The 72,089-nt window shown below is 39.5% G+C and overlaps 2 protein-coding genes across 10 annotated transcripts; both read left to right on the forward strand.

Moving 5' to 3' along the window:
* Positions 1 to 1,067: 1,067 nt before the first annotated feature.
* On the forward strand, positions 1,068 to 50,729 carry GPRASP1 (G protein-coupled receptor associated sorting protein 1). Of its 9 annotated transcripts, none has more exons than XM_045473290.1 (7): positions 1,070 to 1,227; positions 1,451 to 1,510; positions 3,502 to 3,601; positions 5,336 to 5,392; positions 17,830 to 17,870; positions 45,159 to 45,235; positions 45,893 to 50,729. In XM_045473290.1, exon 7 carries the CDS (start codon positions 46,203 to 46,205, stop codon positions 50,379 to 50,381), a length of 4,179 nt encoding a protein of 1,392 aa, XP_045329246.1. In that variant the 5' UTR covers positions 1,070 to 1,227; positions 1,451 to 1,510; positions 3,502 to 3,601; positions 5,336 to 5,392; positions 17,830 to 17,870; positions 45,159 to 45,235; positions 45,893 to 46,202; the 3' UTR covers positions 50,382 to 50,729. The 9 variants fall into 9 exon arrangements, with proteins under 9 accessions (XP_045329249.1, XP_045329246.1, XP_045329247.1 ...); XM_045473288.1 differs by having other exon boundaries at positions 1,079 to 1,227; positions 3,502 to 3,784; XM_045473289.1 differs by lacking the exon at positions 1,070 to 1,227 and adding an exon at positions 1,236 to 1,344 and having other exon boundaries at positions 3,502 to 3,784.
* On the forward strand, positions 1,739 to 5,759 carry ARMCX5 (armadillo repeat containing X-linked 5). The gene is given in 3 exon segments (XM_045471175.1): positions 1,739 to 1,778; positions 3,790 to 3,936; positions 3,939 to 5,759. Coding segments are annotated over 3 exon segments (1,680 nt in total). The 3' UTR covers positions 5,432 to 5,759.
* Positions 50,730 to 72,089: the final 21,360 nt, after the last annotated feature.

The raw sequence follows: 72,089 nt of genomic DNA on the forward strand, positions 1-72,089 counted from the left end.
TTACAGGGACAAGTCTTTTTTCTTGGGCAACTGTGGGGACCTGGAAATGGCACAGTGTGCTACCATTTCGAATGAGAACAAAAAAACAACAGTGTGGTAGAAAGAATGACTCTGGGCACAGACTAGTGGTTCATTTCTTTGAGTTAGAGGTCAAGATCTGCTTTCCTTTAGAAGACAGTGATGAGGCCTCCGTGGGAGCCCCCTCCCACTTTCTTCCTTTCCATGGCCCCATGAACAATGAAAAAACTTAGGAAGGCCACCCTAGAACCTCCAGTACGGGTAATTTATGGGTACAAAGTTACTTGAATATTAATCCTCTTTCATGAGAACAGAGTTGTTTTCCTCTTGCCCATGCTCAGGCCCATGCATATTTAGATGTAGGAAATATCGTGAACATGAGGAGGGGAGGCAGAGCTTGAGAATGGGACAGGTACACACAGGGGTAGTTTGGTATTAATATGCTTCTCTCCGTCCATCACTGTTTTCCCTATATCTTTACCCCACCTTACATTCGACTATTTCAGTGCAAGAAACATAATAAGTAATAAAGATGAGAGACTTAGGGGAGAGAAGCAATGAAAGCCTAAGGTGTTTGATATTGATCACAGGTTAGACCACAGCAGTTTTCTAGAAGCCAATCCCACAGTAGCCCAATTCGTGCACAGAATTAAATGCTTGGAACGGCAGTTTGGAGGGACTTCTCTCGTAGGGGACACAGCTTTAGAACAGATTAGGATGCACTCCCTTCTCTCAGTCTTGAACTTCTTTCCAGACTCTTTTATCTTGGTCCCCTCCCCCAACCCACCTATTTAGGTGGGCCCAGGACTTTGGAGGGGTGAAATGTGTAAACACAACACTCTGGTATCCTTCCGCAAGATCGGGCCAGAGCAAAGTGACCCCCGAAAGTCGCATGCGTTTCAGTTCAAGAAAAAAAAAAAATGTAGGCCTGGTGGGGGAGATCTTGAAAGAGGGGAACTAATGCCGAGACCCTTTGATATTGGCTTCCTTCTCTCCGTCCAGCGCTGCTTCCTCTATAACCAGATGCTGCCCCTGCACTTCCCAGGAGAAATAGCCAGGGTGGAGCTCACAGACAGAGGGCGAAGTGGCGCCATGCAAAGCTTGGTATCATTCCGCCTACATAAAGCCGGATCCCCTTACACTACGCTCTAGCTCCTCCCGCTGCCGCTTTTGGTACTGGGGACGTGGCCAAAGTCTGCAGAGGAAAAGGTAGCTGTTAATAAGTCGCTACGCGTGCGTCCCAGAGGACGGTTGGGGACGGGAGGAAGGGATATACCGAAAAGTAACAATCGTTTGCCAATTACAGCTTTTACTCTGACGAAGCAGGTATCGCGCGTCCTAAATCCCAGGTGCCGGGCCAGTCCCCAAACATAGTCGCCGCCATTGTCTCGCGTCCTCGTATCCATCTGACTGTCCGTCCCTCTTTCTGTAGATCACGGCACCCCCTTGAGGCAAGGAAATAAGAAAACTCCCTCTGATCCGAGCAAAGCAGGTCAGTGAGAAGGCGGGAATCACTTGGGAGTGTGGAGATGGGTATCAGAGGAACGTGGGATACGTGACCTGGTCTAGGGCGCCAGCGGTGAGAGGGAGGGGTCAGGGGTAATTTGAGTGGCACACAACTATAAATTTAAAATGATATGCTTCTTGCTAGCTTGATTTCCAAACACTAATCCCGTGTTTGGGAAGGTAAAGGAGTATAGTAGCGGCTTCTAGGAGAGAAATGGCGATTTATATGATAGCAGGAGGGGCGGCTGCTGCCGGTGAGAACGGTTGTTCGGGGAACCCTGGGAGGGAGAGAGTGTGAAAAGAAGTTGTAACTGTTTGATAATCATGACCCTGGATTAGATTAGAATATCGTTTCATGTACTGGTTACTAGTCTGATTATTAATAATCAAGTCTCTCCGACTGTCTTTTCATTTGGTCTTTGGGTGTAACCTGTGTTTATATGTGTAGGCCTGTTCTTAAGTTTTTGGTACAGCATGTTTGTGTAAAGATCTGTAGAGGCCCGCGGACCACAAAGGAAGGGGATAAGAAAAGGAAACTTGGCCTGATTTCTCCTGGGTGGGCAGTGCTTGGAGTTGGTAGATGGCTAAGACTAGAATAGGTAGCAGTCTAGGGGACACTCCAGATCTCCTTTCTACATGCTTTCTAGACAGTCCTCCCTTGCTCCTGTTGTGTTGCAGAAAATGATAGGCTTTAGGAAAAGGAACGAAACATAAGAGCTTACCTGAAATTTGGAAATCATACTTTTCATTGACTTCCAAACAACTTCCATGGCTTGTCTGAGCCTTCCATCTCTACTATCACCACCACTATCTTGCAGGGATATTTGAGTTGTCTGTGCATGGGAATTGTCAGACTTTTGGAATGGAGCAGAGGAACTTGGAGGGAGGGAGAAGAAGGAGAGGTGCAGAAAATTTTGGCAAACAGGTACCTGTATCCAGAAGGGATACAGATCTCAGGTGCTGATATCTACCAAGGACCCAGTCTCCATTGTCTCCTGTGTTTCCTTTTATTTATCTCTGCATTTGTGAATCTCTGTGTACAGAACCATCACCAGGTCTGTGGAACTCTCAGTTGTGGAGATTTGCAAGTCACAACCCAACTTGAACTTAGAAAATAATGAAGAGAAACATGCCCTGTGTCTGTTACGATTGGTGTGAGGGTAGAGGGACAGAAGATGGTTGAGACTAGATAATTCTATTCTCTTTTGTTCTCCAGTTTAGTAATCACTGTTTGGTCCTCTGCTGATGTAGTTGGGAGTCTTTGAAAGCTTTGGGGGTATAGGAAGTTGCTTGTTTTTCTTATTTCCCACTTTCTTTTCCTATTCTTAAGATTCACCCAGGCCAATTTTGAATGAGAGAAATGCAAGGGCAGTCACTGATGAAGAAAATGGTGGGCAACAGGGAGGAGGAGGGTCAGTCCTGAATTAGGGCAATGGGATTATGGGACCAGAAGGAGGCAAATACTAGACAAACTACAAATACAGGGACCAGGGACCAAGATCTTTTAAGCAAGAGATCAGTTTCCATATCCTCTTGTTTGTTTATTTGTCCATCAATCTGCCTGTAGGTCTGCTGTAAGTCTTGTCAACATTGGAAGCAAGGAAAGGAGGAGAAAATTTCTCCAGATCAGTGAAGTTTGGTATGAGTGTGAAGACTTCCCCAGTAGACCTGTAGGATGAAGTAGTAGAGATCTGCTTGGGTCCAGCAGGGATAAAGAGCCAGTCTAGGGATTCCTTAGCCTCTCTCACTCCCATTCAGCTTTCCCACCCATTCTCCATACTTCTGTTTTGTGTCTGCAAACAAGATTAGTAGCACCTTCAGTTTTGTAGACAGCGTGAAATGAGGACAGAGTGTGCTAAGTATCTACCTCTCCCACTTAGCACTGAATGTCCATAACTCTCCTGTCTCTCTGTGCTAATCAACATAAGAAATAAATTGGAAGAGACTCAAAGCCCCATTTCCTTCCTCCACCCTTAGGTCCAACTTCAATGGCAGATCTGGTGGCCTTGGAGTAGCTGAAGACACCCACCCTCCACAGGGCTGCGCTCAGGCACACAGCCATTCTTCCTTTCCCAGAGTGAGATTCTTCTGCACGTTGTTTATATCATTGACAGAGCCTGTAGTTGGAAAGAGGGCCGAGTGACGACTGGACTTTGTATGAAAACACCAACCTGGGACAGACCTTCAGTCAATGCTGAGACAGGGTTGGAGGTATAGAACGTGGCCTTGTCTTTAACTTGGATCATGACTGGCTATGAGGGTAAGGCAGGGGCAGAGGAGGGGCTGAGGTTTGCCTAAAAGCTGGAATCAGTGGCCCTGCCAACCCTAGAGCCAAGGCTAAGATCCAGGCCAAGTCTGGGGATGGAGCAGTGGCCAGGACACAGACAGTGACCTACACTGAGGCCGTGGCTATGACAGGGATGTGAGCAAGATGGAAGCTATGGCTAAGACTAGAGTCATGACTGAGACTAAGGCAAAATCCCTGGCAGAACCTGGTATAGTGCCCCAAATCAAGTCAAAGCTGATGCCTATGGCCAGGGTCAGTGCTGTGACCAAGTACGAAGTCAAGGCTGGTGCTGGAAGTGAAACCAATATCAGGTCCTTTGCCAAGGCTGATGATAAGGTCAATATTGAGTCCAGGTCCCAGAGAAGGAGAGAGGACAGCATCAAATTCAGGGCTGGGGCTGGGGACAGAGCTGGTATTGTAATCGAGTCCAGTGATGAGGATGAAGAAAATGTCTGCTCCTGGTTCTGGACAGGAGAAGAGCCTAGTGTAGGATCCTGGTTCTGGCCTGAAGAGGAGACTCCTTCTCAAGTTTATAAGCCTCCACCTAAGATCCAGGAAAAGCCCAAGCCCATACCCAAACCTGAACTCACTATAAAACAAAAAGCAGCAGCATGGTCAAGGGCCAGGTATAGTGTCCTAGTCCCAATAGAGGGAGGGAAGCCATCCTTGCCTCCAGAAGGGAATTGGACTCTCGTTGAGACCTTGATTGAAACTCCTCTGGGGATTCGGCCTCTGACCAAGATCCCACCCTATAATGGACCTTACTTCCAAACCTTAGCTGAGATCAAAAGCCAGGTTAGGTATAGAGAAAAGTATGGGCCCAATCCAAGAGCCTGCCGCTGTAAATCACGTGACTTTAGTTTAGAGCCTAAAGAGTTCGATAAACTCGTTGCCCTACTTAAGTTAACTAAGGATCCTTTTATTCATGAAATAGCAACAATGATAATGGGCATTAGTCCTGCTTATCCATTTACCCAAGATATAATTCATGATGTAGGTATTACTGTTATGATTGAAAACTTGGTCAATAATCCCAATGTTATAGAACACCCTAGAGCTTTAAATATAGTAGATGACAACTCTGAATCTTCTGAGGAACCAAAACCAGGAGAGTCATACGTATATCAAGTTTGTAAGGACATATTCTCTTATCCCTTGAACTCCCCTGTGCAACTGGCTGGACTAAAATTATTAGTGCACCTGAGTGTGAAATTTGAGGATCACCATATAATTATTAATTACATTCCAGATTTCCTCACCTTGTTAAGCAAAGGAAGTGTCAAAACCAAGTTTTATGTTTTAAAAGTGTTTTTGCGCTTGTCTAAAAATCAAGCCAATACAAGAGAACTGATTAGTGCCAAAGTACTGTCATCATTGGTTGCACCCTTTAACAAGAATGAGTCGAAGGCTAATATTCTTAATATCATTGAAATATTTGAGAATATAAATTTCCAATTCAAAAAGAAGGTGAAGCTATTTACCAAAGAAGAGTTCACTAAATCTGAGCTTATTTCCATATTCCAGGAAGCAAAAGAGTTTGGTCAGAAACTCCAAGACTTAGTAGAGCACAGTGATCCTGAGGTTAGAGATAAAGTTATACGATTAATACTTAAACTCTAAATAGCTGTATGTTCTCACAGAGCCATGAACATTTTTTTGTGTTATAATATGAAGCTATGCATATAATAATTGTAAGTTCAATATTTGTTATTTGTGTTGGTTGATGGAGGCAATTTTATGCATACCAAATGATCTTGAGAGCTTGAATGTTTGTTGATATTTACTGTGCTATTTAAATTGAGATATTTTTAATCTTTCTGCAACGTGACCTGATAATGAACCTATTCATGCTGAGCAAGCTATATTTCTGTGCTTTATATTGACATAGTGTATTCGTTTGAGGCTTCATTTACATGTTAATAAAGTTGCATGCTAAAACTGGTGAAAACATTGTTGTAGTTCTTTAGTTGAAGTCTAGTCAGAAAGATAAAGCACAAATAACACAAAGATGATAAAGAGCACTGTCGGTGTTTGTAGGAGGGTACAGACCAAACAATCTCACATTGATAGATCCTTTACTTTCAACATGTTCAAGGAATAGAATCGCACTACACAAGAAGACAGGACTGTTACCAGATGTAACTAGTGTTACTAGATGTGTTACTTACTAGATGACATCTGGGCAGATCTGGGGAAAGGGGTAAGGACACTGACCTAGGAGAAAGGGAACACAGATACTTTCATTCCAGTCTGAATCCCAGAACTTCTGTTCAGCTTTTAACATAGGACATCTCATTAGGATAGCTTGAAGCTTTTAAGCTCCCAAGAGGATTCCTGGTTCTCATCCCCATTCAGAAAAGCCATGGAAGTATGTTTCTGAAAGGACCCAGCCCCACCAGCCCCACCCAGCCCCTGGTACCCCATCCAGGGGTACCAGGTTTACTGTTTCATCTGAGAATCCCTTCCCCTGTAGTCCTGGGCCTCAGAGGAGGGTCTTCCTGGAGACCAACTATTGAAACTGCTTCATGGATAGTCTCATTTGCCCTGCCTTGGTGATGGTTTACTCTCATCCTTACTTTTGTTTGCTGGCCAATGGTTTGAACTTGGTAATTTGCACCTATCCTTGGTGGCAGCAATGTGTTTGTTCTGATCCCTTTTGGTCAGAGCTCAGAATGTTGAGCTCAGTGAGATAGCTACAAGATTCCAAAGTCCTTTAGGGATGTGTAGTTAGGAAGGAATTAATTCCCTAATTCCATTATCCTATCTTATTTGTACAGTTTATAGAGCTGAAGCCATGTTCTCTATACTGCTTCAGCTCCTCCTGAGTATACTTAATGAAAACTAGGTTCTGGCTGGCATAGAATGCCAGAGTATAGATTTGGATCAGGGGTCACCTTTGCCTCCTTTTGTTGTTCTTGTTCTGTTTCCTTTACTGCCCAGAATTGGGAAATACAGATGTTAGGTTCAGTGTACAAATACTAGTCTTTCTTTTGAACTTCCTCTCTCTCCTAATTTATGTATTTTGGGGAAGGCCTAAACTGAAAGAATCTCAACAGAGTGTCTGTCATGTACTCCTGGTTTTAGAAGCTATCCCTAGTTTAATTTCTATTAAGGTCAGTTCTGAACTTATCTGTTATACATCTAGGAATTAAAATGAAGGGCAACTGGCTACATATGTTCATTAAGGGTGAAAAAAAGTAGGGTTTTTGCAATGTGCAGCTGTAACTTAGATGATTTTTGAAGTTCTTTATAATTTGTTTTTTAATCCTTTGTAATTCTAGCTGTGTGTACTAATTTGAGAATTGGGGTCTTCACAATACAATTGGAGCAGACCCTTTGGAAATATTCCGGGTCTTAAATGGCCTATGGAGCACAAGATCAATTGATAGCTATAGAATTTCCAATCAGCTAAAGAGAAAAATGAGTGTGAGGTATGCAGGTATTTGTGTCAAGGCAACAAGCTGATGGCCTCTCCTTAGGTGGGAGTTATGGGAGACAGTCATTTCCCAAAGTTTTCCTGGGATGTACTTGAAGTCAAAACCCTGTTGCTCATCTCATCTTTTCTAGAAAAATAATTCAGACAACACCATGTAGTATCAGGGCTGATCTGGATGTTACTTTTCTTAAAATGTTGCCTCTGTAGGTAAAAATCAGGATGGATTTCTCATCTTTCCTGCCATGAAGTAAAGTAATTAACTAATCTTCCTACAGCACACCATACCGTCAAATTTAAAAGAGGAATTTTCAATGGGAATTCATCTATACAATATCACCAAATTCCCTAGCAAGGCTTTCAAAGCTCTGTATCCTTTGGCATTTTCCGTTTTTCCCATTATATCCCACCATGTGGCCTACATTCAAGCCTCACTGGGCTATTGTTTCCTGACTATTTTATGCAGTTTCCTGCTTTTATGTTTCAAATGCCAGGTTAGGGGCGCCTGGGTGGCGCAGTCGGTTAAGCCTCCGACTTCAGCCAGGTCACGATCTCGCGGTCCGTGAGTTCGAGCCCCGCGTCGGGCTCTGGGCTGATGGCTCAGAGCCTGGAGCCTGTTTCCGATTCTGTGTCTCCCTCTCTCTCTGCCCCTCCCCTGTTCATGCTCTGTATCTCTCTGTCCCAAAACTAAATAAACGTTGAAAAAAAAAAATTAAAAAAAAAAAAATTCAAATGCCAGGTCATTTTGAAGTCTTCATGACACATTTATCCCCCCTCTCCATGTTGGAATTAATAGCTCCTTCTGCATTTCCAAAATTTTTTATTTACTACTGTATTTTAGCATTTGTGTCTTTATACTATACCCTGGAGTCTTAGTAAGTTGGAGCTTGTGTTTAGAGACAGCTTAGAGGGGGGAAGCTTGGACTTTGAGAATGTCTCAACTCCAAAGTGTGAACTTTTTGTTGTGTATACTAATAATAATGATTAATATTTATACATTTATTAAGTGCTTACTATGCGCCAGATACCATACTATGTGCTTTATTTGTATCAACTCATTTAGTTCCTAAAACATGTGAGAAAGTGGAGATACTGATTGGTTAAATAATTTGGCCAACTTCATTGAGTTGGTTAGGAGCAGAGCTGATATTCAAACCTTTGCAGTCTGAATCTGGAGCCAGCATGTATACCTACTTTGTAACTCTGTAACCCCACACAGCCCTTAGTAAAGTACATGGCCCATCCTAAACTTAAATTTGACTGTGGTCAGACACACCTGTCCCTTATCTATTCTGCTTTTTCCATTTGTGTAGGCCTCCTCCTGCCTTACCTTCATTCCTTACCCAACTAAGCCTTCATGGTCCATCACTTTCAACATGTTTCACATTTTTTCTTGTGGTAAAATATATATGTAACATGAAAGTTGCCATTTAGTGCACATGAAAGTGCACAATTTAGTGACATTAATTGCATTCACAGTGTGCCATCAATACTATTTCCAAACTTTTTCATCTCCCAAAAGAGAAACTGAGTAACCATTAAGCAATAACTCTCAATTCCCCACTCCTTTCAGCCCCTGGTAATTCCCAATCTACATTCTGTCTCCATAAATACGCCTATTCTAAATATTTCTTATAAATGGGTACATTTTTCATACAATATGTGTTCTTTTGTGTCTGGTTTATTTCACTTAACATGTTTTCAAAGTTTATCCATGTTGTAGCATGTATCAGAACTTTATCCCTTTTTAATAGCCAAGTATTGTTCCACTGTGTGTGTGTGCACCACATTTTGCTTACCCATTCACTTGATGGGCATTTAAGTTGTTTCCACCTATTGGCTATTATAAATAATACTGCACTGAACATTGGCGAACAAGTATCTATTAGACTCTCTGCTTTGAAATTTTTTAAATATATACCTAGAACTAGAATTGCTGAGCCATATGGTAATTCTATGTTTAGCTTTTTGACAAACTGCCAAACTGTTTTCCATAGCAGCTACATCATTTTACATTTCCAACAGCAACATACAGGGGTTCCAGTTTGTCCACATCCTTAGCAACACTTGTTATTTTCCATTTTTTAATAGTTATCCTAGTAGGTGTGAAGTGGTATTTCATGGTGGTTTTCACTTGCATTTCCCTAATGACTAATGGTGTTGGGCATTTTTTTATGTACCTATTGGTTGTTTGCATATCTTCTTTGGAGTAATGTCTACCCAAGTTTTATTGTTGTTATATTGTAGTAGTTCTTTATATTCAAGGTACAAGTCCCTTATTGGCTATATGACTTGCAAATATTTTCTTTTATTCTGTAAGATTTTTTAATGTTAATGATGTCCCTTGATGCATAAAAGTTTTTAATTTTTATGATATCCATTTTATCTATTTTTTGTGCTTTTGATGTCATATCTAAGAATCCATTGCCAAATCCAAAAGCTAGGAAGATTTATTCTTGTTTTCTTCTAAGAGTTTTATAGTTTTAACTTATGTTTAAGTCATTGATCCGTTTTGAGTTGATTTTTGCATATGGAATTAGGAAAGGGTCCAACTTCATTTTCTACATGTGGGAATCCACTTGTTTTAGCATCATTTGTTGAATAGACCAGTCTTTCTCCATTGAAGGTACTTGGCACTCTTCTCAAAATTAATTTGCTGTAGACATTATTGGTTTATTTCTGGACTCTTAATTCTGTTCCATTCATCTCTAGGTCTATCTTTATGCATGTACTACAAGATTTTGATTACTGTAGCTTTGTAGTAAGTTAAGAAATCAAAAAGTGTAAGTGTAAGTGCTCCAACTTTTCTTCTTTTTCAAAAAAAAATTTTTTTTAATCTGAGTCCCTTTCCATTCCATATGAATTTTAGGATCAGCTTTTCCATTTACATCAAATAAGCCATTGGAATTTTGACAGAGATTGTATTGAATCTGTAGATTCCTTTGGGGGTATTGTCAGGTCAACAATATTAAGTCTTCTGGGGTGTCTGTGTGTCTCAGTTGCTTATGTGTACCACTCTTGCTTTTAGCTGAGGTCATGATCTTGTGGTTTCTTGATTTCAAGCCCTGTGTCAGGCTCTGTGCTGGCAGCACAGTGCCTGCTTGGGATTCTATCTCTCCCCCTCTCTCTGCCCCTCCCCCACTCGTGCTGTCTCTGTCTTTCAAAATAAATAAACTTAAAAAAATATTACCTTCCAATATATAATAATGGGATACCTTTTTATTCATGTAAATCTTTAATTCCTTTTAGCAATATTTTGTAGTTTGTGTACAAGGATTTCATCTCCTTGGTTACAATTATTCCTAGAGGATTTATTCTTTTATTTTTTTTAAATGTTTATTTATTATTTTTGAGAGAGAGAGTGCAAGTGGGGGAGGGGCAGAGAGAGAGGGAGACACAGAATCTGAAGCAGGTTCCAGGCTCCATGCTGTCAGCACAAAGCCCGACGCAGGGCTAGAACTCACAAATTGTGAGATCATGACCTGAACTGAAGTCAGACGCTTAACCGTCTGAGCCAACCAGGCGCCCCCAGTTTATTCTTTTAGATCCTATCATAAGTGAAATTGCTTTCTTAATTCCATTTGCAGATTATTCATTGCTGGTATATAGACTCATAACTGATTTTTGTGTGTTGTAACATGTAGCTTTGCTGAATTTGTTTATTAACTTTAGTAGCTTTTTTGTGCATTCTTTGGGAATTTCTGTATAAAGGATTATGTCATCTACAAATAACAATGCTTTTCTTTCTTATTTGGATACATTTTATTTCTTTTTTCTGTCTAACTATTCTGGCTAGAACTTCTAGAACAATGTTAAATAACATTGGTGACAATGGACTTGCTTGTCTTTTTCCTGAACTTAGGGGGAAAGTTTTTAGTCTCTCATTGTTGAGCATAATGTTAACTGTGGGTTTTTCATAAATGCTCTTTATCACGTTAAGGAAGTTCCCTTCTCTGCTTTATTTTCTGAATGTTTTTTACCATGAAAGAGTATCAGATTTACACAAAGGTCTTTTTTTTTGCATCAAATGAGGTTATCATGTGGCTTTTATTGTTGTTGTTCTATTAAGGTAATGTATTACACTATTCTAGTACAGTGATGTATTATATTCATTGACTTTCAAATGTTTACCACTCTTGTATTCTTTTCTTTATGTTTTATTTATTTATTTTGAGAGAGAGAGTAAGCATACATGAGGGTGTGTGCACAAGTGGAAGAGGGGCTGAGAGAGGGAAAGAGAGAGAATCCCAAGCAGTCTCTGCACTGTCCTCACAGAGCCCGACGTAGGGTCAAACCCACGAATCATGAGATCATGACCTGAGCTGAAATCAAGAGTTGGTCACTTAACTGACTGAGCCACCTGGGTGCCCCACCATACTTGTATTCTTGGAGTAAATCCCGCTTGGTCATGGTATATAATCCTTTTGACATGCTAGTGGATTCCGTGTGCTAGTATTTTGTTGAGAATTTTTGCATCTATGTCTCAAATCTATATTCATAAGGTCTCTAATGTTCTTTCCTTGTAACATCTTTATTTGGCTTTGGTATCAGGGTAATGGTGGCTTCATAAAATTAGTTAGGAAATGTTTACTTCTCTGTGTTTTGGAAAGTAGAATATTGGTGTTAATTCCATTTTAAATATTTGGTTCCAGTGAAATCATCTGGTCCTAGACTTCTTTTTTGGGAGGTTTCTAAGTACTGATTCTATCTCTTTAATATTTATGGATCTGTTGAAATTTTCTATTTCTTTTTAAGTCAGTTCAGGTAATTTTTGTGCTTTTAGGAATTTGTCAATTTTACTTACATTATATAATTTGTTTTGTACAATTATTTATAGTGTTCTCATATTTTTCTTTAAAATTCTGTGTGGTTGGTAGTAGTGTCTCCACTTTCATTTCTGATTTTAGTTATTTGTGTCTTGTCTCTTATTTTCTTTGTCAGTCTAGTTAAAGGTTTGTCATTCTTGTTGATCTTTTCAAAGAACCAACATTTGTTTTTATTGATTGTCTCTACTATTTTTCTATTCTCTATTTCGCTTATCTCCACTCTAATCTTCATTATTTCCTTCCTTCTGCTAGGTTTGAGTTTTGTCTTCTTTTCCTAGTTTCTCAAGATGTAAAGCTAGGTAATTGATTTAAGAGTTTTCTTTTTTTAATACAGACATTTATAGTTATAAATTCCCCTGTGAACACTGTCTTGTTGCATCCCTTAAGATTTCCTATAATAGTTTTTTCATTTTCATTCATCTCTAAGTATTTTATGATTTCCCTTGTGACTTCTTCTTTGACCAAATTGGCTGTTTAAGAGTCTGTTGTTTAATTTCCACATTGGTTAATTTTCCAATTTTCCACTGGAATTGGTTCTCATCTTCATCTGTTGTGGTCGTGAAGATACTTCATATGATTTCAATCATCATATGTTTATTAAGACATGTTTTGTGTCCTAACATGTCTGGAGAATGCTCCCTGTGCATTTGAGAAAAATGTGTATCCTGCTGTTGATTGGTGGATTATTCTACAGAGGTCTAGTTGATTTATTTATTTTTATTTAAAAAAAAATTAATGTTTATTTTTGAGAGTGAGAGAGACAGAGTGTGAGCAGGGGAGTAGCAGAGAGAGAGGGAGACACAGAATCTGAAGCAGGCTCTAGGCTCTGAGTTGTCAGCACAGAGCCTGACGTGGGACTCGAACTCATGAACTATGAGATCATGACCTGAGCCAAAGTCACCCAACCGACTGAGCCACCCGGGTGCCCCAGGTATAGTTGATTTATGACACTGCTGAAATCCCCTGTTTTCTTTTTGATGTTCTGACCAAATGTTCTATCCACTGAGTGTGATGTTTGAACTCTCCAACTATTACTATAGAACTATTTCTCCTCTCAATTCTGTTAATGTTCGCTTCTTAGAGATTTTGCCTTCCTGATATCTCTGCTCATTTTTTTAAATGTTTATTTATTTTTGAGAGAGAGAGAGAGAGAGAGAGAGAGAGAGAGAGAGAGTGTGTGTGTGTGTGTGTGTGTGTGTGTGTGTTTGAATGGGGGAAGGGCAAAGAGAGAGGAAGACAGAGGACCTGAAGTGGGCTCTGCACTGATAGCAGCAAACCCAATGTGGGGCTCAAACTCACAAGCCATGAGATCATGACCTGAACTGAAGTTGGATGCTCAACTGAATGAACCATCCACACATCTGCTCTATTTTTAATCCCATTCTATCTATAGGTTCCTCTGTATCTGCATGGGAAAATTTATCTTTTCTTAACTCTTAACTCCACACACGTTTCCACTTACCACCCTATCTTTGTCTACCCTTTCACAACAGTTTTTTCTACATTTTTACATGATTTTTCTACTTTCTTCTACTCAGTCCTCACACAATTGCAATCTAGTTTCTTTCTCTAGTCTGTATTGAAACTGCAGTCAAAATCACCAAATCCCTCGTCTTCCCAAAAGAAAACAGACAATTTAATTTTAAAAATATTTTATTTAAACATACTGTTAGAGATTAATACTATTTTTCCACTTTTTATGTATCTTCCAAGTGGTGGAAACTTCATTAGAATGACAACTCTGACATTTCTCTGCCCTCGTCCTTACTCATTCTTTTCTTTGCATCTTCCCTTTCTCTTGAAATTTTACCTTCTCACAGAGGCCTGTGCTGTGTCCTACTTTGGTTTTACATAATAAAGGGTTTATGTGTAGATTGAAATAGGACTGCAGTTTCTAACTGGGTGGGATATTGTAGCAAATTCTAGGATTTATTTTTAGGAACACTACTGTCATATTTGTCTGTATCAGATTTATCAGTAGCAAAGATTCTTTTATTCCCCAGTTTTACAGAGATATTATTGACATATCACATGTAAATTTAAGTTGTACAACATCATGATTTGATACACATATATATTGTAAGATGATTATCACAGTAAGGTTAGTTAACACCACCATTCCCTTACGTGATAACCAGTTTTTTTTTTTTTTCCTGTGGTGGTAACATTTAAGATTTACTGTCTTAATAACTTTCATGTATACAATACAGTATTGTTAAATATAGTCACAATGCTGTACATTAGATTACCAAGATTACCAGGACTTATTCATCTTATAGCTGGAAGTTTGTACCCTTTGACCAACATCTCCTCATCTCATCCACTCCCAGCCCCTGGCAACCACCATATTACTTTCTATTTCTATTAGTTGTTTTCTTATATTCCACATATAAGTGAGAACATAGAGTATTTGTCTTTGTCTGGCTCATTTCACATGATATAAAGCCTTCAAGGCCCATTGTTATTGTACCCCGAGGCAGGATTTCCATTTTTATGGATGAATTATATTCTGTTGTATATACACCACATTTTAATTATCCATTCATCTGTCAATGGACACTTAGGTTGTCTCCATGTCTTAGCTATTGTTAATAATGCTCCAATGAATATGGAGGTAACGATATCTCTTTTGGCATAGTGATTTCATTTCCTTCAGATATATATCTGGAAGTGGGATTACTAGGTCATATGGTAGCTATATTTTTAATTTTTTGAGGAACTTCCATACTGTTTTCCATAGTGACTGAACGTTTACCCTACCACTATATGCACAGTGGTTTACTGTTACAAGTCTCCCTCTTAGACAGGCTTTTGTTGCATCCCACAAGTTTTGGTATATTGTGTGTCCACTTTCATTTGTTTGAAGATATTTTTAAGTTTCCCTTTTGGTTTTACCTTTGATCCATTGGTTGTTCAAGAGTATGTTGCTTAATTTCCATTTATTTGTGAATTTTCAGGGTTTCCTCTTGTTGTCTTCAGCTTAAAGAACTCCTTTCATCATTTCTTGTAAGGCAGGTCTAGTGGTGATGAATTGCCTCAGCTTTTGTTTTTTTGGAAAATTATTTATCTCTCATTTATGAAAGACAACTTTGCTGGGTAATGTATTCTTGGTTGGCAGTTTTTTTTTTTCTTTCAGCACTTTGAATATATCACCCCACTCTCTCTTGGTTTGTAAGATTTCCACTGAGAAATCCACTGGTAGCATTATGGAGGTTCCCTTGTAAGTTACAATCTTATCTTTGCTGCTTTTAAGATTCTGTCTTTGTCAGGGCAGCTGGATGGCTCAATTGGTTGAGTGTCTGACTCTTGATTTTGCCTCAGGTCATGATCCCAGAGTCATAGGATTGAGCCCCATGTTATGCTCCATGCTGAGTATGGAGCCTGTTTGGGATTTTCTCTCTCCTTCTGCCCCTCTCCCCTGCTCTATTTCTAAAAGAATAAAAAAAAGATTTTCTTTTTGTCTTTGACAATGACAAAGTGCCCTTGAATTTGAGACAATTTTATTATAACATATCTTAGAAAAGCTTGTTTTAGGTTGAAAATTGGGTTATCTATGACCTTCATGAAATTGTATGTCCAAATCTCTTCCCAAATTTGGCAGCTTCTTAGCCATTGTTTCTTTATTTTTTCAATTTATTTACAAATATTTATTTATTTATTTGTTTATTTACTTTTGAGAGAGAGAGACAGAGACAGAGACAGAGCACAAGCAGGGGAGGGGCAGAGAGAGAGGGAGACACAGAATCCGAAGCAGGCTCCAGGCTCTGAGCTGTCAGCACAACACAGAGTGAGGCTAGAAGTCACAAACCAGGAGGTAATGACCTGAACCAAAGTCAGATGCTTAACCAAGTGAGCCACCCAGGCACCCCAAAGCCATTGTTTCTTTCAATTAGATTTATTCTCCTTTCTCCCTCTCTTTTCATGGGATTCCAATAATGCAGATTTTTTTTTTCTTTTAATGCTATCCCCTAATTCATGTAGTATTTCTTCACTCTATTTCATTATACTTTTGTTTTGCTCTTTTTACTGAAAGATTTCAAATGACCTTCAAATGTCTTCTTGTTCACTAATTCTCCTTGGTTGAGTCTTCTGTTGAAGCCCTGTTTTGAATTCTTCAGTTCATTCAATGTTTTCTTCAACTCTAGGATTTCTATTTGGTTTTTAATGGTTTCTGTATCTTTATTGAACTTCTCATTTTGTTTTTGCATTTTTCTCTAATTTCATTTACTTGTCTGTGTTTTCATATAACTCACTGAATTTAAGAGGATTATTCTGAATTCTTTGTCAGACAGTTCATAGATCTGTTTCTGTAGGATAATTGAAATTTTATTAGTTTCCTTTGAGGAAGTCACGTTTCCTTGATTATTCATGATCCTTGTGGCCTTGATTTAGTGCCTACACATTTGAGGAATTAGAATCTCTTCTGGTCTTTATAGACTGCTTCTACAGACAAAGCCCATCACCAATCAACCCATCCAGAGATTCTGGATAGGCCATCTAGTGGTGTCCATGGTGGGCTTTCTGCGGGACTCTATGTGGGCAGGTCTGGTGCCTTGGTCAGGAAGTGGGCAGGCATCATGTTTGTGTACATGGGGATTGGCCTGTTACCTGGATCCAAGGAGGCAGGCCTGGAGCCTAGGTTCACTGGGGCCTAATAGGCACCAGGGACCACTGGAGTGGGCCTGATGTCTCAGTACACAAGGACCAGTCCTATACTGGGAAAAGCTGTGAGCCTGGTTTCATAGGAGCCAGCCTGAAGGCTGGCGCCATTGTGGCTTATCTGGTGCTGGGGCAGGCTAGGCCCCTGGCACCTGGATATGTGGGAGCTGTCCTTGAGGCTGCACCACAGAGGTTGGCCTGGTGCTAGGGCAGGCTGAGAGCCTGGGTCCATAGGAGCTTGCCTAGAGTTAAGTCTGCAGGGGCTGGTCTGGAACTGGGGTGGGTCAAAGACTGGGTCTGGAGTATCCAGCCTGGTGTTGGGCCCAGCTGAGAGCCTGAATTCATAGTACCTAATTGGTTTCCTTAGGTGACAGGAACTACCTGGGGCTGTGGGAGCTGGCAAGCACAAGGATGTGCTGGGTGCCTGGGCCACAAAGTCATTCCAGGCCTCAGGAGTCAGCCAGCATTGTGGTAAGCCAAGAACCTGGGTTTGCAGTAGCCTTCCATGAGTATGGGCCCACAGATGCCACGCTAGACAATTGGGGCTGATTATTGCCAGGGTGAGCCAGAAGTCTGAGTTCATGAGAACCCTCTGGGATCTAGGTTCCACAGAAGCCACCCGAAGCCACAGGAGTTGGCAAACACCAGGATGAGTCAGAGGCTTGGGCTTAGGGAAGCCCCCAGGAGCCTGATGCTCTAGGATCTGTCTGGGGCCATGGGAGCCACTTGGGCATGCTGGAGCCAATAGGTACTGGGATGAGCCAGGAGCCTGTGTTTGCAGTAGCTAATGGGGAGCCTGGTATCATGGGAGATGCCTAAAGCTGTGGAGCTGGTAGGCACTGAAGTGAACTAAGGTCCTGGATTTGAGGGAGCCTGTAGAGAGACACCTAGGGCTTTAAGAGTTGACCTTGTGCTGGGACAGTCTGACTTGGGAGTCTGTGGTGAAGTTGGAAACTCACTTCATTCTCCATTTCCTGTGGGAACACATTCTCTCTCCATCCTCGGATACTGCTTCTTGGGGGAGAGGTGATGGAATTAATGTGAATCTATCTTTCCTACCCTTCTCAACACATCTTTTCTTATTTCTGTGCTTCACCCAGGTGCTGTCATCTCTCAAGTGGAATCCTTGGCTCCTTTGAAGGTATTTTTGTGCATGGATAGTTATTCAAGTTGGTATTTCTGAGGTGGTTGAGCACTAGGAAGCCCTATGCATCTGTTTTGCTGACATCACTCCCTGCTTTATTAATTTTTACTCAGGTTATCTAGAGCATGGGTAGGGGGAAAGGATAGGTATTTATTTCATTCCACAAACCCTTACATGTGCATTATCTTAATACATTCTAGTTTCAAAAAATGAACATCATAAAGACTTCTTTGAATGCAACTTCCATCCTTTTCCCCTTCCTAAAGGCAACACAAATTGTCAATTTCTAGAACTTTTCAATGCATTGCCTGCAAACAAAGATATGCAAGTATCCTGAGGATTTTTAAAGTATTAAATTTTATCATAGTTTATGTATTATTCTGAAACATTTTTTTCAGTAGTATGTCTTAGAGATTTTTCCATGTAAGCATATATCTATCTCTTTCCTCTTAGTGCTGTATCATATTTCATAGTATTGCAGTATCATTTTTGCTTCTCTGGGTGATTCTGAGTAGTCTTCTGGGTCATAGGTACTTTTCATTTTAATAGACATTTGAAATCTCCTTAGAAAGGGATTATATCATTTGAGAGTCCTTGGTTCCCCATACATCCACCAACAATTCTGACTGTTTACATATTTAAACATATCTGCCAATCTGATAGATGAAAAATGGTATCACTTTGTTTTAATTTAAATTTTGCTAATATTGAAGAAAATATAAAAACTCCATTAACTCACAGAAAAGAATCAGATGAGGAAAATGAATTTTCTCTTTAACAAAATGCAACTTAATTTTTTAAGAAGCTAAATGCTTCTTAGCAGCTTTTGGGGGGCTGTGGAAAAGTCTGAAAAAAACATTTTTTTTCACAAACTTAAGATTCTTAAGACATGCAAAGAAAAATAAGCATTCTTATAGTGCTAATAAATGTGAGAGTTTACTATTATGAGTTCTAAGATCTTTTAGTATTTTAATTGTTTCAATTATGTGGAGATTATGTTCAGATAATTATATAAGTCATTAATATAAGTCATCAAAAAGTAGTGTAATAAGTGATGATTTAGCAGTAAGATTACTAAACTTTTCTAAAGAGAAAGGACACAAGGGGAAATTATCAACTTATTTATATGTGAGGCAGAATAGAAGGAGAGGTGAAACTTAAAAGGTGACAATAGTGAAAGATCAAAAAGTGGAGCCAGCTTTTTTGTTACACAGACTATAAAATATCTGTTTTGTTTACCAGTCATAACTAGAAGCATATACACATAGGTTTCCATTGTGATTGAAGCAAAATGTCAATTTTGGTTGATCAAATTTCTCTGAAATATATACTTTTGTTCTGGCATCTTTGTCCCGAAAACTAAATGTACAAGTATACCCTTGAGTTGCAAGGATTCAATAAATCAATGGCATGGATATCTTGAGTAATTCAAATATTGGCCCCATTACATCAATAACAAGGTTTGGCAATTAATATAATGAATACCATGTATTTTCCTTTAGAACTTTTTAGAGAAAAGCTATTAGGCTTACTCAATTTGGTTTTAAAAGTAGTGACATGTTTGAAATGATACCATCAATAAAGTAAAAAGATGACTCAACGCATAGGAGAAAGTATTTGCAAATTATATATATGATATGGGTCTAGTACCCGTAATATTTATTTATTTTGAAAGAGAGAAAGGGAGAGAGTGTGCATGCATGCATGAGAAGGGCAGAGGTGAGGGAGATAGAGTCCCAAGCAGGCTTCACACTCAGCTCAGTGTGGAGCCTGATGCAGAGCTTGATCTCACAACTGTGACTTCATGATCTGAGCCCAAATCAAGAATCAGGATGCTCAACCGACTGAACCCACCCAGATGCTCCTATATTTGGTCTTTATCCATGATTCCTGGCTCCCAGCTCCCAGAAACTCTTGGAATTTCCTGAATGATAAGAGCAATGGGGGCATCTTTTGTCATAGTACTTGGTCTCTTGTCCTCAGTTCCTGAACTCCACTTAAGAGCCATTAACATGAAATGGGTGTCATGTTATTTATAACAAGCACTTTTTTTTTTATCACAATTGGGTTTATGTTAATGAAGTGACTTTTAGAAAGCACCTAAGGATGGTGGCTGGTTTCAGGGGAACCAGCCCTGTGGTAGAAAGTTGGAACTTTCAGTCCAACCCCCTACCCTCACATCCCACCCCTACCTCCTGGAAGAGGAGAGGGCCTGGAAGTTGAATCAGTCCCAGTGACAAATAATTTAATCAATCATGCCTACATAATAAACCATCCAGAAAGACAGCTCAGAGAGCTTCTGCATTGGCAAACACATGAAGATTCTGGGATACTGGAGCACTGGGAGAGCACATGGAAGCTCTACACCCATTCCCCATACTTTGCCCTATGCATTACTTCCATCTGGTTGTTAATGAGTTATATCCTTTTATGAAAAAATGGTAATCCAATAAATAAAATGTTTCTATGAGTTCTGTGAGCTGCTCTAGCAAATTAATCAAATTTAAGGAGGGAGTTGTTGGAACCTCCCATCTATATAGCCTGTCAGTTGGAAGCAGATATGGTAATCTGGACTTGAGACTGGCATTCAAAGGTGAGGGGCGTACTGTCTTGTAGGACTGAGCCCATAACCTGTGGGGTCTGATCCTATTTCCACGTAGATAGTGTCAGAATTGAGGTGAATTGTAGGGCACTCTGCTGGTGTCCAAGCATCTCTTATTGGTGTGGGAATCCCTCCCTCCACACACACATTGGAATTGCTGCCAGAATACCTTTATTTTGAAATTAGGAGGAATGAGTGCCAACTTACTTTTCTTTTTAAGATTATTTTGTTTATTTGGGATCCCTTGAGATTCCATATGAATTTTAGGATAGATTTTTCTATTTTTTTTTTTTTTTTTTTAATTTTTTTTTTTCAACGTTTATTTATTTTTGGGACAGAGAGAGACAGAGCATGAACGGGGGAGGGGCAGAGAGAGAGGGAGACAAAGAATCGGAAACAGGCTCCAGGCTCTGAGCCATCAGCCCAGAGCCCGACGCGGGGCTCGAACTCACGGACCGCGAGATCGTGACCTGGCTGAAGGCCGACGCTCAACCGACTGCGCCACCCAGGCGCCCCTAGATTTTTCTATTTTTGCAGAATATGTCATTGGGACTTTGATAGGGATAGCTGTGGATCTAATAGATCATTCTGTGTAGTGTTGAAATCTTAGCAATGTTAAATCTTACAGTTGATGAACATGAGATGTGTTTCCATATATTTATATCTTTAAATTTGTTTCAGCAATGTTTTGTAGTTTTCAGTGTATGGTCTTTGGTCTAATTCATTGTATTCTTATGTATTGTGTTCTTTTGATGCTATTGTAAATAAAATGGCTTTTGTAATTTATTTTTTATTTTATTTCATTTTTTTTTTAATGTTTATTTTTGAGAGAGAGAGAGAGAGAGAGAGCACATGGAGGTGGAGGGGGGGCTGGGGCAGAGGGAGGGATGGGCAGAGGATCCAAGCGGCTCTTGCTGACAGCAGAGAGCCAGATGCAAGGCTTGAACTCACAATCAGAAGTCAGACTCTTAACCGACTGAGCCATCCAGGCGCCCCTCTTAATTTTTTATTTATTTTTTTTATTAAAATTTTTTTTAACGTTTATTTATTTTTGAGACAGAGAGAGACAGAGCATGAACGGGGGAGGGTCAGAGAGAGAGGGAGACACAGAATCTGAAACAGCCTCCAGGCTCTGAGCGGTCAGCCCAGAGCCTGACGCGGGGCTCGAACTCACAGACCGTGAGATCATGACCTGAGCCGAAGTCGGTCGCTTAACCGACTGAGCCACCCAGGCGCCCCCACCTCTTCATTTTTTAGATTGTTCATTGTTATTGTATAGAAAGGCAACCAATTTTTGTGTGTTGATATTGAATCTTGCAACTTTGCTGAATTTGTATATTAGCTTTAAGATATTTTTGCAGAATCTTTGGGGTTTTCTACATATATGCCATCCATGTGAGCACAGATCATTTTATTTCTTCCATTACAATTTAGGTTCCTTTTATTTCTTTGTCTTTACTTGTTGTTACAGCTGAAACCTCTAATACTACAATAAATATAATTGGAGAATGTGGACATCCTTGACTTGTCATTCATAAAGAAAAAGGTTTTAGTCTTTGACTATTGAATATGATGTTTAGATGTGGGCTTTTCATATATGGCCTTTATTCTCTTGAGGATGTTTCCTTCTATTCCTGGATTCTCAAGTGTTTTGATGAAAGGGTGTTGAATTTTGTTAAATGCTATTTCTACATGAATTGAGATGATATGTTTTTTGCCTTCATTTTGTTAATGTGGTGTGTTGCAGTAAATGATTTTTGTATGTTGAATCACCCTTAAATTCCAGAAGTAAACACCAATTGGCCATGATATAGAATTCATTAAATTATGCTGCTGAATTTGTTTTTTTTAGCATTTTGTTGGAGAATCATCAATTTGCATCAATATTATAAAACATACTTGACAATAATTTTCTTTCCTTCCATTGTCTTTCTCTGACTTTGGTACCAGGGTAATGCTGGCTTACTGGAATTTTAGGAAGTGTTCCCTTCTCCATTTTTTGGGAAAAATTTGAGAAGATTTGCTGTAATTCTTTTACTGTTAATTCAGTAGTAGTGAAGCCATCTGGTTCAGGGTGATTTATTATTATTTTTTTTTTTTTTGGAGGGAGGAGGTATTTGATTACTTATTCAATATTTATTTATTTATTTATTTTTAGAGAAAGAGAGACAGCAAGCCTGAGTCAGGGAGAGGGGCAGAGGGAAGGAAGGTGGGGGGGGGGAGAGAGAGAGAGAGAGAGAGAGAGAGAGAGAATCTTAAGCAGGTTCCATACTCAGCATGGAACCCTATTTGGGGATTGATCCCATGACCCTGGGATCATGACCTGAGCTGAAATCAGGAGTCAGACGCTCAACGAACTGAACCACCTATGTGCCCCAATTCAATAATAGGTCTATGAACATTTTATATTTTTTCATGATTCAGTCTTGGTAAGTTGTGTGTTTGTATGAGTGTTTTCATTTCTCCTAGGTTATTCTATTTGTTTAGTTTACAATTGTTCATTGTATCCCTGTATAATGCTTTTTATTTCTGTGAAATTGGCAAGGTTTCCATTTTCATTTTTGATTTTAGTAATTTGAGTCTTCTCTCTTTTTTTCTTAGTTAATCTAGCCACAAGTTTGTCAAGTTTTTTGATCTTTTGAAGAACTAAGTTTTGGTTTCATTGATTTTCTTTATTATTCTCCTATCCTCTATGTTTATTACTTTCTTCCATCTTTTGACTCTGGGTTTCATTTGCTATTCTTTTTCTAATTCCTTTGAGGTATATGGTTTAGTTGTTGGTTTGAGATCTTTTTTTTTTTTTTTTTAATGTTTATTTATTTATTTATTTATTTTATTTTTTTTTTATAATATATGAAATTTATTGTCCAAATTGGTTTCCAAAAAACTCCCAGTGCTCATCCCAAAAGGTGCCCTCCTCAATATCCATCACCCACCCTCTCCTCCCTCCCACCCCCCATCAACCCTCAGTTTGTTCTCAGTTTTTAATAGTCTCTTATGCTTTGGCTCTCTCCCACTCTAACCTCTTTTTTTTTTTTTTTTTTTTTTCCTTTTTTCCTCCCCCTCCCCCATGGGTTCCTGTTACGTTTCTCAGGATCCACATAAGAGTGAAACCATATGGTATCTGTCTTTCTCTGTATGGCTTATTTCACTTAGCATCACACTCTCCAGTTCCATCCACGTTGCTACAAAAGGCCATATTTCATTTTTTCTCATTGCCACGTAGTATTCCATTGTGTATATAAACCACAATTTCTTTATCCATTCATCAGTTGATGGACATTTAGGCTCTTTCCATAATTTGGCTATTGTTGAGAGTGCTGCTATGAACATTGGGGTACAAGTGCCCCTATGCATCAGTACTCCTGTATCCCTTGGATAAATTCCCAGCAGTGCTATTGCTGGGTCATAGGGTAGGTCTATTTTTAATTTTCTGAGGAACCTCCACACTGTTTTCCAGAGCGGCTGCACCAATTTGCATTCCCACCAACAGGGCAAGAGGGTTCCCGTTTCTCCACATCCTCGCCAGCATCTATGGTCTCCTGATTTGTTCATTTTGGCCACTCTGACTGGCGTGAGGTGATACCTGAGTGTGGTTTTGATTTGTATTTCCCTGATAAGGAGCGATGCTGAACATCTTTTCATGTGCCTGTTGGCCATCCGGATGTCTTCTTTAGAGAAGTGTCTATTCATGTTTTCTGCCCATTTCTTCACTGGGTTATTTGTTTTTCGGGTGTGGAGTTTGGTGAGCTCTTTATAGATTCTGGATACTAGCCCTTTGTCCGATATGTCATTTGCAAATATCTTTTCCCATTCCGTTGGTTGCCTTTTAGTTTTGTTGGTTGTTTCCTTTGCTGTGCAGAAGCGTTTTATCTTCATAAGGTCCCAGTAATTCACTTTTGCTTTTAATTCCCTTGCCTTTGGGGATGTGTCGAGTAAGAGATTGCTACGGCTGAGGTCAGAGAGGTCTTTTCCTGCTTTCTCCTCTAAGGTTTTGATGGTTTCCTGTCTCACATTCAGGTCCTTTATCCATTTTGAGTTTATTTTTGTGAATGGTGTGAGAAAGTGGTCTAGTTTCAACCTTCTGCATGTTGCTGTCCAGTTCTCCCAGCACCATTTGTTAAAGAGGCTGTCTTTTTTGCATTGGATGTTTTTTCCTGCTTTGTCAAAGATGAGTTGACCATACGTTTGTGGGTCTAGTTCTGGGGTTTCTATTCTATTCCATTGGTCTATGTGTCTGTTTTTGTGCCAATACCATGCTGTCTTGATGATGACAGCTTTGTAGTAGAGGCTAAAGTCTGGGATTGTGATGCCTCCTGCTTTGGTCTTCTTCTTCAAAATTCCTTTGGCTATTCGGGGCCTTTTGTGGTTCCATATGAATTTTAGGATTGCTTGTTCTAGTTTCGAGAAGAATGCTCGTGCAATTTTGATTGGGATTGCATTGAATGTGTAGATAGCTTTGGGTAGTATTGACATTTTGACAATATTTATTTTTCCAATCCATGAGCAGGGAATGTCTTTCCATTTCTTTAAATCTTCTTCAATTTCCTTCGTAAGCTTTCTATAGTTTTCAGCATACAGATCCTTTACATCTTTGGTTAGATTTATTCCTAGGTATTTTATGCTTCTTGGTGCAATTGTGAATGGGATCAGTTTCTTTATTTGTCTTTCTGTTGCTTCATTGTTAGAGTATAAGAATGCAACTGATTTCTGTACATTGATTTTGTATCCTGCAACTTTGCTGAATTCATGTATCAATTCTAGCAGACTTTTGGTGGAGTCTATCGGATTTTCCATGTATAATATCATGTCATCTGCAAAGAGTGAAAGCTTGACTTCATCTTTGCCAATTTTGATGCCTTTGATTTCCTTTTGTTGTCTGATTGCTGATGCTAGAACTTCCAGCACTATGTTAAACAACAGCGGTGAGAGTGGGCATCCCTGTCGTGTTCCTGATCTCAGGGAAAAAGCTCTCAGTTTTTCCCCGTTGAGGATGATGTTAGCTGTGGGCTTTTCATAAATGGCTTTTATGATCTTTAAGTATGTTCCTTCTATCCCGACTTTCTCAAGGGTTTTTATTAAGAAAGGGTGCTGGATTTTGTCAAAGGCCTTTTCTGCATCGATTGACAGGATCATATGGTTCTTCTCTTTTTTTTTGTTAATGTGATGTATCACGTTGATTGATTTGCGAATGTTGAACCAGCCCTGCATCCCAGGAATGAATCCCACTTGATCATGGTGAATAATTCTTTTTATATGCCGTTGAATTCGATTTGCCAGTATCTTATTGAGAATTTTTGCATCCGTATTCATCAGGGATATTGGCCGGTAGTTCTCTTTTTTTACTGGGTCTCTATCTGGTTTAGGAATCAAAGTAATACTGGCTTCATAGAATGAGTCTGGAAGTTTTCCTTCCCTTTCTATTTCTTGGAATAGCTTGAGAAGGATAGGTATTATCTCTGCTTTAAACGTCTGGTAGAACTCCCCTGGGAAGCCATCTGGTCCTGGACTCTTATTTGTTGGGAGATTTTTAATAACCGATTCAATTTCTTCACTGGTTATGGGTCTGTTCAAGCTTTCTATTTCCTCCTGGTTGAGTTTTGGAAGAGTGTGGGTGTTCAGGAATTTGTCCATTTCTTCCAGGTTGTCCAATTTGTTGGCATATAATTTTTCATAGTATTCCCTGATAATTGTTTGTATCTCTGAGGGATTGGTTGTAATAATTCCATTTTCATTCATGATTTTATCTCTTTGGGTCATCTCCCTTTTCTTTTTGAGAAGCCTGGCTAGAGGTTTGTCAATTTTGTTTATTTTTTCAAAAAACCAACTCTTGGTTTCGTTGATCTGCTCTACAGTTTTTTTAGACTCTATATTGTTTATTTCTGCTCTGATCTTTATTATTTCTCTTCTTCTGCTGGGTTTAGGCTGCCTTTGCTGTTCTGCTTCCATTTCCTTTAGGTGTGCTGTTAGATTTTGTATTTGGGATTTTTCTTGTTTCTGGAGATAGGCCTGGATTGCAATGTATTTTCCTCTCAGGACTGCCTTCGCTGTGTCCCAAAGCGTTTGGATTGTTGTATTTTCATTTTCGTTTGTTTCCATATATTTTTTTATTTCTTTTCTAATTGCCTGGTTGACCCACTCATTCGTTAGTAGGGTGTTCTTTAACCTCCATGCTTTTGGAGGTTTTCCAGACTTTTTTCTGTGGTTGATTTCAAGCTTCATAGCATTGTGGTCTGAAAGTATGCATGGTATAATTTCAATTCTGGTAAACTTATGGAGGGCTGTTTTGTGACCCAGTATATGATCTATCTTGGAGAATGTTCCATGTGCACTCGAGAAGAAAGTATATTCTGTTGCTTTGGGATGCAGAGTTCTAAATATATCTGTCAAGTCCATCTGATCCAATGTCTCATTCAGGGCCCTTGTTTCTTTATTGACCGTGTGTCTAGATGATCTATCCATTTCTGTAAGTGGGGTGTTAAAGTCCCCTGCAATTACCACATTCTTATCAATAAGGTTGCTTATGTTTATGATTAGTTGTTTTATATATTTGGGGGCTCCGGTATTCGGCGCTTAGACATTTATAATTGTTAGCTCTTCCTGATGGATAGACCCTGTAACTATTATATAATGTCCTTCTTCATCTCTTGTTACAGCCTTTAATTTAAAGTCTAGTTTGTCTGATATAAGTATGGCTACTCCAGCTTTCTTTTGGCTTCCAGTAGCATGATAAATACTTCTCCATCCCCTCACTCTCAATCTAAAGGTGTCCTCAGGTCTAAAATGAGTCTCTTGTAGACAGCAAATAGATGGGTCTTGTTTTTTTATCCATTCTGATACCCTATGTCTTTTGGTTGGCGCATTTAATCCATTTACATTCAGTGTTATTATAGAAAGATATGGGTTTAGAGTCATTGTGATGTCTGTATGTTTTATGCTTGTAGTGATGTCTCTGGTATTTTGTCTCACAGGGTCCCCCTTAGGATCTCTTGTAGGGCTGGTTTAGTGGTGACAAATTCCTTCAGTTTTTGTTTGTTTGGGAAGACCTTTATCTCTCCTTCTATTCTAAATGACAGACTTGCTGGACAAAGGATTCTCGGCTGCATATTTTTTCTGTCTAGCACACTGAAAATCTCGTGCCAATTCTTTCTGGCCTGCCAAGTTTCAAAAGAGAGATCAGTCACGAGTCTTATAGGTCTCCCTTTATATGTGAGGGCACGTTTACCCCTTGCTGCTTTCAGAATTTTCTCTTTATCCTTGTATTTTGCCAGTTTCACTATGATATGTCGTGCAGAAGATCGATTCAGGTTCCGTCTGAAGGGAGTTCTCTGTGCCTCTTGGATTTCAATGCCTTTTTCCTTCCCCAGTTCAGGGAAGTTCTCAGCTATTATTTCTTCAAGTACCCCTTCAGCACCTTTCCCTCTCTCTTCCTCCTCTGGGATACCAATTATGCGTATATTATTTCTTTTTAGTGTATCACTTAGTTCTCTAATTTTCCCCTCATACTCCTGGATTTTTTTATCTCTCTTTCTCTCAGCTTCCTCTTTTTCCATAACTTTATCTTCTAGTTCACCTATTCTCTGCTCTGCCTCTTCAATCCGAGCTGTGGTGGTCTCCATTTTGTTTTGCATTTCATTTAAAGCGTTTTTCAGCTCCTCATGACTGTTCCTTAGTCCCTTGATCTCTGTAGCAAGGGATTCTCTGCTGTCCTCTATACTGTTTTCAAGCCCAGCGATTAATTTTATGACTATTATTCTAAATTCACTTTCTGTTATATTATTTAAATCCTTTTTGATCAGCTCATTAGCTGTTGTTATTTCCTGGAGATTTTTCTGAGGGGAATTCTTCCGCTTGGTCATTTTGGATAGTCCCTGGCGTGGTGAGGACCTGCAGGGCACTTCCCCTGTGCTGTGGTGTATAACTGGAGTTGGTGGGCGGGGCCACACTCCGACCTGATGTCTGCCCCCAGCCCACCGCTGGGGCCACAGTCAGACTGGTGTGTGCCTTCTCTTCCCCTCTCCTAGGGGTGGGATTCACTGTGGGGTGGCGTGGCCCGTCTGGGCTACTTGCACACTGCCAGGCTTGTGATGCTGGGGATCTGGCGTATTAGCTGGGGTGGGTAGGCAAGGTGCACAGGGGCAGGAGGGGCAGGCTTAGCTCGCTTCTCCTTAGGTGATCCACTTCAGGAGGGGCCCTGTGGCAGCGGGAGGGAGTCAGATCCGCTGCCGGAGGTTTGGCTCCTCCGCAGAAGCACAGAGTTGGGTGTTTGCGCGGAGCGAGGAAGTTCCCTGGCAGGAACTGGTTCTCTTTGGGATTTTGGCTGGGGGATGGGCGGGGGAGATGGCGCTGGCGAGCGCCTTTGTTCCCCACCAAACTGAGCTCTGTCGTCCGGGGGCTCAGCAGCTCTCCCTCCCTTTGTCCTCCAGCCTTCCCGCTTTCTGAGCAGAGCTGTTAACTTATGACCTCCCAGACGCTAAGTCGCGCTTGCTGTCGGAACACAGTCCGTCAGGCCCCTCCACTTTTGCAGGCCAGACTCCGGGGCTCTGCTTGGCCGGCGAGCCACCCCTCCGCCCCGGCTCCCTCCCGCCAGTCCGTGGAGCGCGCACCGCCTCGCCGCCCTTCCTACCCTCTTCCGTGGGCCTCTCGTCTGCGCTTGGCTCCGGCGACTCCGTTCTGCTAATCCTCTGGCGGTTTTCTGGGTTATTTAGGCAGGTGTAGGTGGAATCTAATTGATCAGCAGGACGCGCGGTGAGCCCAGCGTCCTCCTACGCCGCCATCTTCCTGGAATCCCTGAGATCTTTTTTTAATGTAAGTAATTAGTAGTATATTACTGCTTTTGCTGCATCCCATAGGTATAGTATGTTTTAACTTTCACTTTCTGTTATTTTCTAATTTCCTTTGTGATTTCTTCTTTGGCCTGTTGGTTGTTGAAGAGTGTATTATTTATTTATTTATTTATTTATTTATTTATTTATTTTTTTGAAGAGTGTATTATTTAATTTTCACATATTTACGAAGTTTACAATTTTCCTTCCATTATTGGTCTTTAGTTTCATTCCAGTGTGATCAGAAATGGTACTTTATAGGAGTGTCTGGGTGGCTCAGTCAGTTAAGCATCCAACTTCAGCTCAGGTCATGATCTCGTGGTTCATGGGTTCAAGCCCTGCATCAGGCTCTGTGCTGACAGCTCAGAGCCTGGAGCCTGCTTTGGATTCTGTGTCTCCCCCCAACTCTCTCCCTCTGCCCCTCCACGCCCATGCTCTGTCTCTCTTGGTCTCTCAAAAATGAATAAACATTGAAAATTGCTTTTTAATTAAAAAAAGTGGTACTTTGTATGATTTCATCCTTTTTAAAAATATTAAGACTCTTTTGTGATATAACATATGGTCTATTCTGGAGAATATTCCATGTGTACTTATGAAAAATGTGTATTCTGCTGTTACTGGATGGCATGTTTTGTATATTTCTATTAGATCCAATTGGTCAATAGTATTACTTAAGTCCTCTATTTCTTTATTGATCCTCTGTCTGGTTTTCTATCCATTACTGAATGTGGGATTACTGATGTCTTTAACCATTAGTTTTAAACTGTCCATTTCTCCTGTCAATTTTGTAATTTGTTAATATATTTGGAAATCTGATGTTTTGTGCATATGTTCATAATTGTCACATCTTCTTAGTGAATTGGCCCTTCATTTTCAATATAAAATGTACTTTGTCCCTTCTAAGTCTTTGACTGAGTTTCTTAGTTTTTTATTGCTCCTGTAACAAGTTACTACAAATATTGTTGCTGAAAACAACATGAATTTATTATGTCAGTGTTCTGTAAGTCAAAATTCCAAAATTAGTCTTACTAGGCTAAAGTGAAGGTATCAACAGGGCTGAGGTTGTGAGAGGAGAATCTGTTTCCTTGCCTTTTTAAAAATGTTTATTTTGAGAGGGAGAGAGAGAGAGAGAGAGAGCATGAGGTGAGACAAACACATAGAGAGTGAGAGAGAGAATCCCAAGTATTCTCTGTGCTCTCAGTGCAGAGCCTGGCACAGGGCTTGATTCCATGAACTGTGAGATCATGACCTGAGCCAAAATCAAGAGTCAGATGCTTAACTGGCTGAGCCACCCAGGCACCCCTTCCTTGCCTTTTTTGAACATTATAGTCTGCCTGCATTCCTTGACTCATGGCTCTTTCCTTGCACCTGTTTAACCTTTGATGCCATTGCCCTATCTCTGTCTTCTGTCTTTCACCCTCTTGTCTCTGTTTTAAGGATCCTGCAATTACATTGGGTCTATCTGCATAATCCAGGATGATCTTCCCATCTCAAGAGCCTTAACTTAATTACATTAGCAAAGTAGCTTTTTGCCCTGTAAAATAACATACTGATAGGTTTCAGGCATCAGAACATTGACATATTTGGGGGGGGGGGGCATTATTCAGCCTGCCACACCACTTACAGTAAAGGCAGTAATCACAGAAACAGTAAAGCAAGTTCCAGATGGGAAATAAATGCTGTGGTAAAACAGGCTACTCATATACTTTGAATTTGGGGCATTTTATGGACATCTTTTGTAGACTTCCAACCAATCATCACCATGCCACCATCCATGAATTTGTAAAGGGTATTTTATAATAAGTAAAACATAAATGAGTGTCAGACTCCCCAGATTTCCATAACAAAGTGAAATTTGGCCACTGTAAGTTTCACCTCACCATGAATGATAGGACAACTTGGAAACATGTCCTGTGATAGAGTTCCTAAAATATGATAGGGGTTCATTTTAACACTTTTTTTCCCATGAGCTGTCCCCAAATTCATATGTTGAAGCCTTAAACTCTGGTATCTTAGAATGTGATTATATTTGGATACAGGGCATTCAAATAGGTGATTAAATTAAAATGAGGCTATTGGACTGGGACCTAACCCATTCTGACTGGTGTCCTTATAAAAAGTAGATTTCAACACACAGAGAGACACCAGACATGCATGCACACAGAGGAAAGACCATGTGAGGACATAGCAAAAAGGTATTTATTGAAAGCCAAGAAAGAGCCCTCAGGAGAACTAAAACGTGCTGACACCTTGATCTTGGACTTCTAGCATCCATAACTGTGAGAAAATAAATTTCTGTTGTTTAAGCCACCCAGTCTGTAGTATTTTATTATGGTAGCCCCACCAAACTGATACATACTCAAACTTCTATTTATTGGCTCAATATCTTACATCAGCTTAAGAAAAAAGAAGCTTCGGGGCGCCTGGGTGGCGCAGTCGGTTAAGCGTCCGACTTCAGCCAGGTCACGATCTCGCAGTCCGTGAGTTCGAGCCCCGCGTCAGGCTCTGGGCTGATGGCTCAGAGCCTGGAGCCTGTTTCCGATTCTGTGTCTCCCTCTCTCTCTGCCCCTCCCCCGTTCATGCTCTGTCTCTCTCTGTCCCAAAAATAAATAAACGTTGAAAAAAAAAATTTAAAAAAGAAAAAAGAAAAAAGAAGCTTCATCCTTATGGTAAATGTATTGAATTTTGTGAAAGCTTTATTAAAATTCTAAACTGTATAAATCTTAGCAAACCTACAACTTTTTTTTAGTATTATTTTCCAGTTTGGAAGTATACACATGACCTTTCCACCTGTTTTAGTTGGTAGAATAGTGGAAAAAAAACACTGGGTGTGACACTTTCACCTTAACTTACACAAAATATTATCTCCCAACAAAATAGTCTAAAGATTTTTAGTGGGGTGCTTCTTAGTCTATTTGGTCAATAATAGAAGCATAAAGCATAATAACTCTCCTCAGATTTTAAATTATGGTGTAAACTGATCTGATTTACATAATCACCAACAAAAAAGCACCTCAGAGATCCAGAGACATTTATATACTCAGCAAATATTTATTGAGCAATCTATTGTGTGCCAGGCCCTGTTTCTAGGGAATATAGCATAGAATAAGATAAAGTGCCATACTCATGGAGCTTACATATAAGAATGGAGGGAAACAGATAATAATAAAGTCAATATATAAAATATACATTATAATATTGAATAGTGATAAATGCTATGCATAAAAATAAAACAAAGTATGAGGATAAAGGATATTTGAAGGGGGAATACTATTTTAGATCAGATAATCAGAAAAATTCTCTCCAAGCAACTACCTGAATGAAATGAGAGAATGGACCATGAAACTGTTATCTTAGGGGAAAGTATTATAAGCACTGGGAAACAATAAATGCAGAGCCCCTTGGGTAGGGATATGCTTGGTTTGTTCAGGAAACAGCAAGGTGGCTAGTGTAGCTCAAATGGAGCAAGCAATGGAAGAATGGTTGAATATGAGTTTAGAGTGGTAGCCAGGGACCAGATCTTGTGAGATATTGTAAGCCATGGAAAGAAGGTTGGATATTATTCTAAGGGTTATGGAGACCCATTAGAGGATTTTGACAAGGGGCTCAGCATGATATGACTTATGTTTTTTTTTTTTTTAAGTTTTAATGTTTATTTTTTTTTCAACGTTTATTTATTCTTGCGAGAGACAGAGCATGAACGGGGGAGGGGCAGAGAGAGAGGGAGACACAGAATCGGAAACAGGCTCCAGGCTCTGAGCCATCAGCCCAGAGCCTGACGCGGGGCTCGAACTCACGGACCACGAGATCATGACCTGGCTGAAGTCGGACGCTTAAGCGACTGCGCCACCCAGGCGCCCCTTTAATGTTTATTTTTGAGAGAGAGAAAGAGAGTGATTCGGGGAGGGACAGAGAGAGAGGGAGACACAGAATCTGAAACAGGCTGCAGGCTCTGAGCTTTCAGTACAGAGCCTCACACAGGGCTCAACCGTGAGATGACCTGAGCTGAAGTTGGACGCACAACCGACTGAGCCACCCAGGTGCCCCAATATGACATGTTTTTTAAGGATAAGCCTGGCTACTGTGAAGAGAATGAACCCTATGGAAATAAGAATGAAAACGGTGAAAATTTTGGAGTTAGGAAGCAATTGCAGTGGTCTAGGTAATATATGGAAGTGATTTGGACTAAGTTGTTAGCTGTGGATATGGTGATAAATATCCATCTTTGGCATATATTTTGGAGGTAGAGCCAATGGATGTTGTGGATGGATTGAATATAAAGTAAGAGAAAATGAGGAATTGGTGATTCTGAAGCTGAACAACTGAGTGAATAAAGATATCATTTATTGAGATGGGTGAAGACTGGGAGGAGAAGGTTTTGGGGGAAGGTCAGGAGCTCAGGTTACGACACATTGAATTTGAGATGCCTTTTATATATACACATGGAGATGAAAAGTTTTTGAGAGAGATCAGATTAGAGAGAGAAATTTGAGAGTCATCAAGGTACAGATGGTCTTTCTTTCTTTCTTTCTTTCTTTCTTTTTCTTTAACTTTGTTTATTTTGAGAGAGATAAGAGTCAGAGACAGAGCAGGGGAGGGGCAGAAAGAATCAGAGAGAGAGAGAATCCCAAACAGACTCCACGCTGACAGCACAGAGCCCGATGTAGGGCTTCATCTCATGAATCATGAAATCATGAGCTGAGCAGAAATCAAGAGTCAGACACTTAACCGACTGAGCCACCCAGGCGCCCCCAGATGGTATTTAAAGCCATGAAACTTAATGAGATCACTAAGGAATATAGATAGTGTATGTAGTAAGGGAATAGGTCCAAGGATTGAGCTCTGGGACATTACAATATTGAGATACAGAAGATGACAATGAACTAGCAAAAGCAACAACAACAACAAAGGAAAGCTAAAAATATGCAGTCAGGAGTAGCCACTAAAGTAGGAGAAAAACCAGGAGAATATAATATCCTGGAAGCTAAGTAAAGATATTTCAAAAATGGAGTTTTTAACCTTGCCCAACATAGCTGATAGGTAAGGTGACCAAATATCCCTATTTTCCCAAGACATTCCCAGTTTATGGCTTTTGTATTTGTTAACAACACCCTTTTTACTCTCAGAAATGTTTATTTGAATAATAAATTATATGGTCACTTGTATGATAGATCAAGATGAGGATTGAGGATTGATTATTGGATTTACCAACATAGAGATCATTAGCATTCTTGATGAGCAGTTTCAATGGAGCAATAAATAAAAGTTCATTGGATGTTGGAAATGAAAGAATGGAGTCATATCAAAAAAAAGAAGGAGACAGTGTCAATATGCTAACTACAAACCACTATTCTGATGAATTTTGCAGCAAAAAAAAAGGGGTAGTGGCTATAGAATGATGTGAGGTAAAGGAAGAATTTTGCTTTTAAGGTAGGAGATAGTACAGTATGTTTGTTGATGGGGACATTTCACTTTCTAGAAAGGGAAATGTTTATGATAAAGGAGAGAGAGAAGAAAATTTTGGAACAATGACCTTTAATAGAAGAGATGGGCCATCATCCAGTGGATACATTTAGAGGCTGGCTTTAGATAGGAGCATGGCCAGTTAATTAACAAAACATTAGAAGAGGCAGAATTTATGGGCACAGATGCAAGTGGTGAGTAGGCATGGTGGTAGGAGTTTGTGGAAGTTCTCTTCAATTTGCTTTCATTTGTTCAATTGAATAAACAAGGTCACCAGCTGAGATAGGAAAGTAACTGGGGTCTGAGGAGAGAAGACAAGGTGTGATATCTTTTTTTTTATTAAGGTAAAATATACGTGGCATAAAATTTTACATTTTTAAGTGAACAATTAAGTGGCATTAATTACATGCGCAGTTATACATCCATTACTACTATTTCAAAAGTTTTTATCATTTGTTATGGGTTGAATTGTGTCCTCAAAAAAGATGTGTTAGAGTCCTAACATACACAAACATCAACTCAAGTTGGATTAAAGACTTAAACATATGTGACCTGAAACTGTAAACGTCCTATACAAAAACATAGGGGGAAGTCTTCTTGATATTGGTCTTGGAAGTGTTCTCTTGGATATAGCACCGAAGCCACAGGCAACAAAAGCAAGAATAGACAAATGAGATTACACAAACTAAAAAAAAAAAAAAAAAAAACTTACGCATCTAAAAGAAACTTATGTACCTTAAAGAAATAACAGAATGAAAATGCAAACTACAGAATGAGAGAAAATGGGCGGCCAATACCCAAAATATATAAAGAATTCCCAGAACTCATTAGCAAATAAATGAAGTATGAAAAATAGGCAAAGGGCTTGAATGGACATTTCTCTAAAGAATACATACAAATGGCCAGCAGGTATATGAATAGGTGCCCAACATCGCTAACCAGTACAGAAATGCAAATCAAAACCAAAATGAGATATTACCTCATACCTATTAGGAAGGCTGTTATCAAAAAAAAAAAATCACAAGTGTTAGCAAGGATTTGAAGGAATTGGAATACTTATGCATTGTTGGTGGGAATGTAAAATGGTGTATATAACATGGTGCAGCCACTATAGAATACACCAGCAATTCCATGTCTGGGTATACATATATCCAAGAAAATTGAAATCAGGATCTCAAAGGGATTTATGCTCTCTCATATTTATTTCAGCACTATTCACAATATCCAAGATAAGGAAACAACCCAAATGTCCATTGACAAATGGAGAAAGGAAATGTGGTATATATAGAATTGAAGATTATTTAGCCTTAAAAAAGAAGGAAATCCTGCTATTTGTGACAGCATGGATGAACCTGTAGGACATTATGCTAAGTTAAATAAGGCAGTAACAGAAGGACAAATACTACATGAGTCCACATCATGATTGTGATATAGTCCATATATGTGTGGTATCTAAAATTGCCCACTCTATTTGAGTGGTGGTTGCCAAGGGTTGGGGGGAGGAAGAAATGAGGAATTGTTGGACAGGTATAAAGCTTCAGTTATGCACAATGAATACATCCTAGAGATCTGTACATCATAATGCCCATACTTAACAATACAGTATTATGCACTTAAAATTTAGTTAAGAAGGTAGATCTTGTGTTATGTGTTCTTACAACTACAGCAGCAGCAGCAGCAACAACAACAACAACAACGGGACACAAGTAAACTTTTAGAAGTGGTAAATATGTTGTGATGATGGTTTCATGAGAGTATGCGTATGTTCAAACTTACCAAATTGTATATGTTAAATATATGCAGTTTTTAATAGGTCAGTTATATCTCAATAAAGCTATTTTAAAAAGTCATCATTACACTTAAGGTCATCAAGTTTTCTCCTATGTTATCTTCTAGGAGTTTTATAGTTTTGCTTTTAATATTTAGCTCTGTGATGTTTTGAGTTAATTGTTGAAGGGTGTAAGGTCTGTGTTTAAATTAGGTTTCTTGCAGTTGGATGCTCATTTCTTCCAGCACCATTTGTTGAATACACCATCTTTGCTCCATTATATTGCCTTTGCTCCTTTGTCAAAGATTAATTGACTGTATTTATGTCAGTATATTTCTGGACTCTCTATTCCATTGATCTATTTGTCTATTCTTTTCTTAAAAAATTCTATTACTTTTTTTAATGTTTATTTATTTTGAGAAAGAGAGAGAAAGCATGAGCAGGGGAGGGGCAGAGAGAGGGAGAAAGAGAATCCCAAGCAGGCTCGCCACTGTCCGTGCAGAGCCCAACATGGGGCTCAAACTCACGAACTGTGAGATCATGACCTGAGCCGAGATCAAGAGTCAGATGCATAACTGACTGAGCCACCCAGGTGCCTATGTCTACTATTTTGTCAGTATCATACCATTTTGTTTACTGTAACTTCATAGTAACTATAGAAGTCAGATAATATCAGTCCTCTGACTCTCTTCTCCTTCAATATTGAATTGTCTATTCTGGGTCTTTTGCCTCTTCATATAAACTTCAGTATCAGTTTGTGAATATCCACAAAATAACTTGTTGGGGTTTTGATTGGGATTGCATTGAATCTATAGACCAGGTTGGGAAGGACTGACATCTTGATAATGAGTCTTCCTATCTTTGAACATGGAATATCTCTCCATTTATTTGGTTGGGATCTTTCTTTAATAGGCAAAAAACAAACAAACAAACAGCTCTATGACTCTAATGATAAGAGAGAAGAGGAAATAATTTGAGCTGCACAATCAAGGGATATGCTAGTTTGAAAGTTTACATGCACGTGTATGTGGGAGATAGGGGTGGGGCTGGGGGCACAGCTTCTTCTGTATTCCTGGCTTTATGCTTGGGAAATTATTTTGTTCTAAGTTGTGGCATAGGTCCCAAGCATATGGTGGGTATAGGAGACAGAACAGAACTAGGACTCTTCTTTTATTAGGCTCAGAGGGTGGGAAGCCTAGGTTCCACAAGTTCGCTACTTATTGGCTAACTTAAAGCATAAAAGTGGGACTTAGGGCAGGGGAAGAAAAAAGGAGGATCAGTTAAGAGTTCAGTTACTTAGGTTAACCAGGATGTTCTGAAAAGTAATTTCATGGATGGGGTGTCCCAGTTCATTATATGGTTGTTTTGCTAGTAGGTGGGTCATACACCTAGCCATATGTTTATTCAAGATGGATGTCTTTTCATGAATAGACAATTTTCCATTGAAGACATCCAGATAGCCAACAGGCACATGAAAAGATGCTCAACATCACTTATCATCAGGGAAATACAATCAAAACCACATTGAGATGCCACCTCACACCAGTCAGGGTGGCTAAAATTAATAACTCAGGAAACAACAGATGTTGGCGAGGATGCGGAGAAACAGGAACCCTCGTGCACTGTTGGTGGGAATGCAAACTGGTGCAACAGCTCTGGAAAACAGTGTGGAGGTTCCTCAAAAAATTAAAAATAGAACTACCCTACAACCCAGCAATAGTGCTACTAGCAATTTATCCAAAGGATACGGAAGTGCTGATTCATAAGGGCACATAAACCCCAATGTTTATAGCAGTGCTTTCAACAATAGCCAAATTATGGCAAGAGCCCAAATGTCCATCAACTGATGAATGGATAAAGAAATCGTGGTTTATATATACAATGGAATACTACTTGGCAATGAGAAAGTATGAAATCCTGCCATTTGCAACAATGTGGATAGAACTGGAGGGTATTATGTTAAGTGAAATAGTCAATCAGAGAAAGACAGATATCATATGTTTTCACTCATATGTGGAACTTGAGAAACTTAACAGAAGACCATGGGGGGAAGGGAAGGGGAAAAATAGTTTCAAACAGAGAGGGACGCAAACCATAAGAGACTGAAATACAGAGAACAAACTGAGGGTTGATGGGGGAGTGGGAGAGAGGGAAAAATGGGTGATGGGCATTGAGGAGGGCACTTGTTGGGATAAGCACTGGATGTTGTATGTAAGCAATAAATCATGGGAATCTACCCCCAAAACTAAGAGCACACTGTATACACTGTATGTCAGCCAACTTGACAATAAATTATGTGTGTGTGTGTGTGTGTGTGTGTGTGTGTGTGTGTTTGTGTGTGGTCTTTTTTTAACTTTTAATTCCAGTTAGTTAACATACAGTGTAATATTAGTTTCAAGTGTAAAATTTAGTGATTCAGGAATTCCATACTTCACACAATGCTCATCACAAGTGTATTCCTTAATCCCTATCACCTATTCAACTTATCTCCCCACCTACCTCCTTCCTGGTAGCCATCATTTTGTTTTCTATAATTAAGAATCTGTTTCTTGGTTTGTCTTTCTCTGTCTCTTTTTTTCCCCTTTGCTCATTTGTTTTGTTTCTTAAATTCCCCATATGAGTAAATCATATGGTATTTATCTTTCTCTGATTGACTTATTTCACTTAGCATTGTGCTCTTTAGCCCCATCCATGTCATTGCAAATGGCAAGATTCCAATCTTTTTATGGCTGAATAGTATTCCATTGTATATATACCACATCTTCTTGATCCATTCATAAATTGATGGACACTGGGCTGCTTCTGTAATTTGGCTATTATAAATAATGCTTCTATAAACATAGGAGTGCGTGTATCTCTACAAATGAGTGTTTTTGTATTATTTGGGTAAATACCTAGTAATGCAATTGCCAGATTATAGGGTAGTTCTATTTTTATTTTTAAATTTTTTTTTTAATATTTATTTATTTTTGAGAGAGAAACAGAGTGTGAGGGGAAGAGGGCAGATAGAGAGGGAGACACAGAATCTGAAGCAGGCTCCAGACTCTGAGCTGACAGCACAGAGCCTGACGCAGATCAACCTTGAGATCATGACCTGAGCTGAAGTCAGACGCTTAACTGACTGAGCCACCCAGGCACCCTGCATAGTTCTATTTTTAACTTTTTGAGGAACCTCCATGCTGTTTTTCACAGTGGCTGCACCAGTTTGCATTCCCACCAATAGTACAAGAGGGTTTCTTTTTCTCCACATTCTCGCCAACACTTGTTGTTTCCTGTGTTATTGATTTTAGCCATTCTGACAGGTGTGAGGTAACATGTCATTATAGTTTTGATTTGCATTTCCCTGATGATGAGTGATGGTGAGCATTTTTCATGGGTGTGGTGTCCGTCTGGATGTCTTCTTTGGAAAATGTCTCTTCATGTATTCTGCCCATTTTTAATTGGATTATTTATGTTTTGGATTTTGAGTTGTATCTGTTCTTTATATATGGCATACTAACCCATTATTGGATATGTCATTTGCAAATGTCTTCTCCCATTCCATAGGTTGTCTTTTAGTTTTGTTGATTGTTTCCTTTGCTGTGCAGAACCTTTTATGTTGCTGTAGTCCCAATAGTTTATTTTTACTTTTGTTTCCCTTGCCTCAGGAGAGGTATCTAGAAAAAAGTGGTTATACCCAATGTCATAAAAGTTACTATGTGTTTCCTCTAGAATTTTAGTGGTTTCAGGTCTCCAATTTAGCTCCTTAATCCATTTTGAATTTATTTTTACATATGATGCAAGAAAATTGTCCAGTTTCTGTCTTTTGCATGTTGCTGTCCAGTTTTCCCAACACCATTTGTTGAAGAGACTTTTTCCCACTGGATATTCTTGCCTCCTTTGTCAGAGATTAATTGACCATATACTTGTGGGTTCATTTCTGGGTTTTCTATTCTGTTCTATTGCTGTACATGTCTGTTTCTGTGCCAGTGCCTTATTGTTTTGATCACTACAGCTTTGTAATATAAGTTGAAGTCTGGAATTGTGATTCCTTCAGCTTTGCTTTTCTTGTTCAAGGCTGCTTTGGCTATTTGGAGTTTTTTGTGGTCCCATACAAACCTTTGGATTGTTTGTTCCAATTCTGTGAAAAATGCTGTTGATTTTGATAAGGATTGCATTAAATGTGTAGATTGCTTTGGGCGGTACAGACATTTTAACAATATTTGTTCTTCCAATCCAGGAGCATGAAATGTCTTTGAATTTCTTTGTGTCATCTTCAATTTCTTTCACCAGTGTTTTATAGTTCTCAGAGTACACATCCTTTACTTTTTTGGTTAGGTTTATTCCTAGGTATTTTGTTATTCTTGGTGCAGTTTTAAATGGGGCTGTTTTCTTAATGTCTCTGCTGCTTCATTATTGCTGTATAGAAATGCAAGATTTCTGTACGTTGATCTTGTATCCTGAGCCTTTACTGAATTTGCTTATCAGTTCAACCAGTTTTTGGTGGAATCTTTCAAGTTTTCTATATATAGTATAATGGATGTCTTTTGACCCAGATACCTTGTCAATTAAAGCTCAATGTCAACCACTTACACTACAAACATTTAGATTTCAAGGCTAGTCAGTGTTGCACAGGTGCTAGTTGGAGATACTGGGGAGTGAAACTCTGGCTGTTGTAATCTACTTTAAAAGGAAGTAAATAGAATATTACTTTAGCAACCAGAAGGACATAGCTCAGCATCCTGTTTCAATCTTTTATAGGCTCTCTGATATTAAAGATGACACTTAACTTATCTGATACATACACATAAAGTGCTAACACATAAAGAGTTTAAAGTAGGACTTTTCTCAGTTTGATAATTATTAAACAGCAATAGGGCCTGTTCTGTAAATGAATTGAGAATAAATTGTCCAACAAATTTTCAAAGTCTCACAGTATAATCAGTCGACTTGTGGTAGATCCACTCTATTGTCAATAAATATCCACTCAGAATCAATATTGAATCACCTTGAGAATTACCAGACAACTTTATGCTGGTATGACCATAAAATTTTAGGATAAAAATGGAATAAGAAAGAAACTACAAGTAAATATAGCTTCCACAAGAACAGAGATATCTTTCATTTTTGTTTCTAGTGTATCTCTAGTGCCTAGGAAAAGTAAGTAGTTACATACATATTTATTGAATGAACGGAAGACACCAGAGACTTTAAGAAAGTGAAAGAAGACTTCTTCGGGAAGGCAAAGAGATTCACACACCCACAGATCCCAGCAGAGTTCATTCCCTTCTTCAAGCCTGGCATTCCGCCAAGACAGTATGCTATGGAGCAAAGAAAAAAGTGATCCACAATTCAGCTAAAGCCATTAAACAGCACAGTAAAAACAGCGCTCCTCTGATAATTGACATCCATTGTCAGTCCAGATACTATGTAGAATCATCCACAGATTTTTTTTATCACCAAAATATTGCAGAATTATAATAAATAGTTAAAAACAAGTAAAAGCTGAAGTGAAAATATATGAAAATTCGTGGTAAGAATATGGCTCTCTTTTCATTCTCAAAAACATCAGTGATTTTCAATATATAGGGACTTTATCCAAGATGAATCTCAAAGCTGATGCAAACATTTTTCTTTAGTAAATAGAGATGGGGAATGCTGGAGAGGGTGGTTATAGTGATAAGAAAAGAGCCCCCAAAGTGATCCTCCCAAGGGTTGAGGTCCAAATAAACATAGTCGAGTAGAATGGACTATCATGATGGTGAGTAAATTCGGTTCCTACTGCCTCTGTAACACATTACCACCATCTTGGCAGCTTAAAATAACACAAATGCATTATCTTACAGTCCTGGATGTTGGGAATACAAAAAGGATCCCACTGGTCTAAACTAAAGGTGATGGCAGGACTTCATTTTTCTGAGGAACCCTTGGGAAAATCTGTTTCTTTAGCCTTTTCTGGCTTCTGGGAGCTGCCTGCATTCCTTGGGCCTTGGCTTTGTTTCATCTTCAAAGCCAGCAATGCCCTGTCCAAACCTTTATCAGGCTACTTCACTATGACACTGACTCTTCTGCCTACATCTTGCACATCTGAAGTACCCTTGCAATTACAATGGCCAGGAAGCCCCAGCATATTCTTATTTTTGAAGTCGGCTGATTAGCAATCTTAATTGCATCAGCAACCTTAATTCTTTTTCCCCTGTAACATCACATATTTACAGGTTCTAGAGAATAGGATGTGGATATCACTGAGGGACCTTTATTCAGCCTACCACAGTGAAAGTGCCATTTAATTTAATTTAAAGGGTTTAAAATGGGCACCAACATGTCTGTGCTCAACCACATTTGTGCTTAAGCTCAGTTGCTCTGTTTGCCCCATGGAGCACAGAAAGGAAGAGCTCAAGACTAGAGGAAGGATGTAGGGGTAAGGGACTCAGAGAATTTAAGAACCACCAGGCTTCTGTCTTGGAGAAGTAGGTACATGATGGGGCCCTCTCCAAAGAGTGTCTGGTGGAACTAGATAGGTGTACATTGCAAGTGGCTGAGATCCAAGCTGGTTCTAATCCCTGCCACATTTCCACATTGCCAAAGATAATGAGAGCTTGGATGTGACTGCAAGAGAAGACTTGATAGACAGGACAGTGGAAGAAGTAGCCAGGACTATCCTGACACCTGGCCATGGGGCAACAGACCTGAAAGATCCTATGACCTAGTGCGGGTCCTTACAAGGGAAGGCCCTCCTTCTTGGGCACCTCTGGGGACTGCAAAATGGCAAAACATGTGACCAGTCTGAATAAGAGGGGGAAAATAACTGTGTGGTAGAAATAATGGGCACAAAGCAGTGGTTGGTTTTCTCGGGCTAGAGGTGTGGGTCTGCCTTCCTTTAGAAAAGGCACAGTGGTGAGGCCTCCATGGGAGCCCCCTCCCACCTTAGCTCATCAGCCTCCAGGAAAGAGGGCAGGCCAAATGGGGAAGCGCATGGTGGGCAGACCAAGCAGCCTGGGGGTTCTCATACACATAGGGGCTGTTGATATATATCTGCTGCTGCCTGCAGAGCACTGCCACCATCACCACCACCACCACCCCTGACCTCGCGATTCTAGCCCCCACCACCAATGGTCCCCAGGTCCCTTTTATTGCTGTGCCAGCAGTGAGGGGGTGGTCGCCTCAGAGGTCTGCAGAGGTCCGCCCCTTAGGCTGGCGCACCTCCTGGCCCCACCCCCCCGCCCCCGGTCGGAACTAGGGTGGGCCAGGGAGGGGGCGTCTAGCCCATTTGTGCTGTATCCCTCCGCCCCCCTCCCGACACCCTTGCTGAGAGCGGTTCTTGCCGCGTCTTGCGCAGCCCCTGCTCAGTTTGGTGCGGCACCGCGGGGGGTGGGACGCCTTTTTGCGATTCTGACCGCCCTCTAGGTGGTGGGAATCCGAGTGAGGAGCTCCGAGAAGAGGGGGAGGACAATGACCTGCACCTTGAGCCTGTGAAGGCAAGTGGGTTGTCGTAGGGAGGGTGGGGGGACCCCCACTGTCGCCCGGCTTACAGCCTTCCCGGACCCCAGCCTCTGGCAGCCTGGCAAGGGAGAGGCGACCCGGTCGTACCCTGTCCGTGACAGAGGTGCGCAGCGCCGCGGGATCCCTGGCGAGGAGAGGCAGTGACCGGTGCGGGCCGGGCCCAGGGCATGGGGGCTAGCGGGAGATGCTCCCTCGGATCCTCTGGAGCGAACTGCGCAAGCCAGCGCCCATGACCCGCCCTGGATAGTGCTGTGCCCGGAAAGAGCTGTTGGGGTGGGGGAGGGGGAGAACCTGCTATAACAGAAATGGCGGAGCTGGAGCTGGGAGGGGGTGCAGCATCAGAGTTGTGTGTCCATCTGGCGGGGGGGAAAGGGGGCGGTGGTGTCTGCTACTCCCGGGCCCTAATTCTGGAAAGGGGCCTGTTGGACCTCGTGCTCTGGGTGTTGCCTCTTCCCACAGGTGCCTGGTTGATACGCAGTTTTCAGTCTTCGTGGTAGGTCTGGCGGTTTCATCCCACAGGTTGCATTTGTAGAGGAGAGACTTGAAAAAAAAGGAAGAGCAGGACAAGGTGCCTGACTCTGGTAGTGTGTGGGGGAGGGGCATGAGCAACAGCCATTGAATGGAAACACAAATATGAATGGAGTTAACTGTGACCAGAACAGGTCAGGCATCCAGGAATACCTTCTAAAATTCCCCTTTGTACTAGCTTTCTAAGCCCTTCCCTTGCCTTTCTTCCTCACCTTCACTCAAAATTGGTAGCAGTAAAAGATGGACTAGGAGGTCAGGGTGAGTCAGAAGTCATAATTACAAGTGCCACTGCACAATCTGTTTTCTGTAACATGATGGGTACTTTACCCCACTTCTGTAGTACCAGTACAAGGTACTGTGAACACCTACTGGTGAATCCTCATAACTGGAGAAGGGAGTAATGTAATGGTCAGAGTGTAATGTGAAAAGCAGCTGTTATCCAGAACCCTGAAACAGAGGGCCTAAATTAAATGAGAATATTCTCTCAACAGGTCCTCTAACTCTTGTTTTCAACAAGATAGAAGATAATATGGATACTTTTTGGTGTTGGTCTGTCCACCAAGCATTCAGTTGCTGCCATTATTTCCTGAATGTTTTGCCTTTGTGTCTGTCCATAGACTTCCTTTAAGGCTGCTCACTTCTATAAGGAAGGAGAGGAGGAGACTGGTTCAAATCTCTGGAGGTTGGCGTGAAGGTGGGTAAATCAGGGGAACACTATAGAGTAAGATCATGGCAAGTGTCTTTGATCCAAGTGGGTATGGGAACTCCTCCATCTCTCCTGCTTGCTGCTGTATTTGCAACTGCCACAGCATCCCTTTTCCATTTCCTTCAATAGATATTAGGAATATTGGGGTATGTGTGGATTGGTTGTGATAGGGAAGAGAAAACCTGAGAACATGGACATTGAGATAGGAAAAAACAAATTGAACTCTTGTGGTAAGAGATACTTCCATCAGGGTCAGCGTGCCCTCTTATTTATCCACAGTCAGGCTCCACTCTTTCCTTTATTTTTACTTATTCCAAGGCTGCTTTAGGGCTTGACGACCCTGGAATCAAGGAAAGGAGGGGAAAATTGCACCACATCCTTGCAGGTTGGTGTGGAAGTGGAAATCCACACTGGCCCAAGAGTGATTAGGGTAATCTGGGGCCTCCTAAGCCTCTCCCATTGCCAACACTCACCAGTTTCACACCTGTTTTATAGCAGGCAAAGTAATGTGGCAAAATCTGGGGTAAAACATGTGGGTCCAACTGTTCCACTAAGTATTCAAGGTCCAGTCTCTCCATATGAATCTCTGCATGGAGTGATGCAATTAGAAGAGATTCAAAGCCCTGTGTCATTCTTTTTCCTTAGATCCACCTCTAGTGGCAGCTCTGGTGGTGTTGGATTGCTGCTGACCACCACCGTCAACAGGTCTGCTCCTACCTGGGAACATCCATCGTCCCGCAGCTTGCTTGTACCTCTGCACTTTGTGGTATTGACTGAGGCTAGGCTTTGGAAGGAGATCGATTGATTGATGGACTGGTGATTGACTCTAACTCTTGTTTTCAACTATATCACCTGAACTGAAGATCATAGTGTGAAGATATAAAACTGTGAGAGATCTGTGGTAGAGGCTGAAACAGTAGGGGTACTTAACTGGGCCTCCTCTGTAACTTATACCATGACTGGGGCTGAGATTGAACATGCTGCTCAGGAGAAGCCTGAAAAGAAGGCTGAAGAAGAGATTGGGGGTGGGGCTGAAAGAAAGAATAAAGTCCCACTGGTGGTCAGACCCAAGGTTAGAACCCAGGCACAGGTAATGCCTGGGGTAAGGCCTAAATCTGATGTCATGGTAGTAAGTGGGGCAAAGCCCAAAGAAGAAACCATGGCAGTAGGTGTGGTACATACTAAGAATGAGGCCAAGGTAATCCCTGGGGTGAGGCCTACAGATAAAGCCCCTTCATGGACCATGACTGAATATGATGGTGAGGAGATGTTGAAGAGAGAGGGAGTGTCCCAGACCAATTCCATAGCCTGGCCACTGGTCAGTACTGAGTTTGAGTCAGTTGCTAAAACGAAGACCTTATCTATGGATAAGGAACTGATCAGTGTGGACACTGATTCCTTTCCTGTCACCAAGGTCAAGTCCCAATTAGGAATACAGCCTTTGTTTGGGTCAGAGGAGAAGTCCAATGTGGGATCCTGGTGGTGCCCCACGCCTACATTCAAACAAGAGATCTCTCACAATTGTGATTTCAGATGGGTGGACAGATCTTGTCTGAATTCCTGGTTCTGGAGTGGAGAAGAGGTCAGTACACAGTTTCGTCCTAGAGACAGGGTAAAGGCCAATGCCAGATCCAGGCACAAGGCCAAAGAAGAGGACATGTTTAGGCCCAATACCAACTGGGAGTTTTGTGTGTCTAGTGCCGGCTCTGAGGATGAATCTATTAAGACATCCTGGCTCTGGGCCAGAGAGAAGGCTAATATCTGGTCCATGCCCAAGGAAGAGACCAATAACAGGTCCAGGTTTAGGTCCAAGAAAGAAGTCTTTGAGTCCATTTCTGGATCTGAATGTGAGGACAATGTGAATTCCTGGCTCTGGGCTAGAGAGGAGGGCAAATGCAGGTCTAAACCCAGAGTCAGGAAAGGGGCCAATGTCAGGGCCAGGCACAGGACCAAGCAAGAAGCTTCCATTGATTTTGTATCTGGATCTTTAGATGTAGTCCAAAAAGAGTCCTGGTTCTGGCCTGGAGAAAAGGCTAATAACTTGTCAAGGCCCAAGTTCAAGAAAGAGGCCAAGGCCAGAATAATGGCAAAGGAAAAGGTCAAAACTAAGGCCAGAGCCAGGGCCAAGCCAGAAACCAGGTCCAAAGAGGAGTTCCTCATTGGGACCTGGTTCTGGGCTGCAGAAGAATCCAGCATAGTAGGTGGGGCCAGTGTCAAGTACAGCTCTCAAGTGGAGGATGATTCCATTTTTGGCAGTTGGTTCTGGACTGAAGAAGAAGCCAGTATAGAGACTGATGCTAGCAGTAAATCCAGACCAAGCACTGAGGAGGAATCTATTGGCAATTTCATCCTTGGGTCTGGGGAAAAGGCCAGTATGGAAACTGGGGCTGAGGCCACCTCCAAATCTATGCTAGAAGATTATAAAGAAAATGTCATTGTTGGTTCCTGCTTCTGGATTAGTGAAGAGACCAACCTAGAGGCTGAGGAAGAGACCATTTTTGGGTCTTGGTTTTGGGTCAGTGATGGGGCCAGTATGGAAGTTGATATTAGAGCCAGCTGTGTATCCAGGCTAAGGTCTGAGGAAGAAGGGGTCATTGGTCCCTGGTTCTGGGATGGAAAAGAGGTTGATACAGAGGCTGAGTTTGGAGAAGCCAGGCCAGGAGATGAAGAAGAGTCAATATTTGGGTCCTGGTTTTGGGCTGGAAACCAGGCCAAGATGGATTCTGGGGCTAAAGTCAGTTGTGATACCATGCCAGGGGCTGAGGAGGAACCCATTATTGGGTCATGGTTCTGGAATGGAATAGAAGCTTGTGTGGGGACTGAGGTCAGCAACAAGTCTACCCTGAAGGACAAGGAGGAGGTTATTATATCATCTTGGTTTGGGACCACAGAAGAGGTCAGTATAAAGTATGGAACTGGTGCCAGATGCAAATTTATGGCAGAGGCTGAAGAGATCAATAATGAGTCTTGCTTCTGGGATGAAGAAGACCCCTGCATATATACTGCCAATGGAAGCAGGTGGAAGTCTAGGCCAGAGGGGGAACAGGACACTGTTAATTCATCGTTCTGGTCCAGGAAACACACAAGGCCAGAGACCATTATACGGCCCTGGTTACAAGCTGCAGAAGAGGTCAGTACAGACGATGGGACTGGAGAAGAGACCAACCCACTGACAGAGGAGGAGACCATGATCACATCCTGGTTCTGGAAAGGAGATGAAACCATTAGAGTGGCTACAGACAAAGAAGAATCCAGGCCAGATGCTGAGGAGGAGGACATTATTGGTTCTTGGTTCTGGGCTGGAGACGAGGACAGGCTCAAGACAGCAGCTGAAGCTAGAGAAGAGGACAGGCTGGCAGCTGAGGAGGAAGCTATTGTTGGGTCTTGGTTCTGGGCCAGGAAAGAGATCATTAGGAAAGAGGCTGGCTTTTGCAACAAATGCAGTCCAGAGGCTAAAGAGGAGGAAGCCATTGTTGGGTCCTCGTTCTGGGCTGAAAAAGAGGCCAGTATGGAGGCAGGAGCCAGTTTTGAGTCCATTCCAGTGACTGAGGAAGAGGAAATCACTTCCTCAGTCCTGGTTGGGTCCTGGTTTGGGGCTGAAAAAGACAACAGTATAGAGGTTGGGCCTCAGGCAATAGAAGAGAGCAGGCCAAGGACTGAAGAAGAAATCATTTTTGGGTCCTGGTCCTGTGCTGCAAAAGAAGTCAGTGTAGAAGCAGAGACATTCTGTGCATTCAATCCAGAGGATGATGAGATAATTGTTGAGTCCTGGTTCTGGTCTGAAGAGAAGGCTATTAACGAGACTGGAACTGTTGTAACTTGTAAGACCAGGCCAGACAATGAGGAAAAGGCAGTTTTTGGGTCCTGGTTTGGAGCTAAAGATGAGGCCAATAACAGGACTGACAATGGGACCAACTGTGAGACCAGGACAGTAGATGAGGAGGATGATCCCATAGTGGGATCCTGGTTCTGGGCAGGAGATGAGGCCCATTTTGAATCAAACCCTAACCCTGTGTTCAGGGCCATTTGCAGGTCTAGGTGTTCATTTGAGCAGGAACCTGATGCTTCACACAGGCCCCAGAGCTGGGAAGAGGTCACTGTTCAGTTCAAGCCTGGTCCATTGGGTAGAGTTGGCTTCCCATCTCCAATACCCTTTAGATTTCCAAAAGAAGCAGCATCTATGTTCTTTGAAATGTTTGGAGGAAAGCCAAAGCACATGGAACTTAACCCAGAAGGGGAAGAGCAGGAATCTTTGCTTCAGCCTGATCAGCCTGATCCTGAGTTCCCATTTCAATATGATCCATCCTACAGGTCAGTCAGGGAAATTCGGGAACATCTTAGGGCCAGAGAGAGTGCAGAACCTGAGAGTTGGTCCTGCAGCTGCATACAGTGTGAGCTTAATATTGGTTCTGAAGAGTTTGAAGAACTCCTTTTATTAATGGACAAAATCCGAGATCCTTTTATTCATGAAATATCTAAAATCGCAATGGGTATGAGAAGTGCTTCTCAATTTACCCAAGATTTCATTCGGGATTCAGGTGTTGTCTCACTTATTGAAACCTTGCTCAATTATTCCTCCTCCCGAGTTAGGACAAGTTTTTTGGAAAACATGATTCGCTTGGCTCCACCATATCCAAATCTAAACATGATTCAGACATATGTATGTCAAATGTGTGAAGAAACCCTTTCTTATAGCTTAGATTCCCCTGAGCAAATTTCTGGAATAAGGATGATTAGACACCTCACTACAACTACTGACTATCACACACTGGTTGCCAAGTATATGTCAGGATTTCTCTCCTTACTAGCCATGGGCAATACCAGAACAAGGTTTCATGTTCTGAAAATACTACTGAATTTGTCTGAAAATCCTGTCATGACAAAAGAACTACTCAGTGCTGAAGCAATGTCAGAATTTATGGGCCTTTTTAACAGGAAAGAGACAAATGACAATACTCAAGTTGTTCTAGCAATGTTTGAGAATATTGGTAACAAAATCAAAAAGGAGATGGTGTTGTTCACTGATGATTTCAGTCTTGAGCCACTTATTTCTGCATTCCATGAAGTTGAGGAGTTTGCTAGGGAACTGCAAAGCAAAACAAATGATCAATATGACCCTGAAGCAGGCCAGTAAAATTAGTATGATTAATCACTTGCCTTTGTCCTAATGTTCCTGAGTTAACAATTCCTTGAATAATGTTTTGGTTTACATGGTCGGTTGTGTTGTAATGTACATCTTTATTGCTAGCATTGACTTTGCCCAACTCTGTATGAGCTGAATCATTTTTCTGATGCCAAATGAATATTAGAACTGACAGAACATTTGTTGATATTTGTGTTTTTGTCTAAATTGTGACACTTAGTATTTCGGCTAGAGTGAACTGAGCCATCATAAGTAAGCCAGCTACCCTTCTGATTGTTGTTCTAGTGTGTTGATGTCTATTTGAGTCTTGTGTTTTCAATAAAGTTCTGTTTTAAAGTTGTCAGAAGTCATCCTTCTCCTTGAACTTAAAATATAGATGCAAAGATAACACAGGAACACACATAGATAATTAATCTATAAATAATATGCTCATTGAAAAAGTTTATTCTGATGACATTAAGTGCAAAGGTTACCATGGGCTGCTACTCAGGGCATACCTCAGGAGAAAAAGAACTCAATTAAGCTGGGCTCTGGAATATATGAAAGACTGGGTGGTGTGAATAAAAGCATGGAGTTGGGAAAAGTTGTTCTATGTGAGTGAGTTACCCAGTCAGACTGGAGTGGCTGGGAAGGGTGTATTAAGGGATAGAGAGGATGAGATAAGTTTTGAAGAAATAAGAAGTTGAATTTTGCATCTCAAAATACGGGTGTTTCATTGATACTGCTTAAAAGTTAAAAGAATTAAGAAAGTACAGAAAATTAACTGAGACAGGAAAACCATTTCTTCATAGTGGTGCCCATGGAAAATGTTATGGTGGTAATACCATAGAGCCTCTAAAAGTGATGAGGTATAGATTTTTCAATTGAATAAGAAAATAATGAAGCAAAATGCTTTATTTGGTGGAATAGAAAAGACTGGTATTATACATAGAAAGTATAATTCCATTGTAAAAATAAATGTGGTAAATAGACCAAATGTATGCAGTTTTGACTGTAAAACATAACAAAGGAGTAAACAAATGTGAGAGACTACAACTTCAAAATGACTGGCTTGCCAAGTAAAAATACATATTAAATTAAAGGGAATAAACTTTAAAATTTCCAAAGTTCCTGAATTCACGCTACATGTTTTTCACATTCAAAAATGTAATACATATTCAGACTGAAGCGAAAGTCAGGCATACAGTTGTTTTGGTTTGGGATAGGGGATTTTGGGCAGTCCAGGTTAAGAGTAAATCTGCAAAGTTTTATTATTTTCAGGAAAACAACCAAACATGGTGACCCTGTCATTTTTTTATTTGTCAGGATGGAAAGTGGTGTTTTTTCCTACCTGATTCTGGTATGCAAGGTTTATGGGCATAGAGCAAAGTGGTAGTTTTGCCTGCCCTCACAGTGTTTGTTTTGCTTATCAATATTTTTCAAGACATACTGTGTGTGTGTATGTGTGTGTGTGTGTTAATATGTCTCCAGAGTATCATACAGATTAATAAAAATAACTTCCTTTCCAAACCCCTTCCTCATCAAGTATTCCTTGCCAGCCCTGTGCTGCTAAAGAGCAAGGGCCAGGCCTAGCACTAGCACTGGAAGTTCCAGCTCTAAATCCAGCCTTCCTTCAGCTCTCTATCTTCACCAGGGTCAGGAGCTTCAAATTCTTCTAGCAAGCATCTCAACCTCAGGGGCAGAATATTCTACCATCCATGCTGCAGGGCTGCGGCAGACAGGTTGACTACGTGGTCACGTGAAGCTGGTGGTGGGTCACGTGACCACGCTCTCACTTGCAGAAGCACAGAGGTGTGTCTCACCGAAAGGGGACTGGAAGGACATACACCTGACAACTGACAGATGGCCATGGGAGGAGTGGTAGAATGTTGGGCTGGGTGGGCAGGTGTCTCTCCATCCTGAAAACGGATCTCTCAGGCGACTGGAATTACAGCATTTGTTTTTAGAGGGCACAACCCCTCAGCCAGCGTCTGAGCCAGGATCAGTCTTTTGCCCAGGAGCTCAAGAGGCAGGAAGTCATCCTGCAGGAGGCAAATATGGAGAAGCAGTGGTTGCTGTTGGAGGAGGTGGGTGCGAGGCTGGGAATGGTATCCATGGGACATGGTGGCTGAGAATAGGTCCGGTGCAGGAAGTCCCTAGGACCATCCTGGGTCTCTGCTTCTCTCACCTTCTGAACACCCCTCCCCCACTCCCAGGCTCCCCGCCCAGCCCAGCTGTGTGTGACTCCATTACTATGTGTCCGGTAAGGGAGGTGGACTCACGGAGGGAGTTGGCTTTAGGGGAGACCAGAGAGAGGAAATGGTGAAGTGACAATTCCTGAACACCCGTGGCGTTTTCTTTGAAAAGGCAGGGATGGGGGCGCCTGGGTGGCGCAGTCGGTTAAGCGTCCGACTTCAGCCAGGTCACGATCTCGCGGTCCGTGGGTTCGAGCCCCGCGTCGGGCTCTGGGCTGATGGCTCAGAGCCTGGAGCCTGTTTCCGATTCTGTGTCTCCTTCTCTCTCTGCCCCTCCCCCGTTCATGCTCTGTCTCTCTCTGTCCCAAAAATAAATAAACGTTGAAAAAAAAAAAACCCAATGTTTAAAAAAAAAAAAAAAAAAAGAAAAGGCAGGGATGGGGACTAATGGGATCTATGATTTACATTACCACACCCAACCTCTCACCTAGTTGGCACTCTTTCTATGCTTTCAAATGGTCAGGATGGCTAAGCTCAATATTGGGGGTGAGTTGGGGTGGGGGATGAGAGGGGAACAAGATTGACTTTTACTCCAAGGCTCCAACTGCCTGGAGATGTAAGAGCGGAATTAACCTCAATCCTGCCAGCTCTAAGGAAGGTGAGAGGCAACACACTTAAGAGAAAAGAACCTGGGGGCCCCTGGGTGGCTCAGTAGGTTAAGCAACTGACTTCGGCTCAGGCCATTATCTTGGGTTCATGGGTTCAAGCCCCACATCAGGCTCTCCTGTCCTCCCCAAGCCCACTTCAGATACTCTGTCTCCCTCTCTCTGCCCTCCCCAGCTCGTGCTCTCTCTGTCTCTCAAAAATACATTAAAAATTATATATATATGTATATGTATATATATGTGTGTGTGTATGTGTATATACATATATATATAATTTTTACACACACACACACACACATATATATATATATATATATATATATATATATGAATTGGTAGCTTCAGTATGGACTAAATGTAAAAAAAAAAAAAAAGAGGAAGGAACCTAGATGCTTTGGGGTCTTCACATAGGATTTCTTATTGATAATCCAGCAAGCTTCTCAACTCCCAAGAGGATCCCTGTATCTCGTCCGGGGCAGCAGTGTTCTTGAGGTCTGCCCTGGATATAAGGTTCTGAAAGGGCCTAGATCCATTGTACTCCCAACAGCTCCCTCCCATCTAGGGATGCAAAGGTAAGTGCTCTGTCTGCTCTATCCTAGGTCCGTCCCTTTCCCATCCTGAGACTTAGAGGAATGTTTCTAGGAACCACCTATAGAAACCATTTTATGGATGGTCCCACAGGTTCCCCTCTGTCAACCTTCACTTTTTCCCTTGTTTTTGTTTTCTGGGCAAAGCTTTAGACTTGGTGATTTACAGCTCTCCTTTGTGGCACTTCCTTATTTTTCCTTATCTCTTTTGGTCAGAGCTCAGAACTGTGAAAGAGCCACAGGATACCAAAGTTTTTTAAAGGAAAATACAGTTAGGAAAAAATAAATTTTATTAATTCCATTAATTTCTCTATTTGCACATTTTCCAGACTTGAAGCCAGTTGATACATAGAGATCTTTCTCATTCTTTACAGCTGCATAACACTCTCTTGTGCCACCACCATAATTTGTTCAATCACTCTGTATGTGGACATTTATTTCCAATATCTTGCTGTTATAATTAATGGTAGTATAACCTTACGCAAATGTATTTTTGGATGGTTAGAGTTCTGTCTTCAGGACATATTTATAGAAATGGGGATGGTGGATCAAATGATAGTTATGTGCAGTGTAGTTTTATTAGGTAATCCCAAATATCCCTCCAAAGAGGTATTACACATTTTCACACCCACCAGCAATGTATGAGAGTGCCTGTTTTCCTTCAGCCTTGCCAGTTAATATCCTTTTAATATTTGTAGAATATCTACTGATGTCACCTCTCTTGTTCCTAATGTTAGTAATTGGGTCTTCTGTTTTTTTTTTTGTTTTTTTTTTTTTTTTTCATTATCATTGTGGCTAATATATTACCAGAATCCCACCAAAGGCCAACCTTGCAAGCAGACCTTTTTAGGCTAGCAAATTCAGGTCTGCTGTGTTAACTCTTCTACACATTTGGTGAATGGTGTTAGAACAATTACCTAGTCATTTGGGAAAAACAAAGTTAGATGAGACTCCAATACATATGAGCAAATTCCAGGAAAAATAGGTATCTTAAATATTTTAAAAGATATGGGAGGTTAAAGAGAAAGAAACACTCATTTACCTAGAATAAATATTCTCTTGTGTTATGTAGAGGAAAATGGACATAGATTCTTATGTAGAGGAAAGTGGACATGGATTCTTTCTATGTAATACTAGTATCTTTTATTAAATAGTCTGCCCTACTCCAATGGTTTCCAATGTCTCCTTTGTAGTGTATGGAGTTGGATTCATATATGTTTCTCAGGTAAATGCTCTCTGGTGTTAGAAATATACAGGTTTGCTTATTGCAGTTTATAATAAGCATTGAGGGTTATCTGAAATGTTATATCCATAATTCACATATGTGATTGGATTCTCCAGTTAATTTTATCATTTTATCATATCTTTATTTTTTTATTATGAAATTTATTGTCAAATTGGTTTCCATACAACACCCAGTGCTCATCCCAACAGGTGCCCTCCTCAATAACCATCACCCACCCACCCCTCCCTCCCACCTCCCATAAACCCTCAGTTTGTTCTCAGTTTTTAGGAGTCTCTTATGTTTTGGCTCCCTCCCTCTCTAACCACTTTTTTTCCTTCCCCTCCCCCATGGTCTTCTGTTAAGTTTCTCAGGATCCACATAGGAGTGAAAACATATGGAATCTCTCCTTCTCTGTATGATTTATTTCACTTAGCATAACACTCTCCAGTTCCATCCACGTTGCTACAAAAAGCCATATTTCATTCTTTCTCATTTCCACGTTAATTTTATTATATCTTTAATATGATATCATTATATTGACTTCTTTGAAACTCTTGGAATTTCAAAATAGGAAAGTGTGTTGGCCAGGCCAAAAAATATGTCTCTGTGTTGCCAAAGCCATTTTGTTGTCTTTCATGAAGACTTTCATGATGGTGCTTATTACCTATATGACTTTTTAAAGAATCAACAATTTCTGTACCTAAACCATACCAGATTAGAAGCTGAATTTCCTCACATAGAAAATTAACATCCATTTATATAGGGTAAGCTTATAATTAACAAAATCACAAGGCTTATATAGAATCCAGAGTATCAGTTTACTTATTTGTACAGAGAAATAGCAACATCAGAGGAAATAAAATAATATAATCCAGTGGATTTTCTCACTGTACAACTGTAGGAAATTAAAATCAAAATCAAAAGGTCAATTAACTTGAATTTAAAAGCACTTTTTTCATATATATATTTTTTTTTGAGAGAGAGAGAGAGAGGGAGAGAGGGAGAGCATAAGTTGGGGAAGAGCAGAGAGAGGGAGGGGGAGAATCTTAAGTAGGCTCCACACTCAGCATGGTGCCTGATGTAAGGCTCGATCCCACGATCATGACCTGAGCCTAAACCAAGAGTCGGACGCTCAACCAAATGAGCCACCCCATTCATATTTAAAGTGTTTTAAAGTTTGTTTTAAGGCTAGAAGATAAGATTACTCTTGTTTTAAATTTTTTCAAAAAATTTTCCACCTTTATTTAAATGAATTGACAAAAAAACATTGTGTAAGTTTAAGGTGTACAATGTGATTATTTGATATACATATATATTGTGAAATTATTACCACAAATTTGTTAGTTAACATCCATCACCTCACTAGTTACCTTGCGTGGTGTGTGTGTGTGTGTGTGTGTTAATAACATTTAAGATCTACTGTCTTAGCAAATTTCAGTTTATAATACACTATTGTTAACTACAGTCATCAGGCTGTACGTTAGATCCCCAGGACTAACTCATCTGATAACTGCAAGTTTGTACCCTTTGAACTACATCTCCCCATTTCCCGCACCTACTTGGCAACCACCAGTCTACTCTGTTTCTGAGTTTGACTTTTTTAGACTCCACATATGACAACATACAGTGTTCGTCTTTCTCTGACTTATTTCACTTAGCATAATGTCCCCAAGGTCCATCCATGTTGTCTCAAATGGCAGGATATCCTTCTTTCTCATGGCTGAATATTATTCACATTTGTAATGTAAATATTATTTACATTTTCTTGATTCATTTATCCATCAGTGCATAATTAAGTGGTTTCCATGTCTTGGCTATTGTGAACAATACTTCAAAGAAACATGGGGGTGCAGATATCTTTTTGAGATAGTGACTTCATTTCCTTTGAATATATACCCAGAAGTTGGATTCTTGGGTCATATGGTAGTTCTATTTTTAAGTTTTTTGAAAAGCCTCCAGTTTTCCATAGTGGCTGTTCCAATTTACATTCCCACCAACAGTGCAGAACAATTCCGTTATCTTCACATTCTTGTCAACGCACATATCTCTTGCTTTTTGATAATAGACATTCTAACAGATGTGAAGTGAGATCTCACTGTGGTTTTGATTTGCATTTCTCTAATGATCAGTGATGTTGAGCATATTTTCAAGGACCTGTTAGCCATTTATATATCTTCTGAGGAAAACAGTCTATGCAGATCTTAGGCCCATTTTAAAATCAGATGATGATGATGATGATGATGATGATGATGATTACTATTCAGTTGTATTGTTTCCTTATATATTTTGAATATATGGTTTGCAAATATTTTCTCCCATTCTGTATGCTGTGTTTTCATTTTGTTTATCATTTATTTTGCTGTGCAGAAGTTTTTTAGTTTGATGTAGTCCTAATTGTTTATTTTTGCTATCGTTCCCTGTGACTTTGGCATCATATCCAAATATATAGTTGCCAAGATCAATATCCTTTTGTTTTCTTGTAGGAGGAATTTCAGGTATTAAATTTAAGTCTTTAGTCCAGTTTGAGTCAATTTTTGTGAATGGTGTAAGATAGGGGTCAACCTTCATTCACTGTCATGTGAATATCCAGTTTCTCAGTACAATTTATTGAAGAGAATGTCTTTGCCCCATTGAGTATTCTTGGCATTCTTGCCAAATATTAGTTCACCATCTATATGTGAGTTTACTTCTGGGCTCTCAATTCTGTTCCATTTCTCTATTTGTATGATTTTATGACAGTACCTTGATGTTTTTATTATTTAGTTTTGTAATAAAGGTTGAAATCAAGAAATGTGATGTCTCCAGCTTTGTTCTTCTTTCTCAATATTTTTTTGGGTATGTGAAGTCTTCCGTGGTTTCATGCAAATTTTAGTATTTTTATTATATTCCTGATAAAATTCCATTGGAATTTTGATAGGGATTACATTTAATTTATATATCACATTGTGTAATGTGTGTAATATGGACATTTGAACAATATTAATTATTCTGCTCAATAAACACAGAACAGTTTTCTATTTGTTTCTTCTTCAATTTCTCTTACCAATATCTTCTAGTTTTCAATATACAGATCTTTCACCTTAAATTTATCCCTAAATATTTTGTTGTTTTGATGGTTTTGTAATTTGAGATTATTTTCTTTGTTTAACAGTTTGCTGTTAGTGTATAGGAACACAACTAATTTTTCTTTATTGGTTGTATATCCTAAAACTTTAACGAATTTGTTCCAACAGTTTTTTGGTTGAGTCTTTAGGATTTTTTTAATTTAGTTTTTTTTTCTTTTTAATTTACATCCAAATTAGTTAGCATATAGTGCAACAATGATTTTGGGAAGAGATTCCTTAGTGCCCCTTACCCATTTAGCCCATCCCCAATCCCAAAACCTCTGCAGTAGCCCTGTTTGTTCTCCATATTTATGAGTCTCTTCTGTTTTGTCCCCCTCCCTGTTTTTATATTATTTTTGTTTCCCTTCCCTTATATTCACATGTTTTGTCTTTTCAGGTCCTCATATGAGTGAAGTTATATGATTTTTGTCCTTCTCTGACTAATTTCACTTAGCATAATACCCTCCAGTTCCATCCACGTAGTTGCAAATGGCAAGATTTCATTCTTTTTGAATGCCGAGTAATACTCCATTGTATATATATACCACATCTTCTTTATCCATTCATCCATCGATGGACATTTGGGCTCTTTCCATACTTTGGCTATTGTTGATAGTGCTGCTATAAACATTGGGGTGCATCTGTCCCTTCAAAACAGCACACCTGTATACCTTGGATAAATGCCTAGTAGTGCAATTTCTGGGTGGTAGGGTAGTTCCATTTTTAATTTTTTGAGGAACCTCCATACTGTTTTCCAGAGGGGCTGCACCAGTTTGCATTCCCACCAACAATGCAAAAGAGATCCTCTTTCTCCACATCCTCGCCAACATCTGTTGTTGCCTGAGTTGTTAATGTTAGCCATTCTGATAGGTGTAAGGTGGAATCTCATTGTGGTTTTGATTTGTATTTTCCTGACGATGAGTGAAGTTGAGCATTTTTTCTTGTGTCAGTTAGCCATATGGATGTATTCTTTGGAGAAGTGTCTATTCATGTCTTTTTCCCATTTCTTCACTGGATTATTTGATTTTTGGGCGTTGAGTTTGATAAGTTCTTTACAGATTTTGGATACTAACCCTTTATCTGATATGTCGTTTGTAAATATCTTCTCCCATTCTCTCAGTTGCCTTTTAGTTTTGCTAATTATTTCCTTTGATGTGCAGAAGCTTTTTATTTTGATGAGGTCCCAGTAGTTCATTTTTGCTTTTGTTTCCCTTGCCTCTGGAGACGTGCTGAGTAAGAAGTTGCTGCAGTCAAGATCAAAGAGGCTTCTGCCTGCTTTCTCCTCGAGGATTTTGGTGGCTTCCTGTCTTACATTGAGGACTTTCATCCATTTTGAGTTTATTTTTGTGTATGGTGTAAGAAAGTGGTCCAGGTTCATTCTTCTGCATGTCGCTGTCCAGTTTTCCCAGCACCACTTGCTGAAAAGACTGTCTTTATTCCATTGGATATTCTTTCCTGCTTTGTCAAAGATGAGTTGGCCATATGTTTGTGGGTCCATTTCTGGGTTCTCTATTCTGTTCCATTGATCTGAGTGTCTGTTCTTGTGCCAGTACCATACTGTCTTGATGATTACAGCTTTGTAGTATAGCTTGAAGTCTGGGATTGTGATGCCTCCTGCTTTGGTTTTCTTTTTCAAGATTGCTTTGACTATTCGTGGTCTTTTCTTGTTCCATAAAATTTTAGGATTATTTGTTCTAGCTCTGTGAAGAATGCTGGTGTTATTTTGATAGGGATTGCACTGAATATGTAGATTCATTTGGGTATTATAGACATTTTAACAATATTTGTTCTTCCTGTACAGGAACATGGAATATTTTTTCCATTTTTTTTGTGTCTTCTTCAATTTCTTTCATAAGCTTTCTATAGTTTCCAGTGTATAGATTTTTCACCTCTTTGGTTAGATTTATTCCTAGGTATTTTATGGGTTTTGGTGCAATTGTAAATGGGATTGATTCCTTGATTTCTCTTTCTGTCACTTCATTGTTGGTGTATAGGAATGCAACTGATTTCTGTGCATTGATTTTATATCCTGCAACTTTGCTGAATTCATGAATCAGTTCTAGCAGTTTTTTGGTGGGATCTTTTGGGTTTTCCATGTAGAGTATCATGTCATCTGTGAAGAATGAATGTTTGACCTCCTCTTGGCCAATTTGGATGCCTTTTATTTTTTTTGTGTGCTGTCTGATTGCAGAGGCTAAGACTTCCAATACTATGTTGAATAACAGTGGCGAGAGTAAACATCTCTGTCTTGTTCCTGACCTTACGAGGAAAGCTCTCAGTTATTCCCCATTGAGGATGATATTAACGTTAGGTCATTCTTATATGGCTTTTTATGATCTCCAGGTATGATCCTTCTATCCCTACGTTCTTAAGGGTTTTTATAAAGAAAGGATGCTGTATTTTGTCAAATGCTTTCTCTGCATCTATTGAGAGGATCATATGGTTCTTGTCCTTTCTCTTATTGATGTGATGAATCACGTTAATTGTTTTGTGGATATTGAACCAGTCCTGCATCCCAGGTATAAATCCCACTTGGTCATGGTGAATAATTTTTTTTAATGTATTGTTGGATCCACCTGGCTAATACCTTGTTGAGGATTTTTGCATCCATGTTCATCAGGGAAATTGATCTATAGTTCTTGTTAGTGGGGTCTCTGGTTTTGGAATCAAGATAATGCTGGCTTCATAAAATGACTTCGGAAGTTTTCCTTCCATTTCTATTTTTTGGAACAGCTTCAAGATAATAAGTGTTAACTCTTCCTTAAATGTTTGGTAGAATTCCCCTGTGAAGCCATCTGGCCCTGGACTCTTGTGTTTTGGGAGATTTTTGATTATTAATTCGAGTTCCTTACTGGTTATGGGTCTGTTCAAATTTCCTATCTCTTCCTGTTTCAGTTTGGGTAGTGTATATGTTTCTAAGAATTTGTCCATTTCTTCCAGATTGTGCATTTTATTGGCATATAATTGCTCATAATATTCTCTTATTGTTTTTCTTTTGCTCTGTTGGTTGTGATCTCTCCTCTTTCATTCTTGATTTTATTTATTTGGGTCCTTCCCTTTTTCTTTTTGATCAAACTGGCTAGTGGTTTCTCAATTTTGTTAATTTTTCAGTGAACCAGCTTCTGGTTTCATTGATCTGTTCTACTGTTTTTCTGGTTTTGATAGCTTTAATTTCTGCTCTAGTCGTTATTATTTCCTGTCTTCTTCTGATTTGGGGTTTTATTTGCTGTTCTTTTTCCAGATCTTTAAGGCATAATTTTAGGTTGTGTATCTGAGATCTTTCTTCCTTCTTTAGGAAGGCCTGGATTGCTATATACTTTCCTCTTACAACCACCTTTGCTGCATCCCAGAGGTTTTGGGTTGTGGTGTTATCATTTTCTTTTCTTTTTTTTTTTTAAATTTTTTTTTTCAACGTTTATTTATTTTTTTGGGGACAGAGAGAGACAGAGCATGAACGGGGGAGGGGCAGAGAGAGAGGGAGACACGGAATCGGAAACAGGCTCCAGGCTCTGAGCCATCAGCCCAGAGCCTGACGCGGGGCTCGAACTCACGGACCGCGAGATCGTGACCTGGCTGAAGTCGGACGCTTAACCGACTGCGCCACCCAGACGCCCCAGCATTTTCATTGGCTTCCATATACTTTATGATTTTCTCTTTAACTTCTTGGTTAGCCCATTCATTCTTTACTAGGATGTTCTTCAGTCTCCAAGTATTTGTTACCTTTCCAAATTTTTTCTTGTGGTTGATTTCGAGTTTCATAGCATTGTGGTCTGAAAATATGCACGGTATGATCTCAATCTGTTTATACTTGCTGAGGACTGATTTGTGTCCCAGTGTGTGGTCTATTCTGGAGAACATTCCATGTGCACTGGAGGAGAATGTATATTCTTCTGCTTTAAGATGAAATATTCTGAATATATCTTTCAAATCCATGTGGTCCAGTGTGTCATTCAAAGCCACTGTTTCCTTGTTGATTTTTTGATTAGATGATCTGTCCATTGCTGTGAGTGGGGTGTTGAAGTCTCCTACTATTATGGTATTACTATCGATGAGTTTCTTGATGTTTGTGATTAATTCATTTTGTATTTGGGTGCACCCACATTTGGCGCATAAATGTTTACAATTGTTAGGTCTTGGTGGATAGACCCCTTGATTATGATATAATGCCCTTCTGCATCTCTTGATACAGTCTTTATTTTAAACTCTAGATTGTCTGATATAAGTATGGCTACTCTGGTTTTCTTTGTTGACCATTACCATGATAGATGGTTCTCCATCCCCTTACTTTCAATCTGAAGGTGTATTTAGGTCTAAAGCGGTTCTCTTGTAAACAGCATATAGATGGATCTTGTTTTCTTATCCATTCTGTTACCCTATGTCTTTTGATTGGAGCATTGAGTCCAATGACACTTAGAGTGAATACTGAAAGATATGAATTTATTGCCATTATGTTGCTTGTAGACTTGTGGTTTCTGGTGGTGTTCTCTGGTCCTTTCTAATCTTTGTTGCTTTTGGTATGTATGTATGTATGTATGTATGTATGTATTTATATTTTCATCTATTCTCCCTTAACATTTCTTGCAGGGTTTTTTAATGTTCACAAACTCCTTTAATTTTTGTTTGTCTGGGAAACTTTTTATCTCTCCTATTTTGAATGACAGCCTTGCTAGATAAAGAATTCTTGGCTGCATATTTTTCTGATTCAGCACATTGAATATATCCTGCCACTCTCTTCCGGCCTGTCAAGTTTCCGTGGATAGGTCTGCTGCAAACCTGATCTGTCTTCCCTTGTAGGTTAGGGACTTTTTTTCCCTTGCTGCTTTCATGATTCTCTCCTTGCCTGAGTATTTTGTGAATTTGACTATGATATGCCTTGTTGATGGTTGGTTTTTGTTGAATCTAATGGGGGTCCTCTGTGCTTCCTGAATTTTGATGTCTGTGTCTTTCCCCAGGTTAGGAAAGTTTTCTGCTATGATTTGCTCACATAACCCTTCTACCCCTATTTCTCTCTCTTCCTCTTCTGGGACCACTATGATTCTGATGTTGTTCCTTTTTAACGAGTCACTGATTTCTCTCATTCTTAAATCATGCTCTTTTGCCTTAATCTCCCTCTTTTTTTTGTGTTTCATTATTTTCCATAAATTTGTCCTCTGTATCACTCATTATTTGTTCTGCCTCATCCATCTTTGCTGCTGTGGCATCCATCCATAATTGCAGCTCAGTTATAACATTTTTTATTTCATCCTGACTAGTTGTTACTTCTTTTATCTCCACAGAAAAAGATTCTAATCTATTTTCTACTCCAGCTAGTATTCTTATAATTGTGATTCTAAATTTTGCTTCAGACATCTTGCTTGTGTCTGTGTTATTTAAATCCCTGGCTGTCATTTCTTCCTGTTCTTTCTTTTGAGGTGAATTCCTTAATTTTGTCATTTTTTTTAATTTTTAATTTTTATTTTTTATAATGTTTTTCAAGTTTATTTATTTTTGACAGAGACAGAGTGCAAGCATGAGCTGGGGAGGGGCAGGGAGAGAGGGATACACAGAATCCGAAGCAGATTCCAGGCACCAAGCTGTCAGCACAGAGCCTGATACAGGGCTCGAACTCATGAACTGCGAGATCATGACCTGGGCTGAAGTCCGATGCTTAACCGACTGAGCCACGCAGGCACCCCAGTTGTTTCCTCATTTTGAAGGGTGAAAAGGAATTAACGAGGTAGAAAAAAAATAAAATTAAATAAATTAAAATTAAAAAAATATTAAAATTAAAAAGTTAAACACACACACACACACACACACACAAATCGAATAAATGATGCTATATCCCAGCTGTGTTTTGGTCTGGGTGTTGAAAGTGGCTTCATAGATTAGAGAAAAAAAGGGGGGGGGGGGGAGAAAACCAATAAAAAAAAAAAACATAATAAAGCAAAACTACAAAAAAAGAAATCATTTTGAAATTTGAAAAAATGCATACACTGAAGGAGACTAAAATGAAATGATGGGAATAAAATAGAATTTGAAAAATTTTACACAAAAGTAAAGAATACAGTAGAAAAAACTAAAGAAAAATATTTTTAATAAAAATTAAAAATGAGGGGCGCCTGGGTGGCTCAGTCGGTTAAGCCTCCGACTTCAGCTCAGGTCACGATCTCACGGTCCGTGAGTTCGAGCCCCACGTCGGGCTCTGGGCTGATGGCTCAGAGCCTGGAGCCTGCTTCCGATTCTGTGTCTCCCTCTCTCTCTGCCCCTCCCCGTTCATGCTCTGTCTCTCTCTGTCTCAAAAATAAATAAACGTTAAAAAAAAAAATTAAAAAAAAAAAAAATTAAAAATGAAAATGAATTGTTTCCCTTTCTGTATTCAAGAAAAAAATGAAACAAAAAAAAGAATAGAGAAAAAGAAAAAAAGGAAATCGTATGAAAATTTGAAAAAGTGAATAGTAGTAGACTAAAGTGAAGGAAGTAAAATAGAATTTGAAAAAAAATTACATAAAAATGAAAAATATAGGAAAAATTTAAATAAAAATAGTTTTAATAAAAATTGAGCATAAAAGTGATTTTTTTCTCTTGCTCTATTCAAGAAAAAGAAAATAAATAAAAAGAGAAAACAGTCAAAGAAAAAAAAGGAAATCATTTGAAAATTTCAAAAACTGAATACAATGAAGTAGGCTAAAGTAAAATGATGGGAGTAAAATAGAATTTGAAAAATTTTACACAAAAGTAGGAAATATAGTAAAAAATTTAAAGAAAAGTATTTTTAATAAAAATTGAAAAATTATTTTTTTCTCTTTCTGTATTCAAGAAAAATAAGTGAAAAAGAGAAAAAAAAAATTGAATAGATGGACCTGCTAACAGATACGACTGAAATTACATCATTTTCCCATAGAAGTCAGACTATGAAGCGCTTTATAGTCCATAAACTAAGCAGGCAGTGAGTCTTGTGTTCCTGAAGAGTGAGGTTTGCCCAGTTAGGCGGGGCTTTGTGTAATGGCTTCGTTCTCCACTAGATGGCGCTGCTAGCCTACTGGGGTGGAGTGTTGTCGCATTTGTAGTTGCATATGTACATATGCAGGAGTGGTGAAAATGACATCACCCAGCTACCCAGTCTCTAGTATTGGAACTCTTTTCTTCCCGATCAGCAATCATGCACCTGTCCTTTGTCTTCAGCTTTCATCCACTCCCTGCTTTTACACACTCTGTGACCAAGCACCAGGTAGTACCTCTCTCCTGAGTTTTGTCTCAGATGCAGCTATTTTCCCTGGCCCCACTTTGAGGGACTGTGGCTTTGACCCATTCCGCCCCTCTGTGGAGGGTCTCACCAAGCAATGGCCGAATGCAGGCTGCACACAGGAATGCTTGCTGGACCCTGCTGCTGCTGGTGCCCTGCGACTGAGGCCAGGTGCCAGCCTGCCCCAGAAAAAGTTTGTGAAATAGTGTAGCAGCATTCCAGAGACGATGGAAAATCACAACATACATCTGGCACCAGGCTTCACCCTTAATGACCTTGTTCCAGCACCAGCGAATGTGGCCGTTATCTGGGATCTGCTGGGACCAGGTGGCCTCAATAGTCTCTACCAAATGACCTTTCAGGAGTGGAACCACTTTTCCCTGTGTGGCCCAAGAACCTCCCAGACCCCACTCTGCTCCTGGGGATTATCCTTTTCCACAAGAGCGCCACCAGGTATCAAGCTGCAGAGTTGCAGTCTCTGCGCTCCCCTTGTTTACTGTCTTAATGGAATTTAAAACCTTTCCTTTTGCCTTTCTCCTGTCTCCCTTTTTAGTTTAGTCCCTGTTGCTGTTTCCAATTTTCCACTTTCCCTCCAGCTGCTTTTGGGAAGGGATGCTTTTCCTGTATTCTCCCCCACCCCATCTCTGTTCTCTCCACCCTCAAAAGCAGCTCCGTGCCCTCCATGGCTTCTCTATCCCCAAGCTCACCTCTCCGCACTTCATACCTGCTGAATTCTGTGGTTCTCATTGTGCAAATTGTGTTAATCCTCAGATCAGTTTTCTAGGTGTGCAGGATGGTTTAGTGTTGGTCTGGCTGTTTCATGGACACGAGACACACAACAAACCTCCATGCTGTTCTGCCATCTTGGCTTCCCCCACATCTTTACGATTTTTTAAATATAAAGTTATTTTATGTGCAAACACAGATAAGATGTGCACTTATTCCTTTCCAATTTAGATGCCTTTTCTTTCTTTTTTTTTTAAATTCTGACACAGTGTTACATGAGTTTTAGATGTACAACATAGTGATTGAACATCTGTATACATTATGCTATGCTCACAAGTATAGCTACCATTTGTCACTATACAATGCTATTAGAATACCACTGACCATATTCCCTATTCTATACATTTTATCCTTGTGAATGATTCATTCCATAACTGGAAGCCTGTATCTGGCACTCCCCTTTTCCCATTTTCCCCCTTCCCCTCTGGCAACTATCAGTTTGTTCTCTATACCTATGGGTCTGTTTCTGATTTTTGTTTGTTTATTCATTCATTTTTAGACTCCATACATAAGTGAAATCATATGGTATTTGTCTTTGATTTATTGTACTCAGTGTAATACCCTTCAGGTCCATCCATGTTGTTGCAAATGTCAAGATCTTTTTAATGTGTGACTAGATCCCATTATATATGTGCATACACACACACACACACACACACACACACACACACTACATTTTCTACATCCATTAATCTATAGATAGATACTTGGGTTGCTTCCAAATCTTGGCTATTGTAAACAATGCTGCAATAAACATAGGGGTGCATATATCTTTTCAAATTACTGTTTTTGTTTCCTTTGGGTAAATGCCCAGTAGTGGAATTACTGGATCACATGGTAATTATTTTTTATTTCTTTGAGGAACTTCCATACTGTTTTCCACAGTGGCTGCACCAATTTACATCCCACCAACAGTGAACAAGGGTTCCTTATTCTCCACATCCTCACCAACACTTATTATTTCTTATCTTTTTGATTCTAATCATTTTGGCAGGTGTGAGGTGATATCTCATTGTGGTTTTGATATGCTTTTCTCCTATGATTAGTGATGGTAAATGTCTTTTCATGTGTCTTCCATATGTATTTCTTCTTAGGAAAACATGTATTTGGGCCCTTTGTTCATTTCTTAAATAGATTATTTGGTGTTTTGGTGTTGAGTTATATAAATTCTTTATATATTGTGGATATTAACCCCTTATTGGATATAATGTTTGCAAATACCTTCTCCCATTCACTAGGTTGTGTTTTGTTTTGTTGATGGTTTCCTTCACTATGCAAAATCTTTTTATTTTGGTAGTCACAATAGTTTATTTTTGCCTTTGTTTCCCTTGCTTGAGGAGATATATCTTGAAAATGCTGGTAAGGCCAATATCAAAGGAATTACTGCTTATGTTTCCTTTTAGGAATTTTATGTTTTCAATCTCACATTTAGGTCTTTAATCTATTTTGAGTTTATTTTTGTGAATGCTATAAGAAAGTGTTCCAATTTCATTTTTTGCATGTAGCTGTCCAGTTTTCCCACAAGCATTTATTAAAGAGACTATAGTTTCCCCATTGTATATTCTTGCCTTTTTTGATATAGATTAATTGACCGTATAAGCATGAGTTTATTTCTGAGCTCTCTATTGTGTTTCATTGATTTGCAGATGTATTTTTATGCCAGTACCATACTGTTTTGATTACTACAGTTTGTAGTATATCTTGATTTCTGTGATTGTGATACCTCCAGTTTTTTTCCTTCTTTCTTTAAGATTGCTTTGGCTATTTGGGGTCTTATGTTCCATACAAATTTTAGTATTATTTTTTCTAGTTCTGTGAAAAGTGCAGTTGGTATTTTAATCGGGGTTTCATTGATTCTGTAGATTGCTTTGTGTAGTATAGACATTTTAACAATATTAATTCTTCCAATCAATGAATATGGAATAATTTTCTATTTGTTTGTGTCATCTTTAATTTCATCAGTATTTTATCATTTTCAGATTACAGGTCTTTCATCTTCCAACTTAAGTTTATTCTTAGGTATTTTCTTCTTCTTGGTGCAGTTGAGAAAATGGAATTGTTTTCTTAATTTCTTTTACTGCTACTTTGTTATCAGTGTATAGAAATGCAACCATTTTGTGTGTACTAATTTTGTATCCTATGACTTTACTGAATTCACTTATTACTTCTGATAGTATGGGGGGATCTTTAGAATTTTCTGTATATAGTATCATGTCATCTGCAAATAGTGACAGTTTTACTTCTTCTTTACCAATTTAGATGCCTTTTATTTCTTTTTCTTCTCTGCTTGCTGTGGCAAGGACTTTCAGTACTATGTTGAATAAAAGTAGTGAGAGTGCACACCCTTGTTTTTTTACCTGATGTTAAAGGAAAAGTTCTCAGTTTTTCACCATTGAATATGAAGTTAGCTGTGGTTTTGTCATATATGACCTTTATTTTGTTGAGATATGTTCCCTCTAAACCCAGTTTGTTGAGAATTTTTACTATTAATGGGTATTAAATTTTGTGAAATGCTTTTTCTGCATCTACTGAGATGATCATATAATTTTTATCCTTCTTTTTTTAATGTGGTATATCACATTGATTTGCAAATATTGAAGCAAACTTACATCCCCAGAATAAATCCCACTTCATTGTGGTGAATGATTCTTTTAATATAATATTGAATGTGGTTTCCTAATATTTTGTTGATAAATTTTTATGGATGCCTTTTATTTCTTTTTCTTGCTTGCTTTCTCTGGTTGGGACTTACAGTGTTTTGTCGAATATGAGTAGTGAAATGGGCACCCTTATGTTTTTCCTGATTTTAGAAGAAAAGCTTTCAGTTTTTCACCATTTTGTATGATGTTAGGTATAAGCTGCTTATATATGGTGTTTACTATACCCAGTTTGTTGAGAATTTATCATGAAAGGCTATTGAATTTTTTTTCAAATGCTTTTCCTGCATCTATTGAGAAGATTATATGATTTTTATCCTTCATTCTGCTAAGGTGGTATATCTCATTATTTATTTGGATATGGCAAACCATCCTTTCACCTCAGGGTTAAAATTCCACTGGATCATGGTGTATGAGTTTTAAATGTGCTGTTAAATTCAATTTGCTAGTATTTTGTTGAGATGCATGCATGTATATTCATCAGGGATATTGGCCTGTTGTTTTGGTATGAAGGGGTTATTGGCCTCATAAAATGAGGTTGAGAGTATTCCCTCTCTAAGTTTTTGAGAAGTGATGTTAATTCTTCTTTAAACATTTGGTAAATTCACCAGTGAATTCATCTGGTAGTGGCATCTTCTTCTGGTAGTGGCATCTTCTGAGAGGTGTTTGATTACTGATTCAATCTACTTATTCATTATTTGTCTGTTTACATGTTCTATTTATTCATGATTCAGTCTTGGTAAGTTGTATGTTTGTAGGAGTTATGCATTTCTTTTAAGTAAGCCAATTTATTGGCTTTTAATGATTCATAGTAATATGCCACTTTGTATTTCTGTGGTAACATTTATAATGTCTCTTCTTTCATTTATATATTTATTTATTGAGTCCTCTCTCTTTTTTTCTTGAATAGTCTAGCCAAAGTTTTGTCAATTTTGTTCATCCTTCAAAAGAACAGTTCTTAGATTTATTGATATTTTCTATTGTTTTCCTTTTCTTTATTTCATTTATTACTTTTTTATTTTAAATTTTTTATTTAAATTCTAGTTAGTTAACATATACTATAATATTGTTTTCAAGAGTAGAATTTAGTGATTCATCACTTACATATAAGACAGCCTACACAAGTGCCCTCCTTAATACCCATCACCCATTGAGACCATCCCCCACCTACCTCCCTCTATTACTGCTGTTTGTTCTGTATTGTAAAAATCTTATGGTTTGTTTCCCTCTCTCTCTTTTTCCCTTTCCCGTATGTTCATCTGCTTATTTCATCAACCACATATAATTGAAATTACATAGTATTTGTCTTTCTGTACACATTGTAGCTCCATCCATGCCATTGCAAATAGCAAGATTTCATTCCTTTTGATGGGTGAGTAATATTCCATTGAATATGTATATCACATCTTCTTTATGTGGCTGAGTAATATTCCATTGAATGAATATATATATATATATATATATATATATATATATATATATATATATCACATCTTCTTTATCCATATCAGTCTATGGACATTTGGGCTCGTTCCATAGGTTGACTAATGTTGATAATACTGCTATAAACATCACGGTACGTGTAACACTTGAATCTGAATTTTTGTATCCTTTGGGTAAATACCTAGTACTGAAAATGCTGGTTTTGTTGAAGATACTGTCTTCTTTCCACTGGGTATTCTTGATTACTTTGTCGAAGATGAGTTAACCTTATAGTTGTGGGTCCATTTCTGAATTTTCTATTTTGTTCCATTGATCTGTGTGTCTTTTTTTGTGCCAGGACCATACTGTCTTGATGACTACAGCTTTGTAATATAGCTTAAAGTCCAGAATTGTGATGCCTCCAGCATTGCTTTTCTCTTTCAGGATTGTTTGGCTATTTGAGGTCTTTTGTGGCTCCTTACAAATTTTAGTATTGTTGGTTCTAGCTCTGTGCAAAATGCTGGTGGTGTTTCTATAGGGATTGTGTTAAACTTGCAGGTTTCTTTGGGTAGTAAAGTCATTTTAACAATGTTTGTTTTTCAATCCATGAGCAGGGAATGCTTTTCCATTGTTTTGTGTCCTCTTCAATTTCTTTCATAAGTGTTCTATTTTTTTCAGATTACAGATATTTTACCTCTTTGGTTAGGTTATTCCTATATATCTTTTGGGTTTTTGTGCAATTGTAAATAGGATTGATTCCTTGATTCCTTTTTTTTTTTTTTTTGATGCTTCATTATTGATGTATAGAAATGTAAGAGATTTCTGTACATTGATTTTATATCCTGCAACTTTGCTGATTTCATGTATTAGTTCTAGCAATTATTTTTGGAGTCTTTCAAGTTTTCTTCATAGAGTATCATGTTGTCTGCATATAGTGAAAGTTTGACTTCTTCCTTGCCTATTTGGATGCCTTGTATTTCTTTTTATTGTCTGATTGTGGAGACTAAGACTTCCAGTACTATTTTAAATAGTTATGATGAGAGTGGATATCCCTGTCTTGTTCCTGAAAATAGAGGAAAGCCTCTCAGTTTTTCCCATTGAGGATAATATTACATGTGGGTCTTTTGTATATGGCTATTATGATGTTGAGGTATGTTTCATCTATCCCTACTTTGTCGAGGGTTTTTGTCAACAATGGGTGTTATATTTTGTTTAATGCTTTTTTTTCCTCTATTGAGAGGATCATATGGTTCTTTTTTCTTTCTTATATTAATATGGTGTATCATATTGATTGATTTGCAAATACTGAACCAGCTCTGCATCCCAGAAATAAATCCCACTTGATAGTGGTGAATAATTCCTTTAATGTAATGTTAGATTTTATTTACTGGTATCTTGTTGAGAACTTTTACATCCAGGTTCATCACGAATATTGGCCTGTAATTCTCCTTTTTAGTGGGGTCTTTGGTTTTGGAGTCCAGGTAATGCTGGCCTCGTAGAATGAGTTTGGAAGTTTTCCTTCCATTTCTATTTTTTGGAACACTTTAAGAAGAATAGGTATTAACTCTTCTTTAAATGTCTGCTAGAATTACCCTGTGAAGCTATCTGGCCCAGGACTTTTATTGTTGGGAGATTATTTATTACTGATTCAATTTCTTTGCTTGTTATGGGTCTTTTCAAATTATCTATTTCTTCCTTTTTCAGTTTTGGTAGTGTGTGAGTGTCTAGGAATTTGTCCATTTCTTCCAGATTGCCCAGTATGTTGTCATATTTTTTTATAATATTATCTTACAATTGTTTCTATTTGCGTGGTGTTGTTGTGATCTCTCCTCTTTTATTCATGGTTTTATTTAT

Source organism: Leopardus geoffroyi, chromosome X (assembly GCF_018350155.1).
Source record: "Leopardus geoffroyi isolate Oge1 chromosome X, O.geoffroyi_Oge1_pat1.0, whole genome shotgun sequence".
In the NCBI taxonomy this organism is placed as follows: domain Eukaryota; kingdom Metazoa; phylum Chordata; class Mammalia; order Carnivora; family Felidae; genus Leopardus; species Leopardus geoffroyi.

Coding starts and splice junctions, on each gene's coding strand:
- GPRASP1 (XM_045473293.1), top strand. CDS start 46,203: ATGACTGGGGCTGAGATTGAACATGCTGCTCAGGAGAAGCCTGAAAAG.